The sequence below is a fragment of the Salvelinus sp. IW2-2015 genome, linkage group LG15 (assembly GCF_002910315.2).
Source record: "Salvelinus sp. IW2-2015 linkage group LG15, ASM291031v2, whole genome shotgun sequence".
Lineage (NCBI taxonomy): Eukaryota > Metazoa > Chordata > Actinopteri > Salmoniformes > Salmonidae > Salvelinus > Salvelinus sp. IW2-2015.
Window position 1 is genome coordinate 47,900,007 of NC_036855.1, and position 72,089 is coordinate 47,972,095.

At 42.2% G+C, this 72,089-nt stretch overlaps 2 protein-coding genes across 6 annotated transcripts in view; both read left to right on the forward strand.

The window, feature by feature from the left end:
• Positions 1 to 21,750: 21,750 nt before the first annotated feature.
• Positions 21,751 to 48,708, forward strand: LOC111974546 (zinc transporter ZIP1). Its single transcript, XM_024002318.2, has 4 exons — positions 21,751 to 22,259; positions 30,212 to 30,342; positions 30,637 to 30,957; positions 47,098 to 48,708. The coding sequence occupies exons 1-4, from the start codon at positions 22,145 to 22,147 to the stop codon at positions 47,449 to 47,451; spliced, it is 921 nt and encodes a 306-aa protein (XP_023858086.1). The 5' UTR covers positions 21,751 to 22,144; the 3' UTR covers positions 47,452 to 48,708.
• Positions 48,709 to 62,924: 14,216 nt separating this feature from the next.
• The window catches only part of LOC111973963 (src substrate protein p85), a 21,891-nt gene continuing 12,726 nt past the window's right edge, over positions 62,925 to 72,089 (forward strand). For 2 of the 5 annotated variants that reach the window (XM_024001436.2, XM_070447179.1), the window contains exons 1-9: positions 62,925 to 63,048; positions 64,989 to 65,072; positions 65,320 to 65,393; positions 65,680 to 65,809; positions 66,510 to 66,620; positions 66,877 to 66,931; positions 67,649 to 67,759; positions 70,267 to 70,377; positions 71,782 to 71,892. In XM_024001436.2, coding sequence (XP_023857204.1) covers positions 64,989 to 65,072; positions 65,320 to 65,393; positions 65,680 to 65,809; positions 66,510 to 66,620; positions 66,877 to 66,931; positions 67,649 to 67,759; positions 70,267 to 70,377; positions 71,782 to 71,892 — 787 coding nt within the window. In that variant the 5' untranslated portion in view covers positions 62,925 to 63,048. The remainder of the gene's footprint in view (positions 63,049 to 64,988; positions 65,073 to 65,319; positions 65,394 to 65,679; positions 65,810 to 66,509; positions 66,621 to 66,876; positions 66,932 to 67,648; positions 67,760 to 70,266; positions 70,378 to 71,781; positions 71,893 to 72,089) is intronic. The other 3 variants (XM_070447181.1, XM_070447182.1, XM_070447180.1) reach the window with 2 other exon arrangements.

The following is a 72,089-nucleotide window of genomic DNA, read 5'->3' on the forward strand; positions in this document are numbered from 1 at the left end:
GCCAAGATGTTCAAAATGTTCATAAGTGACAAGCATGGTCAAATAATAATCATGAATAATTTTCAGTTGGCTTTTCATAGCCGATCATCAAGAGTTGAAAATAGCAGGTCCGGGACAGGTGGCGGTTCCATAACCGCAGGCAGAACAGCTGAAACTGGAATAGCAGCAAGGCCAGGTGGACTGGGGACAGCAAGGAGCCATCACGCCCGGCAGCCCCGACGCACGGCCCCAGGGCTCAGGTCCTCCGAGAGAGAGAAAGAGAGAGAGAAGGAGAGAATTAGAGAGAGCCAAGATTTTCAAAATGTTCATAAATGACAAGCATCGTCAAATAATAATCAGGAATAAATGTCAGTTGGCTTTTCATAGCCGATCATTAAGAGTTGAACAGGTAGGGGTTCRATAACAGCAGGCAGAACAGTTGAAACTGGAACAGCAGCAAGGCCAGGTGGACTGGGGACAGCAAGGAGTCATCATGCCCGGTTTGCCGTGACGTATGGTCCTAGGGCTCAGGTTCTCRGAGAGAGAGAAAGAGAGAACGAGAGAATTAGAGAGAGCATACTTAAATTCACACAGGACACTGGATAAGATAGGAGAAGTACTCCAGGTATAACCAACTGACCCTAGCCCCCCGACACATAAACTACTGCAGCATAAATACTGGAGGCGAGACAGGAGGGGTCAGGAGACACTGTGGCCCCATCCGATGATACCCCGGACAGGGCCAAACAGGAAGGATATAACCCACCCACTCTGCCAAAGCACAGCCCCCACACCACTAGAGGGATATCTTCAACCACCAACTTACATCCTGAGACAAGGCCGAGTATAGCCCACAAAGATCTCCACCACAGCACAAACCAAGGGGGCGCCAACCCAGACAGGAAGATCACGTCAGTAACTCAACCCACTCAAGTGACGCACCCCTCCTAGGACGGCATGAAAGAGCACCAGTAAGCCAGTGACTCAGCCCCTGTAATAGGGTTAGGGCAGAGAACCCAGTGGAGAGAGGGGGACCGGCCAGGCAGAGACAGCAAGGGCGGTTCGTTGCTCCAGAGCCTTTCCGTTCACCTTCACACTCTTGGCCAGACTACACTCAATCATATGACCTACTGAAGAGATAAGTCTTCAGTAAAGACTTAAAGGTTGAGACCGAGTCTGCGTCTCTCACATGGGTAGGCAGACATTCCATAAAAATGGAGATCTATAGGAGAAAGCCCTGCCTCCAGCTGTTTGCTTAGAAATTCTAGGGACATTGGAGGCCTGCGTCTTGTGACCGTAGCGTACGTGTAGGTTGTACGGAGGACCAACTCGGAAAGTAGGTAGGAGCAAGCCCATGTAACGCTTTATGGTTAACAGTAAACCTTGAAATCAGCCCTTGCCTTAACAGGAAGCCAGTGTAGGGAGGCTAGCACTGGAGTAATATGATCAAATTTTCTTGGTTCTAGTCAGGACTAGCAGCCGTATTTAGCACTAACTGAAGTTTATTTAGTGCTTTATCCGGGTAGCCGGAAAGTAGAGCATTGCAGTAGTCTAACCTAGAAGTAACAAATGCATGGATTAATTTTTCTGCATCATTTGACAGAAATTTCTGTTTTTGCAATGTTCGTAGATGGAAAAGCTGTCCTTGAAACAGTCTTGATATGTTCGTCAAAAGAGAGATCAGGGTCAAGAGTAACCGAGGTCTTCACAGTTTTATTTGAGACGACTTTAAACACAAGATTATTGTCAGTTAACAGAAGATCTCTTTGTTTCTTGGGACCTAGAACAAGCATCTCTGTTTTGTCCGGTTTAAAATTAGAAAGTTTGCAGCCATCCACTTCCTTATGTCTGAACACAGGCTTCTAGCGAGGGCAATTTGAGGCTCACCATGTTTCATTGAAATGTACAGCTGTGTGTCATCCGCAAGCAGTGAAAGTTAACATTATGTTTTGAATACATCAAGAGGTAAATATATAGTGAAAACAATAGTGGCCTAAAACGGAACCTTGAGGAACACCGAAATGTACAGTTGATTTGTCAGAGACAAACCATTCACAAGAGACAAACTGATATCTTTCCGACAGTAAGATCTAAACCGGCAGAACTTGTCCGTGTAGACCAATTGGGTTTCCAGTCTCTCCAAAAGAATGTGGTGATCGATGGTGTCAAAGGCAGCACTAGGTCAGTAGCACGAGGACAGATGCAGAGCCTCGGTCTGACGCCATTAAAGGTATTTACCACCTTTACAGTGCAGTCTCAGTGCTATGATGGGGTTAAAACCAGACTGAAGCATTTCGTATACATTGTTTGTCTTCAGGAAGGCAGTGAGTTGCTGTCGCAACAGCTTTTTCAACATTTTTGAGAGGAATGGAAGATTCGATATAGCGATAGTTTTTTTATTTTCCGGGTCAAGGTTTGGCTTTTTCAAGAGAGGCTTTATTACTGCCACTTTAGTGAGTTTGGTACACATCCGGTGATAGAGAGCCGTTTATTATGTTCAACATAGGAGGGCCAAGCAGGAAGCGCTCTTTCAGTAGTTTAGTAGGAATAGACCAGTATGCAGCTAGAAGGTTTAGAGGCCATGATATTTCATCATTGTGTCAAGAGATATAGTACTAAACACTTGAGTGTCTCCTTGATCCTAGGTCTGGCAGTGTGCAGACTCAGGACAATTGAGCTTTGGAGGAATACGCAGATTTAAAGAGGAGTCCATAATTTGCTTTCTAATGATCATGATCTTTTCCTCAAAGAGTTCATGAATTTTATTACTGCTGAAGTGAAAGCCATCCTCTCTTGGGGAATGCTGCTTTTAGTTAGCTTTGCAACATATCAAAAAGAAATTTTGGATTGTTCTTATTTCCTCAATTAAGTTGAAAAGTAGGATGATCGAGCAGCAGTGAGGGCTCTTCGGTACTGCAGCTATCTGTCTTTCCAAGCTAGTCGGAAGACTTCCAGTTTGGTGGTGCGCCATTTCCGTTTCCAATTTTCTGGAAGCTTGCTTCAACGCTCGGGTTTTTTTGTACAAGGGAGCTAGTTTCTATGACAAATGTTTTTAGTTTTTAGGGGTGCAACTGCATCTAGGGTATTGCGCAAGGTTAAATTGAGTTCCTCAGTTAGGTGGTTAACTGATTTTTGTCCTCTGACGTCCTTGGGTAGGCAGAAGGAGTCTGGAAGGGCATCAAGGAATTTTTGTGTTGTCTGAGAGATTTATAGCACGACTTTTGATGTTCCTTGGTTGGGGTCTGAGCAGGTTATTTGTTGCGATTGCAAACGTAATAAAATGGTGGTCCGACAGTCCAGGATTAGAGGAAAACATTAAGATCTACAACATTTATTCCATGGGACAAACTAGTCCAGAGTATGACTGTGGCAGTGAGTAGGTCCAGAGACATGTTGGCAAAAACCACTGAGTCGATGATGGTTCCGAAAGACTTTTGGAGTGGGTCGTGGACTTCTCCATTAGAATATTAAAATCACCAAAAATTTTGAATATTGATCTGCTATGACTACAAGGTCTGATAGGAATTCAGGGAACTCAGAGAGACGCTGTATATGGCCCAGGAGGCCTATAAACAGTGGCTATAAAAAGTGATTGAGTAGGCTGCATAGATTTCATGACTAGAAGCTCAAAAGACGAAAACGTCTTTTTTTTTTTTTGTAAATTGAAATTTGCTATCGTAAATGTTAGCAACACCTCCGCCTTTGCGGGATGCACGGGGATATGGTCACTAGTGTAACCAGGAGGTGAGGCTCATTTAACACAGTAAATTCATCAGGCTTAACGCATGTTTCAGTCAGGCCATCACATCAAGATTATGATCAGTGATTAGTTTCATTGACTATAACTGCCTTGGAAGTGAGGGATCTAACATTAAGTAACCCTATTTGGATGTGAGGTATCACGATCTCTTTCAATAATGGCAGGAATGGAGGAGGTCTTTATCCTAATGAGATTGCTAAGGCGAACACCGCCATGTTTAGTTTTGCCAACCTAGGTCGAGGCACAGACACAGTCTCAATGGGGATGGCTGAGCTGACTACACTGACTGTGCTATTGGCAGACTCCACTAAGCGTGTCGGTTGGCTAACAGCCTGCTGCCTGCCTGCACCCTATTTCATTGTGGACTAAGTGGAGTTAGAGCCCTATTCTAGTTTGTAGATAAATGAGAGCACCCTCAGCTGAGATGGAGTCCGTCACTCCTCAGCAGGTCAGGCTTGGTCCTGTTTGTGGTGGTCCCAGAAAGAGGGCCAATTATCTACACAAATTCTACCTTTTGGGAGGGGCAGAAAACAGTTTTCAACCAGCGATTGAGTTGTGAGACTCTGCTGTAGAGCTCGTCACTCCCCCTAACTGGGTGAGGCAGAGACAATACTCGATGCTGACACATCTTCTAGCTGATTTACAGGCTGAAGCTATGTTGCGCTTGGTGAACCTCTGACTGTTTCATCCTAACATCGTTGGTGCCGACGTGATACAACTATCTCTATACTCTCTACACTCGCCAGTTTTTAGCTTTAGCCAGCACCATCCTTCAATTAGCCTTAACGTCGGTAGCACCGCCCCTGTAAACAAGTGTCATGATCGCTGGGTGATTCGTTTTAAGTTAATCCTGCAGGTAATGGAGTCGCCAAATGACTGGTTTTCAATTTGTCGAGCTAAATGGTGGAGCCTTCGGCGTCTCAGACCCCGTAACGGGAGGAGTGAGAACAAAGAAAACTCAGGGTCAGACACCTAGACTCGCTACCTCAATGGGGAAACCGGTGAAAGTACTCTGTTCGGCTGAATATGAGCGACACGGTTGAGCATCTTCCAACAGACATTCCCTCCAGAAGCCATGAGAAAATTTGTCGCTGAACGGCGACAGTCGAGGGGGATTTATACTAACGTTACTATCTGTACTTACTGGTGGCACAGACCTGTTCAACACCCTTTCCTAACTGAAATTACCTTGACCTAACGATTGCGTCTGAAGCTGGGCTTGCGCACCACTATTCCTCGTCGTTAACTCATTCTCTGTTATTTAGATTACGCGAACTGCAGTTAAGAAGACATCATGTCTAAATTACTATAGCTTCGGGCTGTTGAACGGTGCTGACGAACATGTCAACAAAGCGTCCGGAGTGAAAAAGTTGAATGAGGGAAAAAAGTTGTGATGGAAAAACTAAAAATATAAACGTAAAGTTGTCAGCTAGCAAAGCAAAGCTAGCAAAGTAAAGTTGGCAACAAAACGCACAGCAAAACGCACAGCAACACGTCTGCAAATTCAAGAGGAAGTGACGCAATCAAAGTGCGTCAATCAGCATCTCACAAAATATATTTTTTGATTTGTTTCAAATTGAACACCATTTTAAAAATCAGGATAAAATCCTCTTTCTAATGACATAAGGTCGGGCAGCGTACTCTGTCATCGATTGCTAGATCAGAAATAGTCAAAGTTGCAAAACATTTTTCTACTTCCTCCTTACGCAGACATAAGCACACTTGACACCATCGAGGTGTGGATGTTTACTTTCTACACAAGTTATTTTTAAGTTTCGTCCAAAGAACAGATTGTAGTGGTAAAATAAGAAGGTAGAAATGTTTGTGCCATTTAAGGGAAATGGAATTCTAAGCATCACTCCAGTCAGAAGAGGCTTAGGGAAGGTTTGTTTAAATTATTTTACTATGGCTTCTCGTTACTGTTCCAGCTCAGCCAATGTTCTTTGGAAATTTTCAGCTTTGGGTTCATTTTGACTCGTTCTATTGTCCAGCCTACTCCTGTCCTGGCCTGCTAGCCTTGTGCTGGCTGTGCTCTCTCTGTGGCCTTTAGCATGTAGCATGCAGCCCTGGGTGTGTGTGCCATTCAGAGAGTGAATGGGCAAGACAAAATATTTAAGTGCCTTTTTAACGGGGTATGGTAGTAGGTGCCAGGCACACCGGGCTGTGTCAAGAACTGCGACGCTGCTGGAGTTTTCATGCTCAACAGTTTCCCGTGTGTATCAAGAATGGTCCACCACCCAAAGGACATCCAGCCAACTTGACACAACTCTGGGAAGCACTGGAGTCAACATGGGCCATACCATCTGTGAATGAACTGTGAGGATTGTCAAGAGAGGGTTTCAAATCAAATGTATTTATATAGCCCTTCTTACGTCAGCTGATATATCAAAATGCTGTACAGAAACCTAGCCTAAAACCCCAAACAGCAAGCACGGTGGCTAGGAAAACCTCCCTAGAAAGGCCAAAACCTAGGAAGAAACCTAGAGAGGAACCAGGCTATGAGGGGTGGCCAGTCCTCTTCTGGCTGTGCCGGGTGGAGATTATAACAGAACATGGCCAAGATGTTCAAATGTTCATAAATGACCAGCATGGTCAAATAATATAGCCCACCATCTTCAGATTAGCCTTTTAACGTCGGTAAAGCCCTGCCCCCTGTTAACCAGCTGGTATGGATCGTCTGGCGAGATTCGTTTTAAGTTCTCTAATTATGGGTTAATGGAGTCAAGCCCATGGCTAGGTGTTCAATTTTGTCGAGCTAAAATCGGTGGCGAGCCTTCGCCCCCGTCTCAGGACCCCTAACGGCGAGGGACCGATAAAAACGACCAGAGAAGGCTCAGGGCCTCCGACACTCGCTGCTACTTAAAGGAAAACCGGTTTTGAAAGGTTCTGTCTGTGACCCAAATGAAGACTGAACGTTGAGCATAATAACTCCATAGGGCATTCCCTCCAGAACCATGAGAAAGTTTCGTCCAGCTGACGGCCAGTGCGAGGAGGATTTAATACTAAACTTCTATCTCTGTACTTCATGGTGCACAGACGCGTATCGCCCATTTCAGCCCATACATGAAATACTTCTTAGCCTAATGATTTGCGCTGAAAGCTGGGCTTGCGCACAGCTATCCTCGACTGTAAGCGTCGTTCTCTATGTATATTATGAGCTTACGCGCACTGCATTAGAGGACATCATGTAACTCAATTTACTATTAGCTTCGCTGTATGAAGTGCCTGACGAACCTATGTCCAGATAAAGCAAATCCGGAGTTTTGAACAAAGTTGACATGAAAAAAAAGTTGAGGACCATAAAATATAAACCGGTAATTAAAAAGTAAAAACCGTAAAGTTGTCAGGGTAGCAAAGTAAGGTTAGCACACAAAACGCACAGCAGCACGTAAAAAGTCTGGCAAGTTAACTGTTTAATTGTTGATTTTTTTAATTCCACTTGCTTTGGCAATGTTTAACATCTGGTTGGATGGTAGGCTACAAATGCAAAAAAGTTTGGGGGACATTAAATGTACTGTTCGATTAATCATGGATACTATGAGTGGGTATTATCTTTAGAGTTAGTGATCTAACTAAGCCCCACATAATTAGCCTATGATATTAAAGCAGCATAAATATTAAAATTTTAACAGTAAATATGCATAGATTAATCTCCCATAGGAATGCATGACCATTCACTGGATTAGGTTGCGCATTCACCATAATCAAATGAGAAATACTTATTTTCTTCAAACCCATCACAAGTGGTTTATTGGCATGGGAAAATGTTAACATTGCTAAAGCAAGTGGAATACAATCCCAAATGAAGTTGACCGCTCTCCCTCTGCTCTTCACAATCCCACTCACAGTGGTATGCTAGGCTGGTTGAATGGCACCTGCTAGTCCCAACTGGACAGAACATACCAGAACTTTAGGGCTATGACCCTCATCCCTCCCCATCCTTCAGGAAAGACCCTTCTTTACACTTTCCCTGTTAGGATTGATGATTCAAAGTGTCTCCATTTTCTCTCATGTCCTGTGGTATCATCTTTCTTGGCTCTCTATTCCAGGATCCATTAGGGGAAGTGGTTCCCTCAAGGCAAAGGCCTGAGCTACAGCCACTACCAAATGACCAGCCGGCAGGCTGCCACACACCTGCAGTCCCAATCCCTCCGCCCACTTTACACTGTCAAGGAAGATCTAAAAGTCCACTGTATTCACAGGGTAGCATTGCTGGATCTGTATCACTGATCAGATCCCTCTACGTAGTCAGCAGATGCAGCAGCTGTTTCAACTGTCCATTATAGGTAAGTCACAATGTAAGTAGTCATTGTGGAGTTGCAACAATTGTCTTAATATTTGTGTCTATTGATGGCATTTTAATAATTGTGGAATATATTTTGATTGAACTCCTCAACCTGTTTCCTGGGCCCACAGTGGACAAAATGATTTTTTTTTTTTAAATCATGCTTCGCCTTTGGCAGACCTAAAACTCATCAGAATTAGACAAACCAAATAAATGTGTTGCTTTCAAGGATATAAACAAATATCTTTGAAATTCTTATCAACGATTTCAGATCAAAGGCCTATTTAAATTAAGTTGTAATTTGCATGTATAGCTTTAAGTTCTCTGGATGGCAAGTAGCGAGTTGAATGGGTCCTATTGTAAGAAACTTGAAATGACAAGTGGTACTACAAACACGCTGCATTAAAAAGAGAGTAGACTTTTGTATCACATTTTTTAACTTTGTTTGAAAAAGATCATCAGAAAGTGTTATTGAATAATGACAAAGGGAGAAATTCCAGCCGAACAATTGATCTATTATACGGAACAAAAAATATAACACAAACATGGGACCAACAATTTACAATGCCTTCATGAGCTTGAAATTAAAGATCCCCAGAAATGTTCCATACGCATAAAAAGCTTAATGTACAATTATGAGACCCTTTAAGTTAGCATTTCTCTTTGCCATTGAAGTAATTTACAGATGCTCTTATCCAGACGACTTACGTAGTGGGTGTCATTACTCGGCCTGTAAGGATCAGGTTACAGTGGATCACGGTTCTACAGAGATCTATCTCTGTCCCTCCGCTAGAGGGTGAGAGTTATACGAGGGTTTGATGGGGCCCATTCGGTCACATTAACGGCAGCAGCCCAACTCCTTTCTCGTCTCTAATGTGAGAGACTATACTGTGTGTGCGCGTAGGAAGAGATGTTATCCAGATCAAAGTGAATGTTTTTTGTGACCGATGAGGGCTGTGATTTTAGTTTGTCTAACGAGATCATAGTATTGTGATTACTTTGCCTCGTAACTAGCTACGCTGCCCAGGGAACCAGAGAGGTGTCATAAAGCCGGGAAACATCCCTTTCTACCCTGGGTATAAAACATGTGGAGGTAAGAAATTTACATATCAAGACTAAGTTTGGACCACGCTCTGCAGCCGAGGTCCTTGAACTAATCATGACCCCCAAAACGCACACGAGGTGGGGTTGAAGAAAGGAAACCTCTGAACAATCCTGCTTACCGTTGAGTAAAAGGTGAATTCAAGTAGGACCACCCGTTATTCTTTTCAAGTCACCGGTTGTCTACATGGCCCTCCTACCACGCTGGGAGTGTCGGACATTTGCTGAATAGCCTCCTCAGAAGCCCACTCTCACACAGAACAAGTGCAAGGGAACAGATAACTAGAGAAAGGACATTGTGACATATTGTGGACTAATCAGAGACGTACATACCGATAATGAAGTAAGATGGCCATCGAAAGAACACGGCGTCGGCGGACCTAATCCACTAAGTGCGATACTTTCGGCCCATGACAGAGATACCCAACCGGAGACCTTCAACCACGTAAATACACACATTGTAATTCTTACCCATAAGAGCGGCATTCCGGGGCAGGTGGTAGGGCTTGCAAACTAAGCTAAGCTTAACAAACATGTATCCAAGTCTTGCTCTTTCTCCTTGCTTCTCTTTAATCTACATTTGTGTAACACGTGTCATATTGTGTTTGGTGCCGCTAGGGACCTGTTACCGATTGTATTTAAGTTTCTTAAACTATAACCTAGACCTGTTTGTGTATTGCATCTCTAATGTTATCATATAGCTTGTTAGTAAAATAAATATCAACTCAATTTTGTGGTGATGCGATGTTAGTGAGACCCGGTTTGTGCAGATTTGCGAATTTGCTACTTTTTAGAATGAGACTGATGAGGCAATGTATTAATTAGTGGGACTGCCTATGAAATCAATTATATTCTGATATTTCTTTGAGTACATTCTGGAAACGGTAAGACTCATTAATTAAACAACTTTCCCATGTGGTGCCCCAGGTGTACGGGGGAGTTAATTGTTATTATTTAATCAATAGTAATAATAAAAAGTTAATTATTCGATAAATAGCATGTCATGAAAATTAACGATAAACGTCATGACAAGTGAAGTGCAAAGTGTAGTATTGGGATCGTACATCTGTTTATATTTAGTTACTATACTGTTACTAGCGGTGATGTATTCGACAGTGTTACGTACTACACCTAATAGAATGCAACATGCCAACTAGTGTGCCCGGGAACTGAGAGCAACGAAGAGGTTTTTGACTAAACGAAAAACTAACTGTACTCCGCGTCTCCTGCCTGGTCATTTCTCCACAACACACAAATATTACACCAACATTTCATATTTTCTTCCTTACTGGTCTCCCTTGTGCAATCGACCACAACCCTGGCATTGCAAGTGCCATTCTCAACCAAAATGAAGGGCAAACCTTTTTTTTGTTGCAAGATAATCCCATCCAATCGACAGGTGTGGTATATCAAGAATCTGATTAACAGTCATGATCATGACATCAGGTGCACTTTGTGCTGGGGCATAAAAAGGCCAATCCAAAAATGTGGCGCAGTTTGTCACACAACAGCGATGTCACAGATGTCTCAAGTTTTGAGGGAGTTGTGTAATTGGCATGCTTGACTGCAGGATGTCCACCAAGATATGTTGCTAGAGAATTGAATGTTATTTTCTTCTACCATGGCAGTAAAACGTCACGACCTCACAAGCAGACTAATGTGTACCACGCCAGCAGGGGAAGAACTCATTCTTGATTGACTGGGAAACTGGCCTCCCCAGTGGATAGGCCATGCCCTGCAGGCTTACCCATGCGCTGTGCCCTGCCCATGTATTGAAATCCGTAATTGGCCTAATGAATTTTATTTATCTTGACTGATTTCCCTTATATAAACTTTTTGGGGAAACGCCCGAGTAAAATCTAGAAATTATTGCATTTATATTTTTTGTTCAGTTAAAATAAAAATGGGTCAGAGCCTCAGAGCCCATTAAAAGAAAACATAGAATGGAGAGCCTCTGGCCCAATCCTGCAAATCATGCCCTACAAAGTACACCTTATGCATTGTGGAGTTTTTGAAGATGATTTGACAGGTGTAATCAATCTGGTAATAGCTCATTTGCTTCCCCAGATTACTGCAAGTCTTAAATTAGCAAATAGTAAGCGTGGCTACCAGAAGAGGACGCAAATATTACCTATCCTAACAGCAGGAATTTATGCTGGCAGCAACGCAGCTGGCGGAAAATCATTTTAAACAATGTTTTTGAATGCGGGATTTTTATTTTTTTAAGATTCCCTCATTACCATACACAGGTGACGTCATCAGTTGTGCTGCTGACACAGCGCCAAAAGTCCTCCAACACATTGCGGACAACCGTAAAACATAACGTTAGTTAGCAGGCCCGCCATAAATAGCTTATTGAAATTGTCTGTGTAGCAGGGATGAGTTTTCGAGTAAAGCATAGGTTTTTTGTTTTTCAGTATACGCAAACATGTTCGTTATGGCGTATTAATCTACTGCCCGTTTTGGTTTAAAAATCGCTATTTAACTAGCGGCTTTATCCCAAAATTGCTTTGTTTTGATTCCAGCCCGGTAGCGTTATAGTAACAAACATCGAGATGGACTACCTTGTTACGGTGAAATAGGCGCCCCTCGTGGTTGTTACTTCCTGGACTTATTTTTTCGGATTTATCCCTGCTCGGATGAAGTGGTTCAGAAGAAACCGTGGGACAGGTTACGTTTAGTAAGGTAGCCTGCAAGTTATATCTAGGATGGGCTCGTATCATGCTGTAACCCCATGCAAATTCCACACTTGTGGATGGTGTTGATGCAAAAGATCCAGATGGGCTCGTTACGCGAAGCTTTTCCGTTTGTTTGGCGTTCTTTCCTCCATCCACTCTAACTATTCGGTTCCCATCAACAGAGGCCAATAATCTTCGAAGAAACAATACAATACGATTCGTCGTGTTGAATGCGTCGCTTCACTATCAACATAAGTGTTTAAAAGCAGGTTTTTTTGGGATTTTCCAGGGTAATATACTATTTCCCAGCCTGTGTGGCTGCCATGCATTTTGGAGTCCATTTATTATAGGTCACATGAGAGTAACTAAACAAGTAAATCTCCCACTTTTAGACAGACCAGGAGTAGGGAAACCTTATAACGTGTTTTTAAACGCATATTCGATAGCAAGAACTCATCTCATAACCAGACACATATTTAAGTCTTGTTCCTAGATATATTGGATATGCCTCTGTTGATGGCAAACGTTATTTTGGTGAAACGAATAGTTTAGGTGTTGGTTGTTCATTGATGTTGGTCCCCCCAAGGCTAACGGAGTTCATCAATCACCGAGGGCAATTTTGGGGCTTCACCATGTTTCATTGAAATGTACAGCTGTGTGTCATCCGCAGAGCAGTGAAAGTTAACAATATGTTTTCGAATGACATCCCCCAAGGGGTAAAATATATAGTGAAAACAATAGTGGTCCTAAAACGGAACCTTGAGGAACACTGAATTTTACAGTTGATTTGTCAYAGGACAAACCATTCACAGAGACAAACTGATATCTTTCCGACAGATAAGATCTGAACCAGGCCAGAACTTGTCCGTGTAGACCAATTTGGATTTCCAATCTCTCCAAAAGAATGTGGTGATCGATGGTATCAAAAGCAGCACTAAAGTCTCGGAGTACGAGGACAAATGCAGAGCCTTGGTCTGACGCCATTAAAAGGTCATTTACCACCTTCACAAGTGCAGTCTCAGTGCTATGATGGGGTCTAAAACCAGACTGAAGCATTTTGTATACATTGTCTTCAGGAAGGCAGTGAGTTGCCGTGCAACAGCTTTTTCAATACATTTTGAGAGGAATGGGAGATTCGATATAGGCCGATAGCCGAGAGGCTTTATTACTGCCACTTTTAGTGAGTTTGGTACACATCCGGTGGATAGAGAGCCGTTTATTATGTTCAACATAGGAGTGCCAAGCACAGGAAGCAGCTCTTTCAGTAGTTTAGTTGGAATAGGATCTAGTATGCAGCTTGAAGGTTTAGAGGCCATGATTATTTTCATCATTGTGTCAAGAGATAGATAGTACTAAAACACTTAAGTGTCTCCCTTGATCCTAGGTCCTGGCAGAGTTGTGCAGACTCAGGACAACTGAGCTTTGGAGGAATACGCAGATTTAAAGAGGAGTCCATAATTTGCTTCCTAATGATCATGATCTTTTCCTCAAAGAAGTTCATGAATTTATTACTGCTGAAGTGAAAGCCATCCTCTCTTGGGGAATGCTGCTTTTTAGTTAACTTTGCGACAGTATCAAAAATAKATTTTGGATTGTTCTTATTTTCCTCAATTAGGTTGGAAAAATATAATGATCGAGCAGTAGTGAGGGCTCTTCGATACTGCACGGTACTGTCTTTCCAAGCTAGTCGGAAGACTTCCAGTTTGGTGTGGCGCCATTTCCGTTCCAATTTTCTGGAAGCTTGCTTCAGAGCTCGGGTATTTTCTGTATACCAGGGAGCTAGTTTCTTATGACAAATGTTTTTAGGGGTGCAATTGCATCTAGGGTATTGCGCAAGGTTAAATTGAGTTCCRCAGTTAGGTGGTTAACTGATTTTTGTCCTCTGACGTCCTTGGGTAGGCAGAGGGAGTCTGGAAGGGCATCAAGGAATCTTTGGGTTGTCTGAGAATTTATAGCACAACTTTTGATGTTCCTTGGTTGGGGTCTGAGCAGATTATTTGTTGCGATTGCAAATGTAATAAAATGGTGGTCCGATAGTCCAGGATTATGGGACAAAACTAGGTCCAGAGTATGACTGTGGCAGTGAGTAGGTCCGGAGACATGTTGGACAAAACCCACTGAGTCGATGATGGCTCCGAAAGCCTTTTTGGAGTGGGTCTGTGGACTTTTCCATGTGAATATTAAAGTCACCAAAAATTTGAATATTATCTGCTATGACTACAAGGTCCGATAGGAATTCAGGGAACTCAGTGAGGAACGCTGTATATGGCCCAGGAGGCCTGTAAACAGTAGCTATAAAAAAAAAGTGATTGAGTAGGCTGCATAGATTTCATGACTAGAAGCTCAAAAGACGGAAACGTCGTTTTTTTTGTAAATTGAAATTTGCTATCGTATATGTTAGTAACACCTCCGCCTTTGCGGGATGCGCGGGGGATATGGTCACTAGTGTAACCAGGGGGTGAGGCCTCATTTAACACAGTAAGTTCATCAGGCTTAAGCCATGTTTCAGTCAGGCCAATCACATCAAGATTATGATCAGTGATTAGTTCATTGACTATAACTGCCTTGGAAGTGAGGGATCTAACATTAAGTAGCCCTATTTTGAGATGTGAGGTATCATGATCTCTTTCAATAATGGCAGGCATGGAGGAGGTCTTTATTCTAGTGAGATTGCTAAGGCGAACACCGCCATGTTTAGTTTTGCCCAACCTAGGTCGAGGCACAGACACGGTCTCAATGGGGATAGCTGAGCTGACTATACTGYCTGTGCTAGTGGCAGTCACTCCTCAACAGGCCAGGCTTGGTCCTGTTTGTGGGTGAGTCCCAGAAAGAGGGKCAATTATCTACAAATTCTATCTTTTGGGAAGGGCAGAAAACAGTTTTCAACCAGCGATTGAGTTGTGAGACTCTGCTGTAGAACTCATCACTCCCACCAACTGGGAGGGGGCCAGAGACAATTACTCGATGCCGACACATCTTTCTAGCTGATTTACACGCTGAAGCTATGTTGCGCTTGGTGACCTCTGACGGTTTCATCCTAACATCGTTGGTACCGACGTGGATAACAATATKCCTATACTCTCTACACTCGCCAGTTTTAGCTTTAGCCAGCACCATCTTCAGATTAGCCTTAACGTCGGTAGCCCTGCCCCCTGGTAAACAGTGTATGATCGCTGGATGATTCGTTTTAAGTCTAATAATGCGGGTAATGGAGTCGCCAATGACTAGGGTTTTCAATTTGTCAGAGCTAATGGTGGGAGCCTTCGTCGTCTCAGACCCCGTAACGGGAGGAGTAGAGACCAGAGAAGGCTCGGCCTCCGACTCGCTGCTWAATGGGGAAAACCGGTTGAAAGTTTCTGTCGGCTGAATGAGCGACACCGYTTGAGCATTCCWARAGCATTTCCCTCCAGAAGCCATGAGAAAGTTGTCCAGCTGCGGGGACCGTGCGAGGGGATTTATACTACTATCTGTACTTACTGGTGGCACAGACGGTTTCATCCTTTCCTACACTGAAATGACTCTTGCCTAATGATTTTGRCTGAAGCTGGGCTTGCAGCACAGCTATCCTCGCTGTAAGGCGATCGTTCTCCTGTATATTATGAGTACAGCGACTGCAATTAGAAGGCATCATGTTAATGTTACTACTTAGCTTCGGCTGTTGGAGGTCTTGACGAACCATGTCCAGATAAAGCATCCGGAGTGAAAAAGTTGAATGAAAAAAAAGTTGAGGGAAAATATAAAAATATAAACGGTAATTAAAAAGTAAAAACCGTAAAGTTGTCAGGTAGCAAAGTAAGGTTAGCAACAAAACGCACAGCAGCACGTAAACAAGTCTGCAAGTTAACTGTTAATTGTTGATTTTTTTATTCCACTTGCTTTGGCAATGTTAACATATGTTGGATGGTAGGCTACAAATGCAAAAAAGTTTGGGGACATTAAATGTACTGTTCGATTAATACATGGKTACTATGAGTGGGTATTATCTTTAGAGTTAGTGATCTAGCCCCACATAAATTAGCCTATGATATTAAAGCACATAAATATTATTTTAACAGTAAAATATGGCATAATTAATCTACCCAAAATGCATGACATTCACTGGATTAGGTTGCGCATTAAAATATCAAATGATGAAATAACTTATTTCTTCAACACCATCAAAAGTGGTTTATTGGCATGGGAAATATGTTAACATTGCTAAAGCAAGTGGAATAAACAATCCAAAATGAAGTTGACCCTCTCCCTCTCTCTTCACAATCCACTCACAGATGGTATGTAGGCTGGTTGATGGCACCTGCAGTCCAACTGGACAGAACATACCAGACTTTAGCTATGACCCTCTCCCTCCCCATCCTTCAAGGAAAGACCCTTCTTTACACTTCCTGTTAGGCATGATGATTTCAAAGTGTCTCCATTTCTCTCATGTCCTGTGGTATCATCTTTCTTGCTCTCTCTCCAGGATACATTAGGGGAAGTGGTTCCCCTCAGGCAAAGGCCTGAGGCTACAGCCAACTACCAAATGACCAGCCAGGCTGCCACACACCTGCAGTACACTCCCCTCCCCCACTTACACTTCAAGGAAGATCTAAGTCTGTATTCACAGGGTAGCATTGCTGATCTAGTATCACTGATCAGATCCCTCTACGTAGTCAGCAGATGCAGCAGCTGTTTCAACTGTCCATTATAGGATAAGTCACATGTAGTAAGTCATTGTGGAGTTGACACAATTGTCTTAATATTTGTGTCTATTGATGGCATTTTAATATTGTGGAATATCATTTTGATTGACTCCTCACACCTGTTTCCTGGGCCACAGTGGACAAAATGATTTTTTTTTTTAAATCATGCATTCGCCTTTGCAGACCTAAAACTCATCAGTATTGACAACCAAATAAATGTGTGCTTTCAAGGATATAAACAAATATCCTTTGAAATTCTTATCAACATTTCAGATAAAGGCCTATTTAATTAAGTTAAATTGCATGTATTAGCTTTTAAAGTTCTCTGGATGGCAGTAGCGAGTTGAATGAGTCCTGATTGTAGAAACTTGAAATGACAAGTGTACTACAAACACGCTGCATTAAAGAGGCAGTAGGACTTTTGTATCACATTTTTTACTTTGTTTGAAAAAGATCATCAGAAAGTGTTATTGAAATATGACAACAGGAGAAATTCCAGCCGAACAATTGATCTATATACGGAACAAAAAATATAAACACAACATGGGACCAACAATTTACATGCTTCATGAGCTGAAATTAAAGATCCCAGAAATGTTCCATACGCATAAAAAGCTTAATGTACATTAGAGACCCTTTAGTTAGCATTTCTCTTTTGCATTTGAGTAATTTAGCAGATGCTCTTATCCAGAGCGACTTACAGTAGTGTGTCATTACTGGCCTGTAAGGATCAGGTTACAGTGGATCACGGTTCTACAGAGATATATCTCTCCCTCCCGCAGAGGGTGAGAAGTATAGAGGGTTTGATGGGGCCCATCGTACATTATAAGGCAGCAGCCCAACTCCTTTCTCGTCTCTAATGTGAGAGACTATAATGTGTGTGCGCGTAGGAAGAGATGTATCCAGATCAAAGTGAATGTTTTTGTGACGATGAGGCTGTGATTTTAGTTGTCTAACGAGATCATAGTAAATTGTGATACCTTGCCTCGTAACTAGCTACGCTCCAGGGAACCCAGAGAGCGTGTCATAAAGACGGGAACATCCCTTTCTACCCTGGGGTATAAAACATGTGAGGTAAGAATTTACATATCAGACTAAGTTGACCACGCTCTGCAGCCGAGGTCTATGACTAATCATGACCCCAAAACGCAACACGAGGTGGTTGAAGAAAGGAAACCTCTGAACAATCAATGCTACGGTTGAGTAAGGTGAATTCAAGTAGGACCACCCGGTTATTCTTTTCAAGTCACCGGTTGTCTACATGGCCCTCCTACCCACGCTGGGAGTGTCGACATTGCTGATTAGCCTCCTCAGAAGCCCACTCTCACAGAACAAGTGCAAGGAAACAGATAACTAAGAGAAAGGACATTGTGACATATTGTGGACAATCAGAGACGTACACCCGATAATGAAGTAGATGGCCATCGAAAGAACAAGGCGTCGGCCGGACCTATCCCACTAAGTGGAACTCGGCCCATGAAGAGATACCCAACGGAGACCTTCAACACGTAAATACACACATTGCAATTCTTACCCATAAGAGCGGCAGTTCGGGGCAAGGTGTAAGGGCTGAAACTAAGCATAGCTAACAAATGTATCCAAGTCTTGCTCTTTCTCTTGCTCTCTTTAAATCTACATCTTGTGTAACACGTGTCATATTGTGTTGGTCCGCTAGGGACCTGTTACCATTGTATTAAGTTCTAAACTATAACCTAGACTGTTTGTGTATGTGCATCTTATGTTATCATATAGCTTGTTAGTAAATAAATAATCAACTCAATTTGTGTGATGCGGAATGATTAGTGAGACCCGGGTTTGTGCAGATTTGCGAATTATGCTACTTTTAGAATGAGACTGATGAGGAAATGTATTAATTAGTGACTGCTATGAAATCAATATATTCTGATATTCTTTGAGTAAATTCTGGAAACGGTAACTCATTAATTAAACAAACTTTTCCCGTGGTGCCCCAGGTTACGGAGTTAATTGTTAAATTATTTAATCATGTAATAATAAACAGTTAATTATTCGATAAATAGCATGTCATGACATTAACGATAACAACGTCATGACAAGTGAGTGCAAAGTGTAGTATCTGGGATCTACATCTGTTTATATTAGTTACTATACTGTTACTAAGCGGTGATGTATTACGACAGTGTTACGTTACTACACCTAATAGGAAATGCACATGCGCACTAGTGTGCCCGGGAACTGTAGAGCACGAGAGGTTTTTGACTAAACGAAAACTAACTGTACTCCCGTCTCCTGCCTGGTCATTTCTCCACAACACAAATATTACACAAACATTTTCATATTTTCTTCTTACTGGTCTCCCTTGTGAATCGAACCCACAACCCTGGCATTGAAGTGCCATTCTCAACCAAATGAGCCACTTTGCCAAGATAATCCATCCAACTGACAGGTGTGGTATATCAAGATCTGATTAAACAGCATGATCATTACACAGGTGCACTTTGTGCTGGGGACAATAAAAGGCCAATCCAAAATGTGCCAGTTTGTCACACAACACGATGTCACAGATGTCTCAAGTTTTGAGGGAGTGTGTATTGGCATGCTGACTGCAGGAATGTCCACCAGATCTGTTGCTAGAGAATTGAATGTTATTTCTCTACCATGGCAGTACGTTCAACCGACCTCACAACCGCAGACTATGTGTAACCACGCCAGCGGGGAAGAACTCATTCTGATTGACTGGGACTGGCTCCCCAGTGGATAGGCCTATGCCCTAGCAGGCTTACCCATCGCTGTGCCCCTGCCCAGTCATGTGAAATCCTAGATTAGGGCCTAATGAATTTATTTATACTGACTGATTTCCTTATATAAACTGAAACTCAGTAAAATCTTAGAAATTATTGCATTTATATTTTTGTTCAGTAAAATAAAATGGGTCAGCCTAAAGAGCCCATTAAAAGAAACATAGAGTGGAGAGCCTGGCCCAATCCCAAATCATCCCCTACAAAGTACACCTTATGCACTTGTGGAGTTCTGAGATGATTTGACAGTGTAATCAATCTGGTAATAGCTCCACTTTGCTCCCCAGATTACACCATATTGCTTATACCAATTAAATCCTCTCAGATCTCCACAAGCGCATTGGGCATAGGTTTTAGGGGATGATTGGGGATTGATTAGGAAGCACTCACTTTTCTGGAGATTATTGATCAATAAAGAAAATAGTGGTGTACATGTGAAAAGAAAGAATAGTCCCTTGCCTGGGGATTCTGAAATCTGCAGGGTTCTGTACACCCATTCTGAACCATAAAATCTGAGAAGGACTTTGACATAGCAGAAGGAGACATAGTTCTGGGGTTGGAGTGGTCTTTTTTGTTGTTGCATTGAATGCAAAAAAAATCCCTGCTAGGGGGAAAGGTAGGTTTTAACTAATTAAACAACAAAATAATATGATCTACACGATCAGTCTCTGTGTGTAAAATAAAAAAGTGGTTAATGTGAACCTAACTCGCAACAAAAAAAATCTAACGAAAGAAATCCAATGTTATTTGTTGCCTAGACTTTACTGTAAATGACACTCGAGTCTTGAGAAGAAAAAAATAACTATAGACTAATATTGCAGTTAGCCATGACAGCCTTTATAATATAATGCTTGTGACCACACAGAAATATTGCACTTGGGGAAAAAAACATCTTAAAGTAGAAATAGAACAAAACAAAGAGTCATTCTATTTTTGCTCTATTATAGTGGCTACTACAGACATCGATCACGTGCACAAGGCTACATGTGTGCAAAAATAACATTCACTGAGTAAAAAAAAAGTATAATCCCCCTCACATGTGTTACTGTCAAGTTCAACACAAAAACAATATCTTTGGGCTACTCTGCACATTATTACATTGTACTCTTTCTGCCTGTGAACATCTGTTCTACAATGTGCCAACAAAAGTGAGAAAGAGGGAAAGTGTGTGGTGTTCCATTCCCCTCTATAGTGACATCCAGTTTAAGCCAGGCCCAGCTACACTTGATCCCTGAATCCACTTGTTTAACAAGCAACGCACCATTTCCCACTAATTCTCTCATTCTGAAAATGAACCACATACTGTAGAAGGAAAACATTAGTTAACAGATAGTGGTTAGTTCGTTAGCTAGTTAACATTTCACACAGATTGCCAGGTTCCAGTAAGCAACTAAGGCATTATAATTTTGACGACCGGTTCCTCAAGTTATATTATTGCGAATTGGTTAGGTTACTAACGTTAATGTTAACTCATCTGATGTAACGTTAGCTAACACGTTAACTGTCTGACTTTATTAGTAAGCTAATTATTTGATTAGATAAGTTGGCTAATGTTACTCAACATTTCTCTGGTTAGCTAACAGATAATTCGATCCAGCTAGCAAGATACTTAATAATGCTAATACAACAACATTTTCTCCCTCACCTCAAACTTTCCAAATGCCCGTAGATTTTCAGTTACAACTCATGAAGAACGCATCATCACAAGAAGGATCGCCTCTTAGTATTATTATTATAATAAAACAAATATACACATTAAAATACAAAAACACAGTTATGGGAAGCACAATAAAATAAAATAAATTCATCACCCAGAAAACAGTTACATTACTCCCCAATTAATACTTAAAATTGCCTAAACAGCACCAGATCATCATGAGGAAATGTATTTTGAATTTTGTTCCATCAATATGGCACATTAAAAATAAAAGCAGATTTACCTAGCTCGCTGGAAAACCTAGGACAGGGCTTGGGAAACTCCAAGCCTCATCAAGCTTTGATTTAAGTGCCCTTGAACGGGTTACACTACACAGGCGCACCGGTTTGTGTCAAGAATTTGCTAAGCTATTGGGTCTGTACATGCGAATAGTCATGAATCTGCGATTCCATTGAGTAGTGTAACGTTTAGATCTAGGCCTAGCATGACAAAGAGCTATATTGTGGAACACACTAAGCAACCACATTCCTAGTAGGCCTTGTACGTTGTGAGACATCATGATTGATTCAATTTCCCCGTTTGGTCACAAGAATCAGGTCAGGCGTTATATGCCTAGTAAGAATTCGTAACTTTCTGTGGACTCAGCAATGAGCTGCGCTGTCTGAGAAAATCGAGCTGCAGTCTTAAAATTAGCATAGTAGGCGTGGCTACCAGGAAGAGGACGCAAATATTACCTATCCTAACAGCAGGAATTTATGCTGGCACACGATNCTGCAGTCTTAAAATTAGCATAGTAGGCGTGGCTACCAGGAAGAGGACGCAAATATTACCTATCCTAACAGCAGGAATTTATGCTGGCACACGATGGCGGAAAAATCATTTTTACAATGTTTTGAAATGCGGWTTTTTATTTTTAAGATTCCCTCATTACCATACACAGGTGACGTCATCAGTTGTGCTGCTGACTACTAGCGCAAAGTCCTCCAACACATTGCAGGACAACGTAAACACATAACGTTAGTTAGCAGGCGCATAAATAGCTTATGAAATTGTCTGTGTAGCAGGGATGAGTTTTCGAGTAGCATAGGTTTTTGTTTTTCAGTAACGCAAACATGTTCGTATGGCGTATTAATCTTACTGCCCGTTGGTTTAAATCGCTATTTTACTAGGCTTATCCCAAAATTGCTTGTTTTGATTCAGCCCGGTAGCGTTATAGTAACAAATCGAGATGGACTACTTGTTACAGGTGAAAATAGGCGCCCTCGTGGGTTTGTTACTCCTGACCTTATTTTTCGGATTTATCCCTGCTCGGATGAAGTGGTTCAGAGAAACCAGTGGGACAGGTACGTTTCAGTAGGTAGCCTACAAGTTATATACTAGATGGCTAGTATCATGCTGTAACCCCATGCAATTCCACACTTGGGATGTGTTGAGCAAAAGATCCAGATGGCTCGTTACGGAAGCTTCCGTTGTTTGGCGTCCTTTCCTCCATCCACCTAAACTATTCGGTTTCCCATCAACGAGGCATATCTCGAAGAACAATACATACGATTCGTGTTGAATGCGTCCTTCACTATCACATAAGTGTTTAAAACAGGTTTTGATCCAGGGTATACTATTTCCCGCCTGTGTGGGCTGCCATGGCATTGGAGTCCATTTATAGGTCACATGAGAGTAAACTACCAAGTAATCTCCCACTTTTACAGACAGGAGTAGGGAAACCTGTATAACGTGTTTTAAACGCATATTCGATAGCGAAGAACTCATTCAACCAGACACATTTTAAGTATTGTTCCTAGATATATTGGATATGCCTCTGTTGATGGCAACGTTATTTTGGTGAAACCGAATAGTTTAGGTTTGGTTGTTCATTGATGTCAGGCTACGGAGCTTCATCAAAATCAAATCAAATGTATTTATATAGTCTTTCTTACATCAGCTGATATCTCAAAGTGCTGTACAGAAACCCAGCCTAAAACCCCAAACAGCAAGCAATGCAGGTGGAAGTTGGAAAAATAGGATGACGAGCAGCAGTGAGGGCTCTTCGATACTGCACGCTACTGTCTTCCCAAGCTAGTCGGAAGACTTCCAGTTTGGTGTGGCGCCATTTTCCGTTCAATTTTCTGGGAAGCTTGCTTCAGAGCTCGGATATTTTCTGTATACCAGGGAGCTAGTTTCTTATGACAAATTTTTTAGTTTTTAGGGGTGCAACTGCATCTAGGGTATTGCGCAAGGTTAAATTGAGTTCCTCAGTTAGGTGGTTTAACTGATTTTTGTCCTCTGACGTCCCTTGGGTAGGCAGAGGGAGTCTGGAAGGGTATCAAGGAATCTTTGTGTTGTCTGAGAATTTATAGCACGACTTTTTGATGCTCCTTGGTTGGGGTCTGAGCAGATTATTTGTTGCGATTGCAAACGTAATAAAATGGTGGTCCGATAGTCCAGGTTATGAGGAAAAACATTAAGATCTACAACATTTATTCCATGGGACAAAACTAGGTCCAGAAGCATGACTCTGGCAGTGAGTAGGTCCAGAGACATGTTGGACAAAACCCACTGAGTCAATGATGGTTTCGAAAGCCTTTTGGAGAGGGTCTGTGGACTTTTCCATGTGAATATTAAAATCACCAAAAATTTGAATATTATCTGCTATGACTACAAGGTCCGATAGGAATTCAGGGAACTCAGTGAGGAACGCTGTATATGGCCCAGGAGGCCTTAAACAGTAGCTATAAAAGTGATTGAGTAGCTGTTTTTAGGCGTTTTTAAAGTCACCATTGGCCTCATGTTGAAATCCCTGTGCGGTTTCTTTCTTTCCGGCAACTGAGTTAGGAAGGACACCTGTATCTTTGTAGTGACTGGTGTATTGATACACCACCCAAAGTGTAAATAATAACTTCACCATGTTAAAAGGGATATTCCAATATCTTATTTTTATTTAATTTTATTATAACTTTTTTTACCCTCTACAAATAGGTGCCCTTTGTGAGGCATTGAATAACCTCCCTGGTCTTTTGTATTTGAAATTCACTGCTCGACTTTTCAGTTCAGAAATGAGGCAGTCATCAAAAATCATGTTTAAGACTATTATTGCACACTGTGAGTCCGTGCAACTTTATTATGACTTGTTAAGCACATTTTTACTCCTGAAGTATTTTATTAGGCTTGCCATAACAAGGGGTTGAATACTTATTGACCAAGACATTTCAGCTTTTTGTTTTTTATGAATTTGTAAAAATTAAAACATAATTCCACTTTGACATTATGAGATATTGTCAGTGACACAAAAAATCTCAATTTGATCTATATTAAATTCAGGCTGCAACAACAAAATGTGGAAAAAAGTCATTAAACAGTAGCATTTTTTATCATGCAGAAACCCATCGGGTGGTCCTGAGTTTCAATAGCTGTTTTTGCCGGAGGCGTCTTCCTGGCTGCCTGTCTGTTGGACATCATCCCAGACTACCTGTCGGACATCAATGCTGAGCTGGACGCACGGAGGGTGGACGTAAGTGCCACACTCCCATCCCCTTTGTAAAATGACAAAAAGCTATATGATTATCCATAGCACAAACACATGTATTAAGGATAGTTACACAGTTATACTTTAGTTCTATTGTATCTGTAAAACATGGGGAAATATGCTAGTTAGTGCGGAAGTTATTAATCCACAGGCTCATTACCTGGTGATGCGTTAAGGACTACTTACGTTGTATTTTATATATATATATATCCCTAATCCTTGCGTTTATTTAAAACAGAACTCATACTTTCATTGTTTTCACCTCTAATCTCAAACAGACCAGCTTCCCCTCCCCAGAGTTCAATGGCTGCAGGCTTCTTCACTGGCTCATCGTGGAGAGGATCGTTTCTGAACTGCAGACAAGATGCATGCAAGGTCAGACAAGGAGAGAGCCACCTCTGATGCAGCCAACGGGCACAGCCATGGGCACGGGCAGGGGAAAGCCTCGTCCACCGACCTGAGGTATGCCCACCATGTCCACATGGACCTCCAGGCCCACTCCTCCTTTCGCTCGTTTATGCTCTTTTCTCGCTCCCCTGCATTCTGTGTTCGAGGCCTGGCATCGGGCTAGCAGACCACAACTCAAAAGTAGGTGCTGGAGAGCGAGGTACTTAAAAAGCACAATAGGTCCATTTGTTTTTAGCTTGCCCGGGCACATATTAAACCATTATCTTGGTTCTAAAAGGAAATCTCAGCCCACCTGTGGCACTGGGTCAGCTAAACAAATCTGCACCCATACAATTCAAATGCATGCCAATACTTTCCAAGTGTATCTTCAAATACATTCAATAATTTTCAACTACTTCTTTCTTTCAAATGAAAATACAATTTTGATTATTTATACTGAAAATAAATATAAACGCAACATGCAACAATTTAAAAGATTTCCTGATTTTCCTGATTTACAGTTCGTACAAGGACATCAGTCCAATTGAAATAAATTCATAGGCCCTAATCTATGGATTTCACATGACTGGGAATAAAAAGATATGCATCTGTTGGTCACAGATGCCTTAAAAAATAAGTAGCGCATGGATCAGGAAACCATCAGTATCTGGTTGACCACCATTTTCCTCATCAGTGCGACATCTCCTTCGCATAGAGTTTATCAGGCTGTTTGATTGTGGCCTTGGAATATTGTCCCTCTTCAATGGCTATGTGAAGTTGCTGGATTATTGGCAAGAACTGGAACACGCTGTCGTACCAATGCATCCAAAAAATGCTCAATGGGTGACATGTTCTTGTGAGTGGCAGGCCGTGGAAGAAGTGGACATTTTCGGCTTCCAGGAATTGTGTACAGAACCTTGCAACATGGGGCAGTGCATTATCATGTTAAAACAAAGGGATTGCAGCATATGACTGCACGACAATGGTCTAAGGATCTCGTCACGGTATGCATCTCGCATTCAAATTGCCATTGATAAAATGCAATTGGTTTTGTTGTCCGTAGCTTATGGCTGTCCTTACCATAACCCCACCGCCATCTGGGGCAGTCTGTTCACAACGTTGACATTCAGCAAACCGCTCGCCCACACAACGTCATACAAGTTCTGTGGTTGTGAGGCGGTTGGACGCACTGCTGAGATTCTGCTCTGTGGACATTTTAGTGGGCCTTTTCTTGTCCCCAGCACAAGTGCACCTGTGAATGATCATGCTGTTTAATCAGCTTCTTGATATGCCACACCTCAGGTTGATAGATTATCTTGGCAAAGGAGAAATGCTCACTAACAGGGATTGTAAACAACATTTGAGAGAAATACACTTTTTGTGCATATGGAACATTTCTGGCATCTTTTATTTCACCTCATGAAACATAGGACCAACACTTTACATTTGCGTTTTTATATTTTTGTTTCAGCGTATATCTAGCGGTTAGTCTCTGTTGTCGGCGCACATGAGGTGGCGCCAACCCAGACAGGAAGATCACGTCAGTGACTCAACCCACTCAAGTGACGCACCCCTCCTAGGGACGGCATGAAAGAGCACCAGTAAGCCAGAGACTCAGCCCCTATAATAGGGTTAGAGGCAGAGAATCCCAGTGGAGCGAGAGGAACCGGCCAGGCAGAGACAGCAAGGGCGGTTCGTTGCTCCAGAGCCTTTTCGTTCACCTTCACTCTCCTGGGCCAGACTACACTCAATCATATGGCCCACTGAAGAGARGAGTCTTCAGTAAAGACTTAAAAGTTGAGACCGAGTCTGCGTCTCTCACATCGGTAGGCAGACCATTCCATTAAAATTGAGATCTATAGGAGAAAGCCCTGCCTCCAGCTGTTTGCTTAGAAATTCTAGGGACAATTAGGAGGCCTGCATCTTGTGACCGTAGCGTATGTGTAGGTATGTACGGCAGGACCAAATCGGAAAGATAGGTAGGAGCAAGCCCATGTAATGCTTTGTAGGTTAGCAGTAAAACCTTGAAATCAGCCCTTGCCTTAACAGGAAGCCAGTGTAGGGAGGCTAGCACTGGAGTAATATGATCACATTTTTTGGGTCTAGTCTAGTATTTAGCACTAACTGAAGTTTATTTAGTGCTTTATCTGGGTAGCCGGAAAGTAGAGCATTGCAGTAGTCTAACCTAGAAGTAACAAAAGCATGGATTAATATTTCTGCATAATGTTTGGACAGAAAGTTTCTGATTTTTGCAATGTTACGTAGATGGAAAAAAGCTGTCCTTGAAACAGTCCTGATATGTTCGTCAAAAGAGAGATCAGGGTCCAGAGTAACGCCGAGGTCTTTCACTGTTTTATTTGAGACGACTTTACAACCATCAAGATTAATTGTCAGATTCAGCAGAAGATCTCTTTGTTTCTTGGGAAACCTAGAACAAGCATTTCTGTTTTGTCCGAGTTTAAAAGTAGAAAGTTTGCAGCCATCCACTTCCTTATGTCTGAAACACAGGCTTCTAGCGAGGGCAATTTTGGGGCTTCACCATGTTTCATTGAAATGTACAGCTGTGTGTCGTCCGCATAGCAGTGAAAGTTAACATTATGTTTTCGAATGACATCCCCAAGAGGTAAAATATATAGTGAAAACAATAGTGGTCCTAAAACGGAACCTTGAAATGTACAGTTGATTTGTCAGAGAACATACCATTCACAGAGACAAACTGATATCTTTTTTATTTTTTTATCCCCTTTTCTCCCCAATTTTCGTGTTATCCAATCGCTAGTAATTACTATCTTGTCTCATCGCTACAACTCCCGTACGGGCTCAGGAGAGACGAAGGTCGAAAGCCATGCGTCCTCCGAAGCACAACCCAACCAAGCCGCACTGCTTCTTAACACAGCGCGCCTCCAACCCGGAAGCCAGCCGCACCAATGTGTCAGAGGAAACACCGTGCACCTGGCCCCCTTGGTTAGCGCGCACTGCGCCCGGCCCGCCACAGGAGTTGCTGGAGCGCGATGAGACAAGGATATCCCTACCGGCCAAACCCTCCCTAACCCGGACGACGCTAGGCCAATTGTYCGTCGCCGGCTGCGACAGAGCCTGGGCGCGAAACCAGGATCTCTGGTGGCGCAGCTAGCACTGCGATGCAGTGCCCTAGACCACTGCGCCACCCGGGAGGCCCTACAAACTGATATCTTTCCGACAGATAAGATCTAAACCAGGCCAGAACTTGTCCGTGTAGACCAATTTGGGTTTCCAATCTCTCCAAAAGAATGTGGTGATCGATGGTATCAAAAACAGCACAAAAGTCTCGTAGCACGAGGACAAATGCAGAGCCTTGGTCTGACGCCATTAAAAGGTAATTTACCACCTTCACAAGTGCAGTCTCAGTGCTATGATGGGGTCTAAAACCAGACTGAAGCATTTCGTATACATTGTTTGTCTTCAGGAAGGCAGTGAGTTACTGCGCAACAGCTTTTTCTAACATTTTTGAGAGGAATGGAAGATTCGATATAGGCCGATAGTTTTTTTTATATTTTCTGGGTCAAGGTTTGGCTTTTTCAAGAGAGGCTTTATTACTGCCACTTTTAGTGAGTTTGGTACACATCCGGTGGATAGAGAGCCATTTATTATGTTCAACATAGGAGGGCCAAGCACAGGAAGCAGCTCTTTCAGTAGTTTAGTTGGAGTAGGGTCCAGTATGCAGCTTGAAGGTTTAGAGGCCATGATTATTTTCATCATTGTGTCAAGAGATATAGTACTAAAACACTTAAGTGTCTCTCTTGATCCTAGGTCCTGGCAGAGTTGTGCAGACTCAGGACAACTGAGCTTTGGAGGAATACGCAGATTTCAGTGTCCGTAACTTGCTTTCCAATGATCATGATCTTTTCCTTAAAGAAGTTCATGAATTTATTACTGCTGAAGTGAAAGCCATCCTCACTTGGGGAATGCTGCTTTTTAGTTAGCTTTGCGACAGTATCAAAAATATATTTCGGATTGTTCTTATTTTCCTCAATTAAGTTGGAAAAATAGGATGATCGAGCAGCAGTGAGGGCTCTTCGATACTGCACGGTACTGTCTTTCCAAGCTAGTCGGAAGACTTCCAGTTTGGTGTGGCGCCATTTCCGTTCCAATTTTCTGGAAGCTTGCTTCAGAGCTCGGATATTTTCTGTATACCAGGGAGCTAGTTTCTTATGACAAATGTTTTTAGTTTTTAGGGGTGCAACTGCATCTAGGGTATTGCGCAAGGTTAAATTGAGTTCCTCAGTTAGGTGGTTAACTGATTTTTGTCCTCTGACGTCCTTGGGTAGGCAGAGGGAGTCTGGAAGGGTATCAAGGAATCTTTGTGTTGTCTGAGAATTTATAGCACGACTTTTGATGCTCCTTGGTTGGGGTCTGAGCAGATTATTTGTTGCGATTGCAAACGTAATAAAATGGTGGTCCGATAGTCCAGGATTATGAGGAAAAACATTAAGATCTACAACATTTATTCCATGGGACAAAACTAGGTCCAGAGCATGACTCTGGCAGTGAGTAGGTCCAGAGACATGTTGGACAAAACCCACTGAGTCAATGATGGTTTCGAAAGCCTTTTGGAGAGGGTCTGTGGACTTTTCCATGTGAATATTAAAATCACCAAAAATTTGAATATTATCTGCTATGACTACAAGGTCCGATAGGAATTCAGGGAACTCAGTGAGGAACGCTGTATATGGCCCAGGAGGCCTGTAAACAGTAGCTATAAAAAGTGATTGAGTAGGCTGTTTTAGGCGTTTTTAAAGTCACCATTGGCCTCATGTTGAAATCCCTGTGCGGTTTCCTTTCTTTCCGGCAACTGAGTTAGGAAGGACACCTGTATCTTTGTAGTGACTGGGTGTATTGATACACCACCCAAAGTGTAAATAATAACTTCACCATGTTAAAAGGGATATTCAATATCTTATTTTTATTTAATTTTTATTATAACTTTTTTTACCCATCTACAAATAGGTGCCCTTTGTGAGGCATTGAATAACCTCCCTGGTCTTTTGTATTTGAAATTCACTGCTCGACTGTGTCAGTTCAGAAATGAGGCAGTCATTCAAAAATCATGTTTAAGACTATTATTGCACACTGTGAGTCCGTGCAACTTATTATGACTTGTTAAGCACATTTTTACTCCTGAAGTTATTTATGTAGGCTTGCCATAACAAAGGGGTTGAATACTTATTGACTCAAGACATTTCAGCTTTTTGTTTTTTATGAATTTGTAAAAATTAAACATAATTCCACTTTGACATTATGAGATATTGTCAGTGACACAAAAAATCTCAATTTGATCTATATTAAATTCAGGCTGCAACAACAAAATGTGGAAAAAGTCATTAAACAGTAGCATTTTTTATCATGCAGAAACCCATCYGGTGGTCCTGAGRTTCATCAGCTGTTTTGCCGGAGGCGTCTTCCTGGCTGCCTGTCTGTTGGACATCATCCCAGACTACCTGTCGGACATCAATGCTGAGCTGGACYCACGGAGGGTGGACGTAAGTGCCACACTCCCATCCCCTTTGTAAAATGACAAAAAGCTATATGATTATCCATAGCACAAACACATGTATTAAGGGATAGTTACAACAGTTATACTTTAGTTCTATTGTATCTGTAAAACATGGGGAAATATGCTAGTTAGTGCGGAAGTTATTAATCCACAGGCTCATTACCTGGTGATGCGTTAAGGACTACTTACGTTGTTTTATTTATATATATATATCCCTAATCCTTGGRGTTTATTTAAACAGAACTCATACTTTCATTGTTTTCACCTCTATCTCAAACAGACCAGCTTCCCCCTCCCAGAGTTCATCATGGCTGCAGGCTTCTTCACTGTGCTCATCGTGGAGAGGATCGTTCTGAACTGCAGACAAGATGCCATGCAAGGGTCAGACCAAGAGAGAGCACCTCTGATGCAGGCCAACGGGCACAGCCATGGGCACGGGCAGGGGAAAGCCTCGTCCACCGACCTGGAGGGTAGTGCCCACCATGTCCACATGGACCTCCAGGCCCACTCCTCCTTTCGCTCGTTTATGCTCTTTTTCTCGCTCTCCCTGCATTCTGTGTTCGAGGGCCTGGCCATCGGGCTGCAGACCACAGACTCAAAGGTAGGTGCTGGAGAGCGAGCTGTACTTAAAAAGCACAATAGGTCCATTTGTTTTAGCTTGCCCGGGGCACATATTAAACCATTATCTTGGTTCTAAAAGTGAAATCTCAGCCCACCTGTGGCACTGGGTCAGCTAAAACAAATGCACCCATACATTTCAAATGCATGCCAATACTTTCCAAGTGTATCTTCAAATACATTCCAATAATTTTCAACTACTTCTTTCTTCAAATGAAAATACAATTTGTATTATTTATACTGAAAATAAATATAAACGCAACATGCAACAATTTAAAAGATTTTCCTGATTTTCCTGATTTACAGTTCGTACAAGGACATCAGTCAATTGAAATAAATTCATTAGGCCCTAATCTATGGATTTCACATGACTGGGAATAAAGATATGCATCTGTTGGTCACAGATGCCTTAAAAAATAAGTAGCGGCATGGATCAGGAAACCAGTCAGTATCTGGTGTGACCACCATTTTCCTCATGCAGRGCGACATCTCCTTCGCATAGAGTTTATCAGGCTGTTGATTGTGGCCTGTGGAATATTGTCCCTCTTCAATGGCTATGTGAAGTTGCTGGATATTGGCAAGAACTGGAACACGCTGTCGTACCAATGCATCCAAAAAATGCTCAATGGGTGACATGTCTTGTGAGTGTGCAGGCCGTGGAAGAAGTGGGACATTTTCGGCTTCCAGGAATTGTGTACAGAACCTTGCAACATGGGGCAGTGCATTATCATGTTAAAACATGAYGGGATTGCAGCATATGACTGGCACGACAATGGGTCTAAGGATCTCGTCACGGTATGCATCTCTGCATTCAAATTGCCATTGATAAAATGCAATTGTGTTTGTTGTCCGTAGCTTATGGCTGTCCTTACCATAACCCCACCGCCATCCTGGGGCAGTCTGTTCACAACGTTGACATCAGCAAACCGCTCGCCCACACAACGTCATACAAGTGGTCTGTGGTTGTGAGGCTGGTTGGACGCACTGCTGAATTCTGCTCTGGTGGACATTTTAGTGGCCTTTTCTTGTCCCCAGCACAAGGTGCACCTGTGTAATGATCATGCTGTTTAATCAGCTTCTTGATATGCCACACCTCAGGTTGATAGATTATCTTGGCAAAGGAGAAATGCTCACTAACAGGGATGTAAACAACATTTGAGAGAAATACACTTTTTGTGCATATGGAACATTTCTGGCATCTTTTATTTCACCTCATGAAACATAGGACCAACACTTTACATGTTGCGTTTTTATATTTTTGTTCAGCGTATATCTAGCGGTTAGTCTCTGTTGTGCGGCGCACATGAGGTGATCAAATCAAATCACATGTATTTATATAGCCCTTCTTACATCAGCTGATATCTCAAAGTGCTGTACCCAGCCCAGCCTAAAACCCCAAACAGCAAGCAATGCAGGTGAATGCATTGAATGCACTTGAATGCAATTCACTACTAAATGTTTGCCATCAAACCTTTTAGAATGGCTTTCTGCCAGACGTCAAAGAGCTCTGGATGAGTTATGCCCTGTGCTTCCTACTAGTGTTTTTCCTCCTCTGTTGTTAACCCCTTTTCTCCATGTACACATGCTGCTATTCCTTCAGAAAAGCCTGCATCAGAACTTTATTCATTTGCACAATTTTTCTTGTTCACTTGTAAATGTCCACACTCACTGAAAATGACATTCGGTAGCTACTAGTTATGCCTGTATAACTTTGAGCTGGATTTTCCTGTCTTTGTTATTAGTTATGTTAGTTTGTGATTTAGCTATTAGTTTGTGGAAATTCTGTTAGCATTCTGGTAGTAGAGACCCAATGGGCTTTACTTGCATTTAACGCCCCTTTTGGGCTATGCCGGTAATACCGTAAATCAAGGACGTTATGAAAATCTGGATACCACCTAAATTTAGTAGCTAATATCAGGCCAGGGTGACCGCTAAAGCACATTTATTGCTTTTGTAGTTCAATTAAAACGGAATGATTCTGAACACTCCCAAGTCCCAACTTCGGCAGACAAGTTTCACATTCTTGCTGACGTTTCTAGGCACAAGCATAAACTAGTTCGTTGGGGAGGGCTCATTACGACGACTGACTGAACTGATCCATTTGTCCCCACTCAACTCTGGCTGCGCGACATACGTCATCAATTTTGCGCACCAGGCGTGTCCTTATAGCCACAGATTATCTATTATATTGACCAGATACTCAAGTGGCTGCTATAACAATGAAAATACATGTCTTCAAAGATGGAAGGCAGTTGGAGGAGGCAAGATCAGGTGGGACCATTCTAGCCAATGACACTAGAATTGAACGTTTTTCTCAAAGATGCCAGGATGTCACGTGTCCTACATAAAGTACCAGTTAAAAGTTTGGACACACCTACTCATTCAAGGGCGTTTCTTTAGTTGTACTTTTTTCTACATGGTAGAATAATAGTGAGGACATCATATGAAATAACACATGGAATCATGTGGAAACCATAAAAGTGTTAAACATCCAAATATATTTTAGATTCTTCAAAGTAGCCACCCTTTGCCTTGATGACAGCTTTGCTTACTCTTGGAATTATCTCAACCAGCTTCACCTGGAATGCTTTTCCAGCAGTGTTATTTCATAGTTTTCATGTCTTCACTATTATTCTACAGTGCAGAAAATAGTACAAATAAAGAAACCCTTAAATAAGTAGTTGTCCAAACTTTTGACTGGTACTTTATATCAGTGCACTCGTAACAAACTAAGAATTACAAAACTTGTATTTGATCAAATAAGCCTCACGTAGCAAACAAGCCATAACAATTTTTGTTGACCAAAAACTCCTTGCTTGGTGGTTGAAAAAAATGCCACCTGCTGGAGAAACTGATTTTGGTCCTTGCAATTTGCCTCTTCCTCTCTGGTATAGCCTATCCTGAAGTTGGGTGGTGTAAACTGGATGCAATCCGGGATATTGATGGTCCATGAATCGATTTATGCAAAGGAGGTAGATTATGTTGAAAACAATGGATAGAGATCTTGGATGCAGTCAATTTTCTTTTATATACTATATATACAAAAGTATGGAGACACCCCTTCAATTAGTTGATTCTGCTATTTCAGCCACACATTTTGCTGACAGGTGTATAAAATTTAGCACACAGCCATGAAATCTACATAGACAAACATTGGCATACTTGGTATTCACATCTCAAAAAATATAAATGAATTTACCACAATCAATTTCAATAGAGTGTTATCAAATGTATTTATATAGCCTTTCTTACATCAGCTGATATCTCAAAGTGCTGTACAGAAACCCAGCCTAAACCCCAAACAGCAACCAATGCAGGTGTAGAAGCACGGTGGCTAGGAAAAACTCCCTAGAAAGGCCAAAACCTAGGAAGAAACCTAGAGAGGAACCAGGCTATGAGGGGTGGCCAGTCCTCTTCTGGCTGTGCCGGGTGGAGATTATAACAGAACATGGCCAAGATGTTCAAATGTTTATAAATGACCAGCATGGTCAAATAATAATAATCACAGTAGTTGGCCGAGGGTGCCACAGTCAGCACCTCAGGAGTAAATGTCAGTTGGCTTTTCATAGCCGATCATTGAGTATCTCTACACTTCTGCTGTCTCTAGAATTGAAAACAGCAGGTCTGGGACAGGAGCACGTCCGGTGAACAGGTCAGGGTTCCATAGCCGCAGGCAGAACAGTTGAAACTGGAGCAGCAGCACGGCCAGGTGGACGGGGACAGCAAGGAGTCATCATGCCAGGTAGTCTTGAGGCATGGTCCTAGGGCTCAGGTCCTCCGAGAGAGAGAAGAAAAAGAAAGAAAGAAAGAGAGAATTAGAGAGAGCATACTTAAATTCACACAGGACAGACCGGATAGAGACATGGAGAAGTACTCCAGATATAACAGACTGACCCTAGCCCCCCGACACAAACTACTGCAGCATAAATACTGGAGGCTGAGACAGGAGGGGTCAGGAGACACTGTGGCCCCATCCGATGATACCCCGGACAGGGCCAAACAGGCAGGATATAACTCCACCCACTTTGCCAAAGCACAGCCCCCACACCACTAGAGGGATATCTTCAAKCACCAACTTACCATCCTGAGACAAGGCCGAGTATAGCCCACAAAGATCGCCGCCATGGCACAACCCAGACAGGAAGATCACGTCAGTGACTCAACCCACTTAAGTGACGCACCCCTCCTAGGGACGGCATTGAAGAGCACCAGTAAGCCAGTGACTCAGCCCCTGAAATAGGGTTAGAGGCAGAGAATCCCAGTGGAGAGAGGGGATCAAAGGGGATGTTATCAATGGACTCTTTGGTCCTATCACAGTTTACTTACTTACTAATGGCACTGCCTAATCCAGACAACTCGTTTTTTAAATCATATGAGCAAAAAATATTTTATTTGGCATGCTAAGCCAGACAAAATTAAATGTGCCTATTTATATAATGAATATGAGTTTGGGGGGCTAAAATTCAATATTAAAGCTTTAAATCTCTCACTAAAAGCGTCATTCATACATAAGTTATACTTAAAACCAAAATGGTTCTCCAGTAGATTATTAAGAAATGCTCATCCTTTGTTCAAAAATTGCCTTTTTGCCTTTATACAGATTGCAAGTTTTCATTTCCGACCTAATTGAAAATAAAATTTTGTTTAAAGTATCGCCTTTTCTTAAACAAGCCATACGACGCTGGTTACAATTTTCAGTTTTATCCTCCAGAAAAGATAGAACAAATGTTATGGTTAAACTCAAATATACTGATTAATAAAAAACATTCTTTATGGACATTTTTTTAAACTGTATTATATTTATTAATGACATTATGAATAGAAACGGAGGAGTTATGTCACATATGCAGCTATCGAAAATATATGGGAATATCTGCTCAATCCAAATTTACAACTAACTGATTGCAGCATTACCACAAAAATGGAGGAGGCAAGTAGAAAAGGGAGAAGGTAGGGAACTTGTTTGCCTGCCATATATTAAAGATACAAATTGACTGAAAGGCATAAAAAAAAAAACAGTTTCATTTGAGTACAAAAATGTTGACAGCTGTGCCATACAGGTTGCAGAATAAATGGGAAGAGATTTTCGATGTACCAATTCCATGGCACATGGTTTATGAACTGGTACAAAAAAACTATATTTGATTCAACACTTCGAGTTTTTCAATTTAAATTATTATACACAATTCTTGCCACCAACAGAATGCTATATGTATGGGGCATACAACAATCTCAGCTCTGTAGATTTTGTTTCGAAGAGACAGAATCAATAGATCATTTATTCTGGCATTGCCCCTATGTAGCTTGTTTCTGGTCACAGGTTCAGGAATGGTTAAAAAATCACAACATACACTTAAAATTAACCTTACAAATAGCAGTGTTGGGTGATTTGGAAAGCCATAGTCAGTCAATAAATAATAGAATAATACTCGTAGGAAAGGTTTTCATCTTTAGCTCACAATCTGTAGATACTATATGATGACAAGGGTTCACAAATTATGTAAAACATCACAGCACAKTTGAAAATATATGGCACAAGGAAACCAAACGAGTTTGGTCTATGGTGATAGGTGGGATGGGCTGAGAGTGGTTGGGGTTTAGGATTAAAGAGTTTATGTTTGGTAATGTATTATTGTTATGTGACTGCTTTATTTAAAAGTACCATGTATGCAAAATGCATATGTAGCAGAAAAGCTGTAAAAAWATATATTTGTCCTTCGAAGAGGGGGATGGTGGAGGGGTTAATAAAAYAAATAAACATTGGCAGTAGAATGGCCTTACTGAAGAGCTCAGTGACTTTCAATGTGGCACCGTCATAGGACGCCACCTTTCCAACAAGTCAGTTCCTCAAATTTCTGCCCTACTAGAGCTGCCCCGGTCAACTGTAAGTACTGTTATTGTGAAGTTGAAACGTCTATAGGAGCAACACCGGCTCAGCTGCGAAGTGGTAGGCCASACAAGTTCACAGAACGGGAGTGCTGAAGCGCATAGCACATAAAAATCATCTGTCCTCGGGTTGCAACACTCACTACCGAGTTCCAAACTGCTTCTGGAAGCAACGTTAGCACAAGAACTGTTCGTTGGGAGCTTCATAAAATTGGTTTCTATGGTCGAACAACCGCACACAAGCCCAAGATCACCATGCACAATGCCAAGCGTCGGCTGGAGTGGTGTAAAGCTCGCCGCCGTTGGACTCTGGAGCAGTGGAAACGCGTTCTCTGGAGTGATGAATCACGCTTCACCATCTGGCAGTCTGACAGACGACTCTGGGTTTGGCGGATGCCAGGAGAACACTACCTGCCCCAATGCATAGTACCAACTGTAACGTTTGGTGGAGGAGGAATAATGGTCTGGGGCTGTTTTTCATGGTTAGGGCATAGCCTCTTAGTTCCAGTGAAGGGAAATCTTAACACTACAGCATACGATGACACTCTAGATGATTATGTGCTTTGAACTTTGTGGCGAAAGTTTGGGAGAGGCCCTTTCTTGTTTTAGCATGACAATGCCCCCATGCACAAAGCGAGGTCCATACTGAAATGGTTTGTTGATCGGTCTGGAATAACTTTTCTGGCCTGCGCAGAGCCCTGAGCTCAACCCCATCGACCACCTTTGGGAATAAATTGGAACGCAGACTGCGAACCAGGCTTAATTTCCCAACATCAGTGCCCAACCTCACTAATGCTCTTGTGGCTGAATGGAAGCATGTCCCCTGCAGCAAAGCCTTGCAAAAGGGGAACCAACTCCATATTAATGCCCATGATTTTGGAATGAGATCTTCAAGCAGGTGTCCACACACTACATGACAAAAAGTATATCTGTCTAGTTAACTGTTTAGCTATTCCAGCATGTATTTATGTTTTCGTCCCCAAAAATTCAATCGAAACAGGGCTGGCTTACCGAACAGGAACACAGGCCACTGTGGTGGAATATTCTATTCAAGATTGCTCAGTCGTAGCTGGTTCAACACTTTGGGTTCATCCTGTGGTCATCTGCCTCTGGTGTTGTCTCCCAGATGCCAGGATAATTAGGAATACTGAGGCCTTTGTTCTGTTCCTCCAGGCTCTCTATCTCGTTGACACCCACCACATCTGATCTATGGAATGCCAGCTGTAGGTTTTTTATCACCAAGCCATCACTTAATCAGTTGCCAGCCCAAGCTTCAAAATACTTCTCTCAGTTAACTCAGAAAAGGAGAGATTCCAAAGAACCTTTCTTTATTGAATAAAACAACCATTTGGTGCATAAATATAACAATCTTGTAATCCTGCTACCACACCACATGTCCCGGGGCCCCCGACGTAGCTAGCAAGCTACCAGCTAGCTATAGCCAGCTAGCTGCTTATCAAAGGTAGATAACTGGTTTATTTGCCCAACATCTACCAAACTATTTCCTAATGTTTCTCAAAATTACTGTAGCTGGCTAATAAATGTTATCATGCTTTGTGATTTGAAGGTCTCGGGGAAATCAACAATGAAGAAAGATCAGGATGGCTTCCAGAGTATGAGATGTTTTATTGACAAAGACAAGCAGAGACATAACAGGCGTCGAAGCAGAAAGACATGACAGAGCGCCCAGGAGAGAACTCTCTAGTACACACGTCAAGTACATTTTCTCAGAGCCTTACTTCCTTGTTCAACTCTGTTTATACCTGGTTTTGTGTCATAATGTGCCTTGCAGTAATTGGTTACAGTAATCAAATTCAACATATCACAACTGCTTGAGTGTAGAGTTTTAATAAACTTGGCTAAGCTTCCAGGTGACAAACTTAATAATTAATATCAGTATTGTGGACATGCGACTACAGATGCAAGTAGCTTGTTAGCGGCTGGAGTGTACAACCAGGTCTTCTCTCTCGACTTTGGAGGGAAACCCTCCTTAACTTAGACTCAGATTCTTTAAAATATTTTATACGTTTGAGAAACCACCTGCAGGATGACCCCATATTCTATGAGAAAGTATTTCGTTTTTTATAGGCCCGTTGGACATCACTGCCCATTTGAGCTTGCAAACTAAACCCACATAGGCATGTTTAGATATGTTGACAATGACAAATCATTATGTTTTATTGCTGTATGTCTATTGCAAATCACTATGACCCCGCCTCTGTCTAAACCTTTATTACATTCAATGGCAGCGGGAGCACCTAATTCTCAGCTGGAGCACTTATGACCTCCTTGGCCCGACAGCCAACAGTGATGCACCCGGTTTTAAGCTGTTTTAGTGCACACATGTCGCCCTGTCACCTACAGTAGAACATGATGAACACCATGGGGGAAACAAATCAAATTGGCCAGTCACAGTCATGCTTTTTTGTTCTACCAGATCTGCGATCAGAAAGTTCTAGCTAGTGTATCCCTCTGTCCTTGTAGATGTCTGGTTTATCAGGTCCCAGGCTCCCATGACTGGTATAATAATAATTAATTTGCAAGTTAATTACAATGAGCTTTTTGCTTTAGCACCATCTGTACCTGATAGAGCCGATCTAGTCTCACGTAAGTCGTCTGGCACGAGAGACTCATTGGGAGTGAGAATAGAGCCAGAGAGGAAGAGATGAAACTAGAGGTTTCACTTGACAAAATCTGTCCAAAATAAGACCAATGCATTTCTATGGGCTTATTTTGGACCTTAGCTTGTCGCCTGTCTTCCCGCCCTTGGGACAACGACTCCCATTGTTAGGGCGGAGACATGAGCATCTCGTCATTGTATACAGATCTCTGCTGGAGCATACCCAGAAGTTCTGATTGAGTGCACATTTGAGGACTGTCCATTTACTTTGTGCTGTTAATATCATAAATGTACTTTTAATCTGTCTGTCTGCATATTTCAAGACATGGCATATGGGGGTGTAGTGAGATTGCCAATGGGCTGGACAATTCTCTTCTAATCAACCATCTTGGCAAAAATATATGTTATACTGAAAACGTGGAAATCAATCAATCCGACATTAACACAATGGAAGAATATAAATTATTTATTTAAATAGCATTAGTGATTGAGGAAAAACAAATTGGAACAATTTTAAGGCCAAGTGGGAAAACAATAATGCAGGCAATAGGGATGGGGGTGTAAACATGCAGGTCTGGGCAGATGAGATTTTGTAACGMTTTTCTTCCGTTGGTGAAGGAGAGGACCAAAATGCAGCGCGGCTAGTGTTCAACATGTTTAATAAACAAAAAGACGATAACGTGAACACTATACAAAATAACAAATGTGAAAACCGAGACAGTCCTATCTGGTGCAGAACACAAAGACAGAAGACAACCACCCACAAACCCCAACACAAAACAAGCCACCTAAATATGATTCCCAATCAGAGACAACACAAAACACCTGCCTCTGATTGAGAACCATATTAGGCCAAACATAGAAACAGACAAACTAGACACACAACATAGAATGCCCACCCAGCTCACGTCCTGACCAACACTAAAACAAGTAAAACACACAAGAACTATGGTCAGAACGTGACAGATGTAGTCATTGTGTGTGTGTAAGTTGTTGTTCGTATAAGTTTCTATCTGGAGTAAACCCAAATGGGCCTCTGGAAAACAGCCCTAATGTTTGAAACAAATATCATTATCTTTTCATCCAGAGTCACATTTATTTATTTTCCAAGCTATAGCTAAGAATATTTTACATGCAGTAGGTTTTTAAAGGACCAAAGAGTTTGGTCTGCTTCATGTTTTCATTTTTGCCAATAATATAAAATAAATATTGCTGTCTTCACAGCCCTACTCATAATGGGCCCAATTCCGACTTAGGAAATTACGCAAGCTTTTCCAACGCATTTCTCAGTAGTTGCTATTCAGACTTACCTTGTGCAGGTGCATACAGGATTTGCAGGTGTGATTCCTTTGCGCGTGCTGAACAAATGTAGTTCAACCACTGAAAACCCTCCTACTTGCTGGCCAACAGATTTTCTCATGGAGTTTTCATTCAATAGGGATTTCAGCACATTAATCTTAAACCATCCCTTTAATTACGATGTACCTTTTTTAGTAAGTATTTTGTCCACAGACTCATTCGAAAATATTTAGAGAGAATGGGTTCAGAATATTATGGATCATGAAAGAAAGCTATCTAATATGCATATTTGTGTCCGTTTTAGCACCAATTGGTCAATAAAATAAATAAAAAATACTCTGATCTTGTAGATTATTTAGGGTTAGGAAAGTATTTATAATTCATAAACTGGTAAAGAGAGCCCTTATGCACGAAAGAACTGGTTTGATTCATTCAAAAAATTGCCACATTCAGTTCTTCAACCCACGGTAATATTGGAAGATTAGTGTACATATAATTATACAACACGGTCTCACATTCAATTCGCGCATATATGTACAAAATGTATTTCAGCAGATTTCGTGCATTTTTGTGCGTTTTCGTCTGGCTTAATTCGTGAGAAAAGACACGAATTTATGTGCTTCTTAATTTGTGCGAAAAGACACAAATTTAACCAGTAGGCTACACAAGCCTTTGCAACAACCATATAGACGCGATAATTTGTATTTCATTTTTGTTCTTCTTAATGGCTAATTCAACGTCATGAATATACAGAAATGTTGTCTTTGTTTAACCATGTTTTAAAATGTGTCGTTGTATGCCTATATGTACTGTTTTAGACTTGCTGAACAGAATTTTTGAGAAAAGACGCACATTTACGTGCGACTTAATTCGTGGGAAATATTGTTTTATTAATGCCAATGCTGTTTTCTGTGCTTGATTTCGCTTAATACTTTGGATACTGGTGCACTTGTAATCAGAACGCCTTTTTGTCATGTAGGCAACCATACACGATTTTCTTCATAACCCATTTCATATTTCGTGGAGCCTAAATTACACCATTTTCTTCATAATGCATGTATTACATATTAATGTAAAATAATGAATTATGTTGGCTTACACTTTCCATACCTTAAGGGAACATTTTAGCACTCGCCATATGGTTAGTGAGAAACGCCACATTGCAGATGTAAGGTCCCTTACTAGACGTCCTGCAACGTTTCTAAAATTCGCGGACGGCGTCGGGCCGTGCGCGGGGGAGAGATCTTTCAGGAAGMCATCAACCGAAATCTCTCGGACGTTCATTTTCCGTTTTGTAAAAATAACAAATTTTGGTCATTTTTCCGCAGTCTCGGAAATTCCCACCAGAGGGAAAATAAATAATATTGCAAATGCACAAGCACATTGCAAATGCATGTGGCCTTTTCTCCTAAACGGAAAATATTTCGAAGACGTAATGGACAGTTGGCCCCGAACAAGATGGCGTCGAGGCCTCAAGGCTTTTTGAGTTATGGCCATTTTTCTGGGATTAAAGGTCAAAAACGCAAAGTAGGGTGCTAATTTGACCGCTTCACGTCAAAGTACATAAGCATACGGTGTCAGAAAAAAAAGAACCAGCCATTTATCTATCGTAATTTAAGAGAAATCGTACATTGACAAATTGGTAATGTTCACAAAAAGGAGTTAAAAAAAAAAAAAGTTACAGATCCAGTTGCAGTGTGTTCAGACGAACATTTTTTAAGTGGGTCTCGAAGCTCTGCCAGAATTCTGTGATTTTATGAAATAACACACACTCATTTAAGCCTCTGTAAATAAGTCAGTTCTTAACATAAAGACTTAAAACTCAATATTATATAAGAGCCTACCCCAAGGAGGATATGTGTTCACTTTCAGCTTCCTATGTTCAACCGGAAGTACCTTCAAATGGTGCCATAGGGTCAGTTTCGAAGGGTTAAAAAAGGTCAGATCTGCCTCCCGGGGTGGCGCAGTGGTCTAGGGCACTGCATCGCAGTGCTAGCTGCGCCACCAGAGTCTCTGGGTTCGCGCCCAGGCTCTGCCGCAGCGGCCGCGACCGGGAGGTCCTGGGGCGACGCACAATTGGCCTAGCGTCGTCCGGGTTAGGGAGGGTTGAACGGTAGGATATCCTTGTCTCATCGCGCTCCAGTGACTCCTGTGGCGGGCCGGGGGCAGTGCGCGCTAGCCAAGGGGGCCAGGTGCACAGTGTTTCCTCCGACACATGGTGCGGCTGGCTTCCGGGTTGGAGGCGCGCTGTGTTAAGAAGCAGTGCGGCTTGGTTGGGTTGTGCTTCGGAGGACGCGTGGCTTTCGACCTTCGTCTCTCCTGAGCCCATACGGGAGTTGTAGCGATGAGACAAGATAGTAATTACTAGCGATTGTGATACCACAAAGAAATGGGGATAAAAGGATGGAGTGAAAAAGTACGGTGCTTAAAAGACACACAAAGCCTGCAATGGCATTGCCATTACTCCAGCCGTGCCGAGTTCAACGAGATGCCCCGCTTGACCGTAGCTCGCTCGGTCTGAGTACAGGGACAAGAAGAAGGACCCAAATGACCCGTTGAACTCAATTTCATATTTTTTTGCTTTTGGAGACAGAGAGAGAACCGTTAAGGTTAGAAGCACAATTGACTCAGGAACGTTCCTAAGGTCCTCCGATCTATGCAAGCCTAACATTGACGTGTGGCATTAACCCTTAACAGTTAAAAGAAGGTGTTTACATCAAACAGTTTACAATGACATCTCACCCCATAGGAACACATTGCCTGCACCCCTAAATTCAACCTGAAGCCTATGTGGGTTATGAATGTCTTATGAACCTGTCTTCAATGACAATCCATCAAGCCACTATGAGGTCTACCTGTGTTGATTCTAAGCTTCCTGGAGCAACCGGAAGTGATAAAATCACCCTAAAAGTGTTTTGCCATACCCAACCAGCAGTTTGTGATATATAGTGCATTCAACCCTGTTAAATCAGTCAGTTCTTAACGTATAGACTTAAAACTCTAAGATTCTGTAAAAACATACCCCGATCAGGATATGTATTTACTTATAGCTTCCTGTGCCAACAGGAAGTGCCTTAAAATGGGGTCATAGGTGCTGTTTCGAAGGTTTAAAAAAGTCAGATCTTTCCAAAACTTTAAATGTTTAATCGGTCAACCCTCATGAACTGTAAATCAGTAATTTCTCTAAACAGATGTCAAAGAAAAGCTCTCACACCACACACACACACACACAGCAAGGATGGAGTGAAAAAGTATGGTGGTTAAAGACACACAGAGCCTTAATGCTTTAGGGGGATCCAGACTTCCATACCCGCTCTGGAGCGCTATACTACCGCCCCAAATCAATGGGTGCTGGCCTGAGTGATTTATGGAGGTTTTCAAAAATATTCTATGTTTTTTCTTCTGGAAAATATTTTATGTTTTTTCTTCTCGAGTCAATGGCCTGAGTGATTTATGGAGGTTTTCAAAAAATATTCTAAGTCCAAACTTTTCGTGCACCTGGTATTTTTTTGGGTTACCAGGCGTCATTTTTCAAAACGGTTGAATTGCTTTTAGGGGGCATCCAGAGTGTCACATGACCGGATGAGGTAACTATCTTGTTCTTCTTGTAACTTTCCAGTAGGCTAGAAGCTTTCCGGTGTTTTGCTGCTCGACACAGGTGAACGCAGGTATTGCACTTGATTTATCGTTATCGTAACCGTAGGTGCAGCCAAGTGGAAATACGAAAGCTTTCTAGCTATTTCGCACTGACGGTAATTTGAACACAAGAACGTTTCTAGTGAAAAGGTGCTTACACTCAGAGCCATGTATTTACACTCAGCCACCCTCCTATTACGGGTAATTTTGGTTGGCCAACAAAATGTAAGACTACAATGACTGCATACGTTTCCCAAATGTTATACGAAAAAAAAAAGTTTTGTTATTGATGGACAATGGCAAGGCTGCCATTGTATTTTCAGTTACATTCTGGTCAATAAAAATGGTTTACACGTTTATTTTTTAAGAAATACATGGAACTACAACCGAATAAAACACCATTAACCATCATGCATTGCTTACATTCATTATATCCTGAAAAGTCTGTTCAGAAAAATCGAAAACAGTACATATAGGCATAAAACCACAATGTTTTAATAGGGATTAAAAAAAGACAATATATATATATATATAACCTCTTATGGTTATATGGTTAAAAAAAGACAAAATATATATATATTCATAACGTAAAATAAATAAATACAGGCGATCGCGTCTATGGTTGTTGCAACGGCTTGTGTGTCGCCTACTGGTTAAATTCGTGTCTTTTCGCACGAATTAAGTAGCACAGAAATTCGTGTATTTTCAAACGAATTGAACCACCCCAAAAATGCACAAAAACGCACGAAATCTGCTGAAATACATTTTGTACATATATGCGCGAATTGAATGTGAGGCTGGGCTGAATTATAATAGGGAGAATAATGTAAGCTATGCCCTCGTCTCTTGCCTACACTAACCATGAAACTGTGACTATACACAGCCAAGTCTTGCGCCATGCGTCGGGATCAAACTGTTGCGCTCTGCTCCATAACGATTTAATTAGCCTTCATGTCATTTTTCTTTTATATTATCAACTGTTACTAATGATCCTCAGCAACAACCACATGGCCGTGATGGCGTTTAGAGGAAGCAAATGTCGGTCATCAAAACTATGTAATTAAATGGAATGATAATGTAGGCTATACCAACTGAAGAGAACTAAAAGTAAATTGGCAGTTTTACAAAAATATGTGTGGTTGTTAGGCGCACTAATGGTCGATTTTGATCGTGGCTCATATTTTAAGATGATAGGAAACAGAGAAAGTCGGGATAGCCTAGAATTAATACATTCGAGAGTGCCCATCCTTGCAATTTTTAAAAGGCCGTACAATTTCAATTCTGCATAATGTAACAGCAGTTCCTAAACAATACAATGGGGAAAGTTGATATGCTTCAGTTAGCTGCCATATGAGTGGTTTCACATTTGTCTCCAACGATTTAGAAGGTAAAATATATCTGAAACACGTGCCATATTTAGAATTCCCAAACAAGTTACTCATTTACTTAGCTCTCATCAAGTTGTAAATTACAGTGCAGGGAGACTGGTGTTATTTCTGTTGGGGGGGGAAATAAAGTRGATATTTCTAACCCGTGCTTTTCATGTGATGTGCTCGTGGACTTTATCTTCACAAACAGTTCTCCTTTTCACTGTATTGTCCTTTGTTGGTATTCAGGGCAGTCTCTTTCCATCACAAAAAGCATAGTGAAGGTTATTGCTGTGCTTAGAAGGAGAAAGCCCCAGGACAACTCTTTCCAATCACCCGTAGTGTCAGGAGGTTTAGAGTCTCTTGTTCATTTATGCAATGTAGAGAGGCKGAGGGAAGTGAGATACATGCATTATTTCCATGCGCTTTCTCTCACATCCTCAGTATAACATCGCTCACACAGCATGCACCATGTCAGCGGATTCTAATGACAAAAGGCTCTGGGATATTTGACCAAAAGTCAATACACTATAAAGACATGCAAGTTTCTGACACATTGATTGACGTGAGCACTCACTGTGGTAGAAAGAAGAGGAGTGGGAAAGACAGGAATGTAACTTTTTAACTGGTWAAGGGACATTACATTCAAATCAAAAGTTGTCACATGTTTTCAGATCTCAAACATAGTCTGATGTCATGTCCACATCCTATGTAATTGGTTGTGTAGATCCAGCTATAGCCTCAACCCCAAATAAATGGAAAAGAGCAGCACCGGAAATCTGGAAATGATATTTTTTCCATTTATTTGTGATTGTGGATTATAGAAGGGTAGTATTCATTTGTACACACCATAGCAAAAATATTTTGCAGTGTCGCAAAAACTAAATATAGCGAAAGCAAAAACAAGTGTTTCTTATTGGACAAATTCAGGTAMGTCCCTCCCTGTTTTTGCCCGTTTGTTTCGTAGTGAATACGACCCTGGATCTACAAAACAGATGGCTTGGGATGTGAACTTAATTTGATATTAGACTACTTTGAGGTCTGAAAACATCTGCCTACTTTGGAGTATAATGTCCTTTTTAAACCGCTTTCTCTGGTTGATCAAAMACATTATCTGGCTTGAAGTGACAGATCTATGTAGGCTAACCTGTTAATAGACTTTTCAAATAAGTAATTTATATATAATTTATATACCAGTCATTTCTACAGCTTGTGTTGATCTTATACAGCTTTCTTCATCTTACTGCGATGATGAAAGAGAAAGGATGTAGGAGAGGAATTTAACCTCTAATCTCGTTTTCTCCATCCTATCCAGGTATTAGAGATCTGCATCGCCATTGTGGTCCACAAAAGCATCATCGTGTTCAGCCTGTCGGTGAAGCTGGTGCAGAGCGCGGTCCCACCCATGTGGGTTGCGGCCTACGTGGGTGTCTTCGCCATGATGTCTCCGCTGGGCATCGGAGTGGGCATCGGGGTTATCGAGGCCCAGCTGGCAGCAGGCGCTCTGATCCAGGCCATCCTGGAGGGGCTGGCGGCCGGGACCTTTATTTACATCACCTTCATGGAGATCCTGCCTCACGAGCTGAACTCCCCGGAGAACCAGCTGCTCAAGGTGTTCTTCATCCTGTTGGGCTTCAGCGTCATGGCTGGCCTCACCTTCCTGGGCTGAGAGGATGTCACCCACTGGAGCAACTGACCTAGCAGGAATATGGGTGTGGCTCATATGAATCACGGGACTTGATGTTGTGTACTAGGGTCGCCATAAGGGGAGGTGTCTCAGGGAGACGGGAAACATAAAAACGGTCCCGTTTTACTGCAGGGTTGATGCAGGGGAGATTACAGTGCCCGTGTCTGGCTGTGCCCGTGTGCCACTTTTATTTGAGYGTCACAGCTGTTCGTTCTTACTCAGTGTTTTTGTTTTGAAGGGTGATAGTATTTTTTATCCTGCTTTTAGCATAGATTTTAATTTCACAGCCAAGGATGGTAAGACAGTTTTTTAATTGAAGAACTTTTAATGATTTCAAATAGATTATATTTAGTTAAGTAATACTTTTTAATTTGGTTGTTTTAGCACTGGGAAATAATAAGCACACAGAATGTGGCAATATTAGTTGTTTATCCTGTGGCATACATACCAGTGGTTGTCTTAAAAAAAAATTCTATTCTTTCAACAATCGCTGTTTGTAACCTTTTGCACATAACTGAAGATCACTGAAAAAAGAGCTGTTCATACTGACATCATGATTGCCTGGTCTCTGGCAAATGACAGGTGTGGCAAGGAGTGGAATGTTAGCTAAAAAGACTCGTATCCAGACTAACATGATATCTCTTAATAGTCAAATGAATCCGTCACATCAATATCTCATGTATACAGGTTAAAATGTCAATTGCATCATGTGTACACTTTTGGATGTGTGCCCACAGTTAAGTTGTGAGCCTCCACAGTTAAGTTGAAGTATTAAATGTTTAATCGCCCTTTGTGGAACGAATTGTTTTCACCTTGGGAACTATACTATGCCTTACAAATAAAGATTGTTTTATTGTCACACAGGGGATAGGTGCAGTGAAATGTGTTTTACAGGGTCAGCCATAGTAGTACGGTGGGTTAAGTGCCTTGCTCAAGGGCACAACAACAGATTTTTCACCTTGTTGGCTAATATAAGACAAATCATTGTGCCCAACATGTTAAAGCGAGATTGTTATTTTAACATGTGCTGAAGTTGAACTTCTTAACCTGTGTTTTCCTGACTCGGTTCCTCGTGTTGATAGTTTCCCTACCCCAGCCATGAGTCATGTTTCTGTTGTGTAATCAAAGTTTCAAATTTATAACAGCACTATCTCAAGTGGCCCTCAGCTTCCTCTTACTCCTCCATTCTCCTCTCTGACACTGTTGCAGTAAYATAATGATTAAACAAGTTGGCTATGATTTGTTTAAAGTGTGTGTCTGTTGTGTATGCTTTTGCAATATGCACTCTCATCACGATTACTAAGAGAAGCATGACAGGGTTTTATTTTTAGGAGGTGGGTAGGCTGCAAGGGTTGAGATTGTGATGTTCTGCCTGTGACTTYTGTCCTGAAATAACTGTGGATGGTCTGACTGTAATTGGGCCCAATTCTAATATTTTGTCCAATTATAGGCAAAATATCTGAATTGGGCTGTCTGTAAACACAGCCTAAGTGTCCCCAAACCTATGTAATAGATGTAAACTCAGCAAAAAAAAAGAACCGTCCTCTCACTGTCAACTGCGTTTATTTTCAGCAAACTTAACGTGTAAATATGTGTATGAAAATACGATTCAACAACTGAGACATAAACTGAACAAGTTCCACAGACATGTGACTAACAGAAATGGAATAATGTGTCCCTGAATAAAGGGGGGGTCAAAATAAAAAATAACAGTATCTGGTGTGCATCTCCTCCTCATGGACTGCACCAGATTTGCCCGTTTTTGCTGTGAGATGTTACCCCACTCTTCCACCAAGGCACCTGCAAGTTCCCGGACATTTCTGGGGGGAATGGCCCTAGCCCTCACCCTCCGATCCAACAGGTCCCAGACGTGCTCAATGGGATTGAGATCCGGGCTCTTCGCTGGCCATGGCAGAACACTGACATTCCTGTCTTGCAGGAAATCACGCACAGAATGAGCAGTATGGCTGGTGGCATTGTCATGCTGGAGGGTCATGTCAGGATGAGCCTGCAGGAAGGGTACGACATGAGGGAGGAGGATGTCTTACCTGTAATGCACAGCGTTGAGATTGCCTGCAATGACAACAAGCTCAGTCCGATGATGCTGTGACACACCGCCCCAGACCATGACAGACCTTCTACCTCCAAATCGATCCCGCTCCAGAGTACAGGCCTKAGTGTAACGCTCATTCCTTCGACAATAAACGCGAATCCGACCATCACCCCTGGTGAGGCAAAACCGCGACTCGTCAGTGAAGAGCACTTTTTGCCAGTCCTGTCTGGTCCAGCTACAGTGGGTTTGTGCCCATAGACGACGTTGTTGCCGGTGATGTCTGGTGAGGATCTGCCTTACAACAGGCCTACAAGCCCTCAGTCCAGCCTCTCTCAGCCTATTGTGGACAGTCTAAGCACTGATGGAAGGATTATGCGTTCCTGGTGTAACTCGGGCAGTTGTTGTTGCCATCCTGTACCTGTCCCGCAMGTGTGATGTTCGGATGTACCGYTCKTGTGCAGGTGTTGTTARACGTGGTCTGCCACTGCGAGGARGATCAGCTGTCCGTCCTGTCTRKCTGTAGCHCTGTCTTAGGCGTCTCACAGTACGGACATWGCAATTTATTGCCCTGGCCACATCTMCAGTCCTCATGCCTCCTTGCAGCATGCCTAAGGCAVGTTCACGCAGATGAGCAGGGACCCTGGGCATTTTTCTTTTGGTGTTTTTCAGAGTCAGTAGAAAGGCCTCTTTAGTGTCCTAAGTTTTCATAACTGTGACCTTAATAGCCTACCGTCTGTAAGCTGTTAGTGTCTTAATGACCGTTCCACAGGTGCATGTTCATTAATTGTTTATGGTTCATTGAACAAGCATGGGAAACAGTGTTTAAACGATTTACAATGAAGATCTGTGAAGTTATTTGGATTTTTACGAATTATCTTTGAAAGACAGGGTCCTGATTTTTGATTTTATTTGCTGAGTTTAATTACGTAGGTAGGTATAGTGTAGCACAGGAGGTTGGTGGTACCTTAATTGGGGAGAACGGGCTTGTGGTAATGGCTGGAGTGGAATAGTATCAAACACATGGTTTTCATGTGTTTGATGCCATTCCATTTGCTCTATTCCAGCCAATAATGGCTGGAATGAGCCGTTCTCCCCTCAGCAGCCTCCTGTGCAGTGTAGCTACACATTGTTACATTACCTACAATTGAAGCAGTTTGTGGGATGAACAATTTCAAGGATTTGCAAACAAATGTAACATTTTGATAATAGTAATAAAATAACGGAGGGATGACTGAGTAATAAAACAATGCGAATAACTGCGTAATAAAATGGTAATCTTGGGTAATGAGGTTTAGCCACAGTTAAGTTGAGTTTGTTTACAGATCGCATGCATATACAATTTTAAATGTGTAATTCGACTACACAATCCACAAACAGGTGTAAGTTAAGTACTATKTAACAGTGTAACTGTAGTTACATTAGACCTGCCTGTCTGTGCTTGCAACTACAATGTCTACTGATTGGATTTTTTCTCTYTAGTGTCATTTCTAGTGGAGCATTAGCCATAATTTCAATGAGTTGATTAAAAGTATTGGGTTTATTACTGTGCCATTTGTGCCACTAGGTGGGAGTATTGGTTACTGATKTCATGTCCACACTGCATCTCCACCTGTTGYCTGTTGACTTGTACTGCAGAAGCAGAGYGCCTGGGCGTCWCCATGCCAAGCCTACTCACCCCCAAACATTCCATGACCATAACATTGTCACTTGCTTTCTTCTTAACTGTCTTTGAACTTTTGGTGGCAAAATGGCATCCGTGACAGTTCCCTACTCCTTAAAACAAAGTTGCCAAATTATGTATGGCCTGAGTAGTTTTTCTTCGGATGAATGTAATTTTTATTTCATGTCTGAACTTGACCTCAACCCTTTCCCCCCTGTACATCTCACGTGTCATTGACAGGCCGTCCTCAATATTTTTGGAAGATGATTATGGGCCAGTTTACCTGAAAACATTGTATTCACTAAACCCTAAACCTCAACTGAATGATGTGGAAATTGACCAAGTTTGAGGTGACTAAACTGCTTTGAGGTACCCTGGATTGTAAACTGTCATGGTCAAAACATGTTGATACAACAGTAGCTAAGATGGGGAGAAGTCTGTCCATAATAAAGKGCTCTTCTGCCTTCTTAACAACACTATCAACAAGGCAGGTCCTACAAGCCCTTGTTTTGTCACATCTGGACTACTGTTCAGTCGTGTGGTAAGGTGCCACAAAGAGAGACTTAGGAAAATTACAATTAGCTCAGAATAGGGCAGCACGGCTACAATTGGCTCAGAACAGGGCAGCACGGCTGGCCCTTAAATGTACACGGAGAGCTAACATTAATGATATGCATGTCAATCTCTCATGGCTCAAAGTGGAGGAGAGATTGACTTCATCACTACTTGTTTTTATAAGCACTGTTGACAAGCTGAACTCACCGAGCTGTCTGTTTAATCTACTAGCACACAGCTCGGGCACCCATTCATACCCCACAAGACATGCCACCAGAGGTCTCTTCATAATCCCCAAGTCCAGAACAGACTATGGGAGGCACACAATACTACATAGAGCCATGACCACATGGAACTCTATTCCACATCAGGTAACTGATMRAAGCAGMAGAATCAGATTAAAAAATATATAAAAAATACACCTTGTGGAAGAGTAGCTGCTYCCTTCGCAGCTGCTAATGGGGATCCATATGAAATACAAATCTGTMWCTGGGAAACCAACCCATTGCYTGAACAAACAAAATAGGTCTTAGGCTGTATAGCTCCTCAGAGTATATACAAGCTACTTAAGACCCTGTGATTAAATGTGTTGGCATTTGGATTATTTCTCTAAATGTATATACTACAATGATAAGGYCTAAAACATTCCAGTCTCTTTCAACCACYAGTATTGAAATTAACCCCTGGCCTGAACRTGCTCCTTTCTGTTCTCTGTTACAAAGTGGTGGCTGATTCTTTACATGGTTTCTTAATGCATAGTCTGACTTACTGTCTTCATGACATTCCTGGTCCCCTTTACAGTTCTTTTCTCTATACTATACCAGAAGTGAAAACATGCCCAGCCATAGCTGTTCCCGATATCATAGACAGGCACATTGTTGGCCCTACATTTTGTTTGAGGGACAAAAACGGTGACGATTCATGAGGAGCCACTAACGAGGAGAGCTAACACAGAGACAATGGTGATGAGTARAACGGACSTGCCAGGCCTAGAAGAMGTTTCCGAGGGGCCCGGAACCACAGCGTTGTCTCAGCTCAGCAGAGCAGCAGGGCATTTGGTGTGGGATGGCCGCTAACTAACGCCATTCACCCACAGCTCATTAACCCTCCACCTCTTGTTCAGCTTTGGGTKTCTCCACAGAAGAGAGGAGGGCGAAGAGAAATCTCTCTCTCACACAAACCCACGTTCACACGCACAAGAACACACACATAAACACACACTTTGAAGCAATACCCAGAATGAGCCGTACAATTGTGGCTAAAGAGCCATAAATATTTCCCCTCAGATGCCCTCTACTGTACCTGCCTGCCTCTGAGTTTTTAACTAATGGGAGGCGAATGGAAAAACTCATTGTTCATCAATTACAGTTGACCTCTCATCTGGCTAACATCAGTTTAGCTTTGCTGTTATATTGAGTGCTTTTCCAGTGAAGCGGTCATCTTGTTAGCAACATTAGTACCAGGAAAAGGTAATCATGGAGAGTGAAAGTGATTTTTGATTACTGTAGGTATAAATTATGTCACAGCACAAATAGGGATTAACACTCAACCTAAGAAAGGCAAAGCCATAAAAAATAAATGATTGGAATGTACATGCTGTAGTTAAATAATGGCTTCTACCCCCAAGCCAAAAGACTGCTGAACAATTAATGAAATGGCCACCGGACTATTTACATTGACCCCCCCCCCCCCKCCCCCKCRRCACCACCATTTGTTTTGTACACTGCTGCTACTCACTGTTTATTGTCTATGCATAGTCATTTCACCCCTACCGACATATACAAATGACCTCAACTAACCTGTACCCCCGCACACTGACTCTGTACCAGTACCTCCTGTATATAGCCTCGTTATTATTATTTTTTTGTGTTACTTAATAAATTATTTTTTACTTTACTTTATTTGGTAAATATTTTCTTAACTCTTCTTGAAGTGTTGGTTAAGGGCTTGTAAGAAAGCATTTCACAGTAAGGCCTACTCTTGTTGTATTCGGCGCATGTGACAAATAAAGTTTGATTTGATTTGTCTTCTTGGTAAGCAACTCCAGTGTAGTTTTGGCCTTGTGTTTTAGGTTATTGTCCTGCTGAAAGGTAAATTAATCTCCTATTGTCTMATGGAAAGCAGACTGAACCAGGCTTTCRTCTAGGATTTTGCTTAGCTCCATTCTGTTTCTTTTTTTATCCCGAAAAACTCCCCAGTCCTTAACGATTACAAGTATACCCATAAGATGATGCAGCCACCACTATGCTTGAAAATATGGAGAGTGCTTTGGAATATTTGCATTCTGTACAGGCTTCCGTCTTTTCACTTTGGCAATAAGGTTAGTATTGTGGAGTAACTACAATGTTGTTGATCCAACCTGAGTTTTCTCCTGTGACAGRCATTAAACTCTGTAACTGTTTTGAAYTCACCATTGCCCTCCCTGAGCAGTTTCCTTCCACTCAGTCAACTGTGCTAGGAAGGATTCCTGTATCTTTGTAGGGACGAGGTGTATTGATACACCATCTAAAGTATAATTAATAACTTCACTATGCTCAAAYGGATATTCAATGTCTGCTTTTTTAATTTATACCATCTACCAATATGTGCCCTTCTTTGCAAGGCATTGCAAAACCTCTTTGTGGTTGTTCTTTGTGGTTGAATCTGTGTGTGAAATTCACTGCTCTATGTGTGGGGTACAGAGATGAGGTAGTGATAGACTCACCACAAGTGTACTGGACACCCCCGCAGCCCCTGTAAAGTGGAGGGGGCCCATTAGTTTTGRGGGCCCACGCGCCTGTCATCGATGTTTATTTTTCTTATTTAATACATCATTTTGACAGTAACTCTCCAAAAAGTAATTAATCAACCTTTTTTATTTCCATATGTACTAGGAAGCTAAGTGTTTGTGTCTTGGGCTTCAGGAATGTGACTGAAAAGTGAAAAAGAACAAATAAACTGATTGAAAGTATGAGGGGATATCAGTGAACAAATGCTGTGGTCAAGGATACGACGGCGCCAGTGCAATGAGTGGAGCTTACGCAGGTGTTCAAAAGTGCATATCATACCAAGAGCCTAATGCTTCTTAGGTAGTTCTTTATGAGTTTTAGTTTAGAAAACGATCTCTTCGCAGAAGCAACAGCTACAGGGATGGTACAAACAGCTTGATAGCCATAGCAACATCAGGGAAACTGGGCAGAAGGGAGTTGTGATTCAAATACAGCAGTTCTGTAACATCCTTAGCCTCTCGTTGCAAGCTCATTCTCCTTAACGGCAGGCCTCAACACGTAACGGAAAGAGACTAACTGTATAGGAAGCTCTGAGGACAGGTCATCTGGATACTGGACAGGCAATAAATTAGCAGATACAAACAGATTATCATCTTTAGCAGAAAATAGTTATTGAGGATGTAAACAAAAAAAGCTGTTAGGGATTTCTTTCATACTGGTGAACTGGCGTTTGAGTTCTATGGTTGCAATATCYACAGTCCCTTAACTCGGGTATARATTGTCATGCATCTTTCAAGAGTAAGTAAAAATGTTGTCTGCCACGATGGACATATAATGCACAATGTCTCAGGAAACACTATCCGGGTTGYCAATACTCAGTATAGAAAACAGTCGGGCCCACAARCTGGACCTACAGGCCGTTGTGAAAACATTTYCACACAAAAAAGGAGGACTTCAGGACACCAGGGGAGTCTCAATTTGGATTTCATTTCATTTKATTTACCTTGAATATTGCAACCCATTTGTGTAGGTTATTAGCCAGACAAACCCACTGAGTTCAAAAAACCCCACTGAGTTCATCAACKAAAACCATCTCTGCAGTACTCCACCAATCAGGCCTTTATGGTAGAGTGGCCAGACGGAAGCCACTCCTCAGTAAAAAGCACATGACAGCCCACTTGGAGATTGCCAAAAGGCACCTAAAGGACTCAGACCATGAGAAACAAGACTCTCTGGTCTGATGAAACCAAGATTGAACTCTTTAGCCAGAATGCCAAGTGCCATGTCGGGAGGAAACCTGGAAACATCCTTACGGTGAAGCATGGTGGTGGCAGCATCATGCTGTGAGGATGTTTTTCAGTGGCAAGGACTGGGAAAGTTGAATGGAGCAAAGTACAGAGAGATCCTTGATGAAAACCTCAGACTGGGGTGAAGGTTCACCTTCCAACAGGACAACAACCCTGAGCACACAGCCAAGACAACGCAGGAGTGACTTTGGGACAAGTCTCTGCATGTCCTTGAGTGGCCCAGCCAGAGCCTCGACTTTAACCCGATCGAATATCTCTGGAGAGACCTGAAAATAGCTGTGCAGCAACGCTCCCAATCCAATCTGACAGAACTTGAGAGGATCTGTAGAGAAGAATGGGAGAAACTCCCCAAATACAGGTGTGCCAAGCTTCTAGCGCCATAACCAAGAATAGTTGAGGCTGTAATCGCTGCCAAAGGTGCTTCAACAAAGTACTGAGTAAAGGGTCTGAAAACTTATGTAAATGTGATATTTAAGTTTTACATTTGCAAAAACAATTMAATCAATTTTAAAATAAGGCTGTYACGTTACAAAATGTGGAAAAATTCAAGGGGTCTGAATACTTTCGAATGCACTCTATATACACAACTTTAACTTTGAGTCATTAAGGAAAGTTGAGCATAATAATATTAGTATGTGTCAATATTTAAATGTAAGCAGGTTTCCATCCAACCTTTATATGTGAGTAAAGTATACTGAACAAAAGTATAAATGCATGTAAAGTGTTGGTCCCATGTTTCATGAGCTGAAAAAAAACATCCCAGAATTGTTCCATATGCACAAAAAGCTTATTTCTCGAAAATTTCGTCAATCAGCATTTCTCCTTTGCCAAGATAATCCATTCACCTGACAGGTGTGGCATATCAAAAAGCTGATTTAACAGCATTATCATTACACAGGTGCGTCTTGTGCTAGGGACAATAAAACGGCACTCTAAAATGCACAGTTTTGTCACACAACACAATGCCACAGACGTCTCAAATTTTGAAGGAGCATGCAATTGGCATGCTGGCTGCAGGAATGTCCACCAGAGCTGTTGCCAGAGAATTGAATGTTCATTTCTCTAACAACGTCGTTTTAGAGAATTTGGCAGTACGTTCAACTGGCCTCACAACCACAGACCACGTGTAACCACACCAGGCCAGGACCTCTACATCCGGCTTCTTCACCTACAGGATTGTCTGAGACCAGTCACCTGGACAGCTGATGAAACTGTGGATTTGCACAACCGAAGAATTTCTGTACAAACTGTCAGAAACCGTCTCAGGGAAGCTCATCTGTGTGCTCGTCATCCTCACCAGGGTCTTCACCTGACTGCATTTCGGCGTCGTAACATACTTCAGGGGGCAAATGCTCACTTTCGATGGCCACTGACAGGCTGGAGAAATGTGCTCTTCATAGATTCATTCCGGTGTCAACTGTACCYGGCAGATGGCGTTGGATGGGCAAGCGGTTTGCTGACGTCAACGTTGTGAACAGAGTGCCCCATGGTCGCGGTGGGGTTATGGTATGGACAGGCATAAGCTACGGACAACAAACACAATTGCATTTTGTCAATGGCAATTTGAATGCACAGAGATACCACGACGAGATCCTGAGGCCCATTGTCGTGCTATTCATTTGCCGCCATCACCTCATGTTTCAGTATGAAAATGCACAGCCCCATGTCGTAAGGATCTGTACACAATTCCTGGAAGCTGAAAATGTCCCATTTCTTCAATGGCCTACATACCCACCAGACATGTCACTCATTGAGCATGTTTGGGATGATCTGGATTGATGTGTACAACAGCGTGTTCCAGTTCCCGCCAATATCCAGCAACTTCGCACAGCCACTGAAGAGGATTGGGACAACATTCCACAGGCCACAATCAACACCCTTATCAAAAACTGAGCTACTTACAAGTAAAGGCTGCATCATAAAGCAGCTGGTGAATTTGGCGTTTGCCAATGGCCTTCTTTTGGAATGACAGTCGTTTTAGTGAAGGTACGATGCTTTGTGCAAAAAGCTAATCTTCGATGCTTTGTGCAAAAAGCTAAGAATAGGGGTTTACTCTGAGGACATAGGCTCTTCCTGGATAGCGACCTCAAGTGTTCACCTGTACTGTTCTAGCTGGGTGTTCTCTCCCTCTCCCTGTTCCTATCCTGTCCTCTCTCCCTGCACCTGGCTGTTTCTATCTGTGATTTTTTCAAATGAATGACATGATTGGGGAAAAACGCCAGAGACGGTTGCTGGCTGCTGTCCCACGCCTCTTTCTTTCATTCCCCTGCCCTTTTCTCTTTTATGTACTGTATCTGTCTCTCAGGTTTCAATTTTCTTTCTACAGTCATCTTCTAAAGTGACACAAAAAAAGTTTTTACCTTTTGCATGATCTCTTCTTCTTCTCATACAAATAAAAAATTATATATCAATAAAAAACAAACATCCCCACACCTTCAGTCATAATCCAATCCAAATCATACCCCTACACAGGCTCAGGGGTCTGGGAGGGGATCATCTTTAGTCAGTATTCCATGCAATGTTTCAGCTGTTAATTCCTGAATAACCAAAAACCTTGCAGCTTCGACAGATGCACAATCGAGAGCATRCTGTCGGGCTGTATCACCGCCTGGTACGGCAACTGCTCCGCCCACAACCGTAAGGCTCTCCAGAGGGTAGTGAGGTCTGCACAACGCATCACTGGGGGCAAACTACCTGCCCTCCAGGACACCTACACACCCGATGTCACAGGAAGGCCATAAAGATCATCAAGGACAACAACCACCGAGCCACTGCCTGTTCACCCCGCTATCATCCAGAAGGCGAGGTCAGTACAGGTGCATCAAAGCAGGGACCGAGAGACTGAAAAACAGCTTCTATCTCAAGGCCATCAACTGTTAAACAGCCATCACTACATCGAGTGGCTGCTGCCAACATACTGACTCAACTCCAGCTCACTTTATAAATGGAAATTGATGGAAATTTATCAAAAATGTATCACTAGCCACTTTAAACAATGCCACTTAATATAATGTATATGTATATCCTGTACTCTATATCATCTACTGCACCTTGCCATCTTTATGTAATACATGTATCACTAGCCACTTTAAACTATGCACTTTTATGTTTACATACCCTACATTACTCATCTCATATGTATATACTGTACTCGATACCATCTACTGTATCTTGCCTATGCCGTTCTGTACCATCACTCATTCATATATCTTTATGTACATATTCTTTATCCCTTTACACTTGTGTGTATAAGGTAGTAGTTGTGGAATTGTTAGGTTAGATTACCCATTGGTTATTACTGCATTGTCGGAACTAGAAGCACAAGCATTTCGCTACACTCACATTAACATCTGCTAACCATGTGTAAGTGACAAATAAAATTTGATTTGATTTGAGCTGCAGATACAATTATGTCCAGCTTCTTGGACTTTTGCTCGTTCGGACAGTACAATGAATCACTTGCGCAATAAACTCCACAAAATCCACCTTCTTCACTATCAATGTATCTGTATCCTTCATCTGATGAATGACATTCTGAATCTCAATTGGCTTCTGGGCATCCACCGCCATATCTTCCTCAGCTCCACTCCCTCATTCAACAATTTCCTGTGCCTCCGTGTAGGAGACCTGCTGTACAGCCCGGATTTGTGCTACTTAAACTTAGCACAGACTGGAATAATATGTTCCGGGATTCTTCCGATGCCATTGAGGAGTACACCACATTAGTCACTGGCTTCATCAATAAGTGCATCGATGACGTCGTCCCCACAGTGACTGTACATACATACCCCAACCAGAAGCAATGGATTACAGGCAACAACCGCACTGAGCTAAAGGGTAGAGCTGCCGCTTTCAAGGAGCGGGACTCTAACTCGGAAGCTTATAAGAAATCCCTCTGACGATCCATCAAACAGGCAAAGCGTCAATACAGGACTATGATCGAATCGTACTACACCGGCTCTGATGCTCGTCGGATGTGGCAGGGCTTGCAAACCATTACAGACTACAAAGGGAAGCACAGCAGAGAGCTGCCGAGGGGAACAAGCCTACTAGATGAGCTGAACTACTTCTATGCTGGCTTCAATGCAAATAACACTGAAACATGCATGAGAGCACCAGCTGTTCCAGAAGACTGTGTGATCATGCTCTCCGCAGCCGATGTGAGTAAGACCTTTAAACAGGTCAACATTTACAAGGCCGGAGGGACAGACAGATTACTGCGAGCATGCGCTGACCAACTTGCAAGTGTCTTCACTGACATTTTTAACCTCTCCCTGTCCGAGTCTGTAATGCCAACATGTTTTAAGCAGACCACCATAGTGCCTGTGCCCAAGAACACTAAGGTAACCTGCCTAAATGACTACCGACCCGTAGCACTCACATCTGTAGCCATGAAGTGCTTTGAAAGACTGATCATAGCTCACATCAACACTGTTATCCCAGTAACTCTAGACCTATTGCAATTTGCATACCGCCCCAACAGATCCACAGATGACGCAATCTCTATTGCACTCCCTTCTGCCCTTTCCCACCTGGACAAAAGGAACACCTATGTGAGAATGCTATTCATTGACTACAGCTCAGCGTTCAACACCACAGTGCCCTCAAAGCTCACCAATAAGCTAAGGACCCTGGGACTAAACACCTCCCTCTGCAACTGGATCCTGAACTTCCAGTCGGGCCGCCCCCAGGTGGTAAGGGTAGGTAACAACACATCCGTCACGCCATGGAAGCTCCATCATTACACACTGTAGTTCCACCAATCTGTCTTACAGCCTCTGCATACGATACATCATGACTAATTCTATATCTCTGATTCTCTCAACCATCTCTCAGCACCTGGCATCCACCAAATGCTGCACTATGCCCCCCCCCACACATTTACAACACTTAACCTTCAAATTGCTCCCACATTCACAGTAATCATGTCCCCCTCCACACTTGGCACATCTTTTCCTTCCTTTCCGTTGAACAGCTACATGTCCCTGTCTCTGACATTGAAACTAAGGAATCCTATCTGTACTTTTCCAGGCAAAACTTTCTCAGATCTAAGTAGCACTGATAGGCTTTCACTTCTTTGACCCTCTTTCCTACTGATCAACATTTAGGCCTCAATCCCTCTTCTTCCCTTCACATTTTCTTTAATATCATCCATGGACATAGGTATAGGGACGCCAGTGATGACTCCCCACAATCTAGCATAAGCACTAGGGACATGGCTTTTGATCTTCCTGTAAAGGGGTGCGTAACTGGTGGCAGGGAAGTCAGACGCAGGAGAGCAGAACTAGGTAGTAGCCGGAGCAGTTTAATCCAAAAACCAATGGCATAAAAATACAACAGAATATGGGTACAAAAACCCTGACGCGCACCAGTAACAGGTGCACAAGCACTTACAACAAACAATTCCACACAAAGACATGGGGGGAACAGAGGGTTAAATACACAACAAATAATGAGGGAAATGGAAACCAGGTGTGTAGGAAAACAAGACAAAACACATGGAAGACGAAAAGTGGATCGACGATGGCTAGAAGACCGGTGACGCCGACCGCCGAACGCCGCCCGGACAAGGAGAGGAAACGACTTCGGTGGAAGTCGTGACACTTCCTCCCATTAAGCTTTTCCATTTTCAGAATATTTTCTTGCTGAGCCTGGCTACCACAAAATATTAACAACCTACCATTTCCAATGAAACAAAATAATTCACCTACCTCTTTCTCTACAGCATTAGTTAGTTGGATAGGGTGTAAATGAGGCCCTGTTGTCTCATCAAACACCATCATCACTTTCCACTCCAACACATTATTACTCTTGCTTCCTACCTTGGCCCTCTTTATGCTTTCTGCTTTCTTTACTAGAAGCTCCACTGCTTTCTGTATCATGATCTCTCTTCTTCCTATGTCTTTCCACTACCGACAATTCCGGTCCTTGACCCTTATCCTCCCGCTCCATATCATCAGAACTGACACCCATATTGTTCACATTCCAGCACAGCTGTTGCTTCACCAACTTTTTCATCCATTTACTCCATTTCATCCATTTACTCCATTTCATCCCCACTACTCACCGCCATTTCCGGCTCTCCCCTCTACCTTTGACGTTGACCGTCTCCACACTCCTCCCTACTAACTCAACAAGCCAAGTTGGTCGGGTCTCTCCCCCCTTCCACCATCTCCCTCGAAGGCGTGTTTTCCCTTTGTGTGATCTCAACTGTGAAGATGCAGAGCATGGATTGTAACAATTGCATAAAATGTACCATACAGCAACGTGATGATGCAAGCAGTGTGCAGTGGTGTTACTCCCCAACCTTGCTGAGTGCTTATGGTTAATGTGAATGAGGCTTCAGGGCATAGGGCATAACAAGGAATCCTTTCGATGAATGCTCTGTCCTCACAGGCCCCTGAGTCTGTCTAGGGATGTGATTTGAACTGACTGAAGGAGTGGGATGGTTTTGGATTGATATATATATTTTTTATGATTGAATACTTCAAAATGGAGATTGCCTCAATGACACTGCCCATGCCGCTATAATGGCATAGATATTAGTGCCGTGTTCAAAACAACAGTGAACTCTGAGAAAGAGGTCAAAACATGATGTCAGTGATCTTCAGGTCAGAGCTCTAGAAAGAGGCCTGAGTTTCCGATTTGGAACTCTGAGTTGGATGACTGTCAAATAAATMTTTCCCAGTCAGAGATCGTTTTTACTGAGTTCCCAGTTGTTTTGAACACACTGAAGTCTGAGATTTCTGAGTTCCGAGCTCCCAGTTGTTTTGAACTTGGCAAAATAAGACTATTTAAAAAAAWATATATATWTTTTATTATAACATTTCAAATTACAATATAATAACAAAAAAACAGGACATCACTACATGTATATTTTCTCTGAAGAAACGTAAAATAACATWAAAAATGTTTTAAAAAATCACAAGAATTTACTTTCTAAAGTTAAAGTACCTCAAAATAAAATAAAGGCCACGGGTTTCAGTTGTACAAATCTATGACAGAGTTGTAAGAATACAGTATTTTTTGTTGTTGTTATTGACAAATTCTAGAGATTTTATAAAATATTGGATTTCAAGTAAAAATGTATTGCATTTCGGGACAAAATTTTCGGCAAAAGATGAGTCCTCTGTCTAGCTCTATGAGAGCTGCGTCACTCCCTAAGCAGGAAGTGGGATATTGGGAGAGCCGGAAGAGAGCTCGCCAAAAGGAATATTCCATCACACCCCGAGGACTGTCAAGAGGTGCATTCATTTCACATCTGAAATATATTTTTGACAGCAGGGAATTTTCAAAGTAAGTAATTGAGATAAACATATAAGTATCTCTAACTACTACGCGCTCGAGCTCTTTGCAGGATGGAATGCAGGATGAATTTAAAAAAAAAACTGTTCGAGATTGAACCTAGTGCCTGTGGCTAAATCATTTTCGAGACAAGGCAGAGCTAGCTAACTGGAACAGGAAGTACTATTACTATTTTATATTTAGTAGCTAGAATCTAGTTACGCTTGTTCTTCATTTGTGTCATTTTCTAATGGAAATATCTCGTTCCCTGTACCGTCTTTTTTGATTCCACTGTTCAACCACTGCAAATTCAAATATGTCGCAAGGTTTGGTAAAGATCGACAATCAAGCAAATGCTAATAATGTAGCTACTTTACAAGCTATGTCCATGTTATTTGTTTGTAATCTCTCACATGTGCCTTTGACAAGGCAGCACATTTGAATGGCTGCTGCATTGTCCCTGTACAGTGGTCCTGTCCAGCTACAGAACGCGGAAATACTAGTTAACTACATTGTGAATATACAGTTGCCCGATTTRTTTTCTTTTCTTTCTTTCTTCTTTCTTCTAACTAACCAATTGTCTTGCATTTGTATCATGAACGTAGCTTTTCGAACTGAACGCCCAATTTACAGTCATGGCCAAAAGTTTTGAGAATGACATAAATATTAATTTCCACCCAGTTTGCTGCTTCAGTGTCTTTAGATATTTTTGTCAGATGTTACTATGGAATACTGAAGTATAATTACAAGCATTTAATAAGTGTCCAAGGCTTTTATTGACAATTACATGAAGTCAATATTTGCAGTGTTGATCCTTATTTTCAAGACCTCTGCAATCCGCCATGGCATGCTGTCAATTAACTTCTGGGCCACATCCTGACTGATGGCAGCCCATTCTTGCATAATCAATGCTTGGAGTTTGTCAGAATTTGTGGGGTTTTGTATGTCCACCTGCCTCTTGAGGATTGACCACTAGTTCTCAATGAGATTAAGGTCTGGGGAGTTTCCTGGCCATGGACACAAAATATCGATGTTTTGTTCCCCGAGCCACTTAATTATCACTTTTGCCTTATGGCAAGGTGCTCCATCATGCTGGAAAAGGCATTGTTTGTCACCAAACTGTTCCTGGATGGTTGGGAGAAGTTGCTCTCAGAGGATGTGTTGGTACCATTCTTTATTCATGGCTGTGTTCTTAGGCAAAATTGTGAGTGAGCCCACATGAATGGTCTCAGGATGCTTTGCTGTTGTCATGACACAGGGCTGATGGTAGCGCTCACCTTGTCTTCTCCGGACAAGCTTTTTTTCCGGATGCCCCAAACAATCGGAAAGGGGATTCATCAGAGAAAATGACTTTACCCCAGTCCTCAGCAGTCCAATCCCTGTACCTTTTGCAGAATATCAGTCTGTCCCTGATGTTTTTCCTGGAGGGAAGTGGCTTCTTTGCTGCCCTGTACTGGTGGTGCCCTGATCCCGCAGCTGAATCAACTTTAGGAGACGGTCCTGGTGCTTGCTGGACTTTCTTGGGCGCCCTGAAGCCTTCTTCACAACAATTGAACCGCTCTCCTTGAAGTTCTTGATGATCACAGATGCCAGTCTTGTGCTGAGTTAGGTCTTAGTTAAAAGTGGCCCTTCTCGCTGAGACTTGGGTGCTGGATATTGGCCAAAGGCAACCTCAAAAAAGCCCCATCCCAGCATTTGAAAAACATCTTACTGGTTGATTATTATTAGGTTTTTCAATTGTCTGCTGATGTTTTCTGACATTCAGATGTGTTTCAGGTCCTATCAAATTCATAGGAAGATTAGAATATTGGTATACCAACACAATGTTAGAAACTAACAGTTCACAGGAAAGTTGGGGCGATCATTTCCGGCTGTCACATTATCGGACATAAGTTGCTAAGTGTGTGTATGTTTGAGCGTGCGAGCCAGTATAACCAGTGTATTCTCCCCAGATGTGGAAGGCAGCAGCAGGTCAGTCAGTCACCGTGGCAGTGGATGACGGAGGTGACGACTGGGAGACAGACCCAGACTTTGAGGTAAATCAACCATGGTAATGAAGTCCGGTTTCAGTCCAGAGCAACGGATGTTTTTCACCTGTTTCTGCCATTTCATTTTTATTAACACCTCACCATCTCCTCTCTCCTGTGCCCACTAAATCTCTTTCTTTGACTCTTCCTCTCCATATTCCTCCGCCTCCACTCTTTCCCCATTATACTTTACTATTTCCCTCCCTCTTTCCTCTCCTTCCCACTGACCCCTTGCTCCTTGTTTCCGTGCTAACAGAATGACGTTTCGGAGAAGGAGCAGCGGTGGGGGGCCAAGACAGTGGAAGGCTCCGGTCACCAGGAACACATTAAGTGAGTACTACTGCTGCGTTTATCATCCTTATCATCAACAACAGTTTTCATAATCAGCATCAGTACCATTTCAAACATGATCATTTCAACTTCATTGTAATCATGATCTTCACATTGTCTACCTGTCGATGATTATACATCTTTGGTCATTTCATTATTAAGTTAACTTAAAAAAAAGCTTATTTTTGTTTTAGGATGTCAGTGAACCACAGTGGAGCCCACAGTCATTCTTACCCCATTATTTCTCTCCTACCCCCCCATCTTTTCCCTCCTACCCCCTCTTCAGTATCCACAAGCTGCGTGAGAACGTGTCGTCGGAGCACAGTGACCTTAGGCAGAAGGAGCAGGCCGCCATGCCCAAAGCCTCGGACGGCTATGGGGGCAAGTTTGGGGTGCAGCAGGACCGCATGGACAAGGTGAATGGTGACCATAGTAATAGAATTACTAGAACGGAGAATGCCCCTCAGACCACAGCAATTTGATTKTATTTTTATTTTGGTGACCACATCTGTAGAAAAGCTTCTTATCCAATGATTCAAAGCCCAGAACCAACAGCTGATCACTATTACAACAGTCTCCAGTGGGAGCGCGGGAACATTATTTTGGAACGGAATTAATTTAACCTGATTGGCATAACATTGGCAATTGCATTTTGTCTTCTACTGATATGTTAACCTTTACACACAAACACACACACAGAAATGTTGCCGTGCGTTGACTATGATTTGTGGCAAAAGCAGCTGAGCTAATCATTGCTGTTTGAGTCTTGTTATCCACAATGCTCTAGCCCTCTCTAACTATCTCTCGCTCTGTTTGTGTGCACTGTTTTACTGTTTGTGTGTGCATGTATGTGTGTGTGTAACATGTGAACAGGGGGTGACTGTGAGCAGGCAGGGAACCGTTTGACCCCCCCCCCCTCTCTCTCACTCTGCCTGCACACTGGTCAGTGTGTTGTGAATGTTATGACCCATCACTGTTTACCCTACTCTGTCTGTGTGTGACTCAGCTGTCAACACCTGATCAAACCACTGCATACCCAGCAGTCAGCCTCACACTGTTTGCATTTGTTCACCCCTCTCTCCCTCTGTCCATCTCTCTGTCTCTCTTTCTCTCAAGTCTGCGGTGGGCCATGAGTACCAGAGTAAGCTGTCCAAGCACTGCTCTCAGACAGACACATCCAAAGGCTTCGGGGGGAAGTTTGGAGTGCAGGGCGACCGCGTCGACAAGGTACGCTCATCACGGTCACATTGGGCTCTCATGGTCAGGTCACATGGTCAGGAAAACTCCTAACCCTACTCATGACCACACAGCAATTTTAGGTCCGAATGCTAACTTAACAATAATAGAATTTGAGTTAATGCCCATTGAGATGAGAATACTTGAATAGCATGAAAAGATACTGGATGATGGTGCTGATAAATGCTGCATTCTCCTTTGACTGGTTACTTTGTTAACTTCAACATGGAGATCTCTCCCTTTTCAGTCCGCCGTCGGGTTTGACTATGCCGGGAAGACTGAGAAACACGCGTCGCAGAAAGGTGATTTTACACGTTCTGTTAAAACGGACAAACAACACAAGTTGGAACAGTTCAATGTTTTGTAACTCTGGGTAGAAGTTGCACAATTAGCTCTGATCTAAGATCAGCTCACGATCCTTAGTCCCCACAAGTCCTAACTGTATCCATCAGGGGGTAAAAGGCCAAACTGACCTGAGCATTCTGAATACAACCTAGTTGTTTAGACACTTCACGTAGTTCAGAACTCTCTGCTCTGTAAACCATCTGGATGTAATAGAATCAAGGGTCTGGCCCAGCCAGACCTTTATGGTATAAGGATGGGTGGCATCCGATGCTGTGTGAGTGAGTATGCTCTTGGCTCTCAGTGCTCCCCACTCCAGCTGCACTCCTGTGATTCCATGCTGTGACCACTATTGTTCCTCACCCCACTTTAGTTGATAGCGCTATGTGCTCAATTCCAAATGAACCCCTAGCTCCTACTGCCTAAGGCACTTGATCTAAAATGACTACATACGTGTAAGCAAGATGACAACAGCTCCACCTTGCCCTCTGATAGGCTACCCATATTGCTCACACCTATTCTATTAAACACTCTGATTCTGAATTTTACACCAGACCTACTGTAGTGCCTAGATGGTATGGGCTAGGGGTTGATTTTGGTTTGAGCATTCATCACTGCAGCCACCACTCCCTGCTTCTTTCTTGACCTTTGACCACTCCCCCTGCTTTGATGTGCAGACTACTCCACAGGGTTTGGGGGGAAATATGGGGTGCAGGCAGACCGCGTGGACAAGACGGCAATGGGCTTTGAATACCAGGGCAAAACGGAGAAACACGACTCCCAGAAAGGTTTGTTTAGCGAGTAATACACACACCATTTGTGCATGGACACACCCACACATAACTTTTGCCGTTTTGTGCACGAATGTAAGTTCCAGAAAGGTTTGTGTAGCATAAAATTAGTGCACACACATACTGAGGGCAAAGCAGGGAAATACAGTCTGTCCTGGTGTCTTGCACACATATCCACACACACACACACTGTTTATAAAGCCAAAACCTGCTACAGAGGATGTATCATTGCCTTGCTGTACCCCCCCCTACCCACGCAAACACCCGCCCACGCTCTGTGTGTTTGTGTCAAGGCCAGGCACGTTGATGACGGAGCTTCTTTTTTTTTACTCCTTTGCTACATTATTTTACAGCAGTGGTCAGCAACCCTGGGTCTGGAGAGCTACAGGATCGTTCCAACAATTCAGTGTGTTTTTGATGTCACCTCATTTTAACATTGTCATAAAGAACACATGTTAAACTTAATAACAAATACGTTTTCCCATCTATATTAAGTGTCAAATAAAGTAACAGGGTTGACCGCAACAGGGTTGACCGCAACAGGGTTGACCGCAACAGGGTTGACCGCAACAGGGTTGACGCTTGTTATGTGCAACGGGGAGGGGCAATTGAATGCAGGTTTCACCAACATAAATTAAATTGTTAAAAGATTTCTGGCCTGTCTGTGTAACAGGGTTGATGTGACTATTGGATGTTTAGTGTTTCGTTAAAAAAATTAATAGTTTCACCATATTAAAACGAGAGTTCTGTTCATGTAATGGCGTTAACCTTAAAATGAGGGACAGGCGTACAGTACCAGTCAAAAGTTTGGACACACCTACTCATTCCAGGGTTTTTCTTATTTTTTCTTATTTTCTACATTGTAGAATAATACATCAAAATTATGAAATAACACATATGGAATCATGTAGTAACCAAGAAACTATTAAGCAAATCAAAATATAATTTGAGATTATTAAAAGTAGCCACTGTTTGCCTTGATGACAGCTTTGCACACTCTTGGCATTCTCTCAACCAGCTTCATGAGGAATGCTTCTCCAACATTCTTGAAGGAGTTCTCACATGCTGAGCACTTGATGGCTGCTTTTCCTTCACTCTGCGGTCCAACTCATCCCAAACCATCTCAATTGGGTTGAGGTCGGGTGATTGTGGAGGCCACGTCATCTGATGCAGCACTCCATCACTCTCCTTCTTGGTCAAATAGCCCTTACACAGCCTAGATGTGTGTTTTGGGTCATTGTCCTGTTGAAAAACAAATGATAGTCCCACTAAGCGCAAACCCTCTTGGCATTTTCTCAAACCAGATGGGATGGTGTATCGCTGCAGAATGCTTTGTAGCCATCATGGTTAATTGTGCCTTGAATTCTAAATAAATCACAGACAGTGTCACCAGCAAAGCATCTCCACACCATCACACCTCCATGCTTCACGGTGGGAATCACACATGCGGAGGTCATCCGTTCACCTACTCTGCATCTTACAAAGACACGGCGGTTGGAACCAAAAATCTTACATTTGGACTCATCTTCCAAAGGACCAAAAACAAATCTAAATATATAACACCATTTTTTTGATTAGTACATGATTCCATATGTGTTATTTCATAGTTTTGATGTCTTCACAATTATTCTACAATGTAGAAAATAAGGAAAAGCCCTGGAATGATTAGGTGTGTCCAAACTTTTGACTGGTACTATACATTAATGACTAATCACATGAAATAAATAATCTTCAGAAATGACTTTGTCAAAGCAACAAAATGACGAGGACTTTACATTGATGGTGAAACTTTGGTACATTTTTATTTTATTTTAAGTGGGTTTAAATCTTCCTAGAAGTGACAGGGTTGACGGTGGGACATATCAAAAGGCTGAATTTGGCGCTTTTAGCAAGCCTTATTCATGTAAAAAAAAAAAAATGTAATTGAAGCCTTTATTAATATAAAATATTATTTCATTGTCCATGTGGTCTATTTTAAAGGGTGCTTCATTTAATATAACAGGCTTTTAAAATTCAATATTTGTGCACAATTTCTACTTAAAAGGCACTTTATTTTGTGTAAAAACCTGACAGGATGTGCAGGCTTTAGTTTCCAGCCCAGTTCTGACACAACTAATTCGGCTTAAGGTTTTGATGATATGTTGTTTAGTGCTGGGCTGGAACAAATACCTGCACATCCTGTAGTTCTCCACAACCAGGGTTGAAGCCCACTGGTTTACAGTGTTGCAGTGTTCTTGCTAAATATTAGGCTGCCAAATTCATGGCTTTGTTGTGCTTTAGCTTGATCAGCTGCTGTGCAGTTCCAGCTAAACATGGTTTTTAGACTGTATGTCAGTGACTAACACTTGCCTGTGTATATAGGATATAGAATGGGTATCCAGATGATAACCTTGACTGAACTCTGAATTGTCTGCCTTGGGGGAAGCCCAACTATTTCCCCCCCCCCCCCCCCTATGATTAACTATATCTGCTATTTTCACAAACATTTTCCCGGGTATCACCAGATTACACCAAAGGTTTTGGCGGGAAGTTCGGAGTGGAGACGGACAAGGTGGACAAGAGCGCCATGGGCTTTGAGTACCAGGGCAAAACAGAGAAGCACGAGTCTCAGAAAGGTGTGTCCCCCTTTGTCGCCCATATACTAGGCTTGGGCGGTATCCAGATTATCACACCTTGTGCCATATCAGGATATTGAGTAATACCAGCAATGAACACAAGGAGCACTGTTTTCAAACCCCACTGATACTCTGTAATCCGAAAGGTTAGAAATGCTAACAAGTACATGTAAAATCCCATAGAGAATGCTAACTAAATGCTAACAAGCACATTGTGAACTTTGACCTAAACTATACAAGTAACAAAAAAATGCTACTCACAGTTTGCTGCACCCACAAAACAAATATTAGACAGCAAGGCTCTTGATCCAGGAGGTTATTCTCTGCTGTTACCAAGTGACTGCTTGATTTTGGAGGAAGTTAGCCAGATAGCTAAATTATCACATTCAATGCACAACTGCAGAGCATTTAGCACATTTTAGACAGTTAACTTAATAGTTATAAAAATGTCTAGCTGGCAAACATTTAGTTATGAATTCCAATCTGTAATTAAATCACCTGAAGCATGCTGCACAACAGTGAGTGACTCACAAGGCTCTGATCTTGTTGTTCTGTGCTTGTAAACAAACAGCACGTGACTTCAGGACTACCGGTAAGCTTCATAATGACAAATGATGTGACAGATGAAATGAAGAATGTGATCAATCAAATGTATTTATAAAGCCCTTTTTACATCAGCCGATGTCACAAAGGGATCTTTGTCTCCTAGCATATTGCACAAGTTGACCGCGGGTATTAAAGTAGCTACAAATGTTCATATTTATTAAAACTCAAATAGATTCAATGATATTGAAAAACCATCCTGTGGCTCTTTCCAAATACCCCGGTACACGGTATGTATGGTGTACCTCCCGAAGCCTTAAGCACACACACATACACACGTTTCCCCCCCTATTGTGCCTGTGTAACAAGTGGGTTGAGGCAAGACAGTGTGGGGTCGAAGATATCTGACAAGTATGTACTACACCCCCTTCAGCTCTGATCAGACTTGTTTCTGCCCCAAATACCCAAATATCCTACTAGCTAAATAGTTCTGCTTGTAGGATCTTGTTTTCAAGGCCTGGAAACATGTTGCCTTATCATTAGCTTTTCCTCCCTGATTACGCAATCCCAGGCTGAGGGTATCAGCTGGTATCAGAGGGAGGGAAAGGTGACCTTCCATTGTTACCCATACTGCACCAAGGCAGTGTTTACAGCTCAGGTGTTGGTAACACAATGGTTGAGATGGTGGCTCTGACATGTGTCCCAGAGGGCGTACACAGTAGCCATTTTGTAGTGTAGATTTGTATCAAATATGTTATCCGGTATTTTACTGTATGCCAATCAGCCATTGGAATTGTCCAATTTGGGCCTACCTACTTTGCACTTTAGTATCCATGCTAATATTCTCTGTGCCCTTCATAGATTACGTGAAGGGCTTTGGTGGCAAGTTTGGTGTGCAGACGGACAGACAGGACAAGTCAGCCGTGGGATGGGACCACCAGGAGAAACTGCAGCTCCACGAGTCGCAGAAAGGTACCGGTGTTTGACCTGTGTTTACATGCATTTCATTCCACCTAGCCTTAGTAGCAGGAAAATGCACACAGGAATTGTGTACACATCCTAACTCACCTAACACTCACTTTTTACTATGGTGGTCATTTTGTGGTTTTACTATTGAGTCAATGAGGTTAAAGTACTTCCTTTGTCTGGTGGCATGGCATCTGCCACAG